Below are 72,089 nucleotides of genomic sequence, written 5' to 3' on the forward strand. Positions count from 1 at the left end.
GGATAGACAGGTTTGGAGTCATGACAAAGAGGAAGTGACTCCAAATTGGTGACTAGAGAAAGTTTTGCCTGTTAACTCTAAGGCTGTTGATTGTTTAGCAGGAGAAAATATATGTGGGATATGTGGGACAATATCTGGTCATCTGACAAAGTTTTTCTGTTTTTTTTATCACACACCCCTGGGTTTTTCATTTTGTCATGCTATGTTTTGTTTTGTGTTCTATCTTTATACCAATAATATCAGGCTTGGCATTCTCTAAAATCTTGCCAACAATGAGATGAGAAGTATGAAATACTTGCAACAGGGTAAAAAAGAAGAAAATTGTGTTCTGGAATTCTTTTTTATCTTGGAGATTACTTATTAATAATGCTAATCTTTGTTTATAAAAATTATTTGACTTAAATGAGGTGCTTAGAATTTCTTCGAGGTGCCATAACTATGATACTGATAGACACACAAGAAATATTCTAAGAGCAGGAGTAAACATTAATGGAAACAACAAGAGGAAGCATCCCAACATGCCTTGGAAAAAAGTTAAAACTTATTCTGTTTTCTCCTCGTCTGATGTCAGATGGAAAATGAATAGGTCTGTTCTGAGGTCAGAATGAGAAGAAAAAGATCAACATGACCTCTGGGAAATAAAGGTTATTTGACATCCTTGGGATTATCTGCTAAAGGCATTGGCCACATATCAGAGTAAAGACTTGACAGGCTGAGGGAGACTTCATCTTGCCCCAAGTTAAATATAAAGCCAGAAGCTTAGCCCACACCTCCCCTCCGTGAGAGTTGTTGCTGAAATCAGTAGCCATGATCGATGATGCATTTTCAAAATCAAAACAAGCATCAGTGTCTCCAATCTAATCACATCTCCTAAAGCTGCTTCCTCCTGTGGGAATTTAATTGCTGTGACATTAGACTCCAGACAACAGACACTTCTCAAGGCTACCCATCAGGGCAGGGACAAAAATCAGTGTGATAGTGTCAAAGCTGTTAGACACAAAACCTGTTAAAGACCCCATGTGTGTAATTTTCCTCCCTCCAATTTCAGCAGTAAAATTTAATGGGTCCTCTATAACAAGTTTAAAAATATCCCAGCATTATACTAACCATGAAAAGGATAAAACTGTTTTTATCTGGTAAAATCTCAGACTTATTTTTTCTGTGCTCTGAAATACACTCTGACACAAAAAAATACTGTGGCTTTCTTTTGATCTGTTTTTATCATCATTTTTATAGGAAGATGTGGAAGTCACAAGTTTTAACCTGTGTTCGAAGGCTTTTTGAATTTTAATCAAACTTTTCATGATTCAGTATTTCTGGTTACCCAATCAAGTTTAACAATAAATACATTTTGTTTTTTCTGGACAAAAATAAATTAAAAAAAAAAAAAACTAGGATACTACAGATTTCAGATATAATGCTCATTATACATTTTTAAAACACAAGACCCCTTTATCCCTATTCTGTCAGGCTCTTCTTCAAAGTGAATCGCTTCCTTTCTGAATCATTATAAGAGATAGAAGGCTTTTGTTACGTCATCTGTGTTCCTTACATTACCTATGTTACAGAGAAAATGAAGAGAAACAGAAAAACTAATGAGAATATAATTAAAAAACAAAGTCAGCTTTGAAAATTTGAAATAGCAAATTGAAAAGTTCTTAGTAAAATATGATGTAGGGGAGTCTCATGAGGTCTAAAATAATTTTATGGGTTCTCAGTGAACTTGAAAGGGTATTTGTTGATATTATATGAAGTACCTTAGTGTGCTTGGATAAAGTAGAAATTGGATGTGGTGGTTTTCTTCCTTATTCAGATAGAAGTCAAAATATTTCATTACAAAATATTATGAAAATCAATCACAACTTTTATCCTTCTATAAACTGCCCCTCTTAAATAATATTCATATTCTATGACAGACATATTGTATTTAAATTCTAATAACAGATAATAATCGTTCATTTATGGTCAAGAGAGCACTATTGTCTTACATTCACATACTACTATGTGGTTTAAAAGATTTTTCATGTGCCTCATCTTATTTGGTACTTGCCCAAATTTTATAAGGTATTGTAATCACCAGTTTATTTATGAAGAAATTAGAGCAATTTCTTAAAAATCCTTTAGCTAATGAAAATCTGGACCTTAAAATCTGCACAATGATTATAAGTGCTGTATTTTTTCCATCATACATGATATTTAATATTTAGGTATTTACTTTGGAGTCTTGGCTGACCTTTATGACTCATTGTTTCCATTATATTGTTACGTAATATACCATCACAATGTTTAAGGACGAAAGCAACTACCACCACTAATTATCCCTGTTCTTTAGTTTCCTGTGGTGTCCTCTGGGGCACTGGAAGTCCGGAATTTCCAAAATGACCTCTTTCACAAGGTTGCCAGTGAAGTTAACTACTGAATAGGAGCAAAACTGAGGCAGTTCACTATAGCCTGTATCTTTCAGAATGTGGGCCTCCTAATGTGGTTCCTTATTTTTCCTCACAGCATGATAGCTGAATCTAAGAAGAATTCTAAGCAGGGAAGTCAAATGTTAAGTATCTTACAACCCAGGCTTAGGAGTAACAGAACTTACTTCTGCTGTGTTCCAAGGACAGACAGGGCCATCAACCATCTTTCTTCACTGTCTCATAGTGCTTCTCGGATTCAAAACTTTCACTATAAAATAAATAAATAAGTAAATAAAAATTTAAAAACCCCAAACAAATAATCAATAAAAAAGTATTCCTTGGTAAATCAGGAGGGTTGGTCATCCTAGATAGCCCTAATTTAAGTATGTAGGGTGTGGGGGTAGATAAGCAGTCTCTTTGTATAAACAGAAGAAAAGTCACTTTGCAAAATGGATATTTAATGGTCAAGGGAGCACTATTGTCTTACATTCATGTAGTACTGTGTAGTTTAAAAGATTTTTTCATGTGCCTCATCTTATTTGGCACTTGCCCAAATTTTATAAGGTATTGTAATCTCCGGTTTATTTATGAAGAATGGATATTGTTGCTTATGTTTTGAAATACAATCTACCAAAATTTCTGTGTTTGAGAAAAATTTCATTCTGACTAGTTACATTTAAGTTAGCCATCTTTCAAAGAAGGTAATCAATCTGATTTTTATTCACTCAATTTCTTACTGCTTCATTGTACAAATAAACCTAGAAATGTGTAAAATGTAACAATGAGCATACAAAGTTTATTTGCCTTCATACAATCTTTCGATTGTATGAGCCCCCTACGCAAGGTCCAGAAGGAACCATGAATGCTATTGTTGATGGTTAATACTGTTCAGTGACTTTAAGTAGACTTTGTGGATTAGATAGAGAATCTAACCTGTATCTTTAATCTTTAGTTTGTCTTTGTGAAAATTGATTGCTTTTTCAATGATCAATGTTAACTTCTAACATGATGCTGCTTTATTTAAAAAATAAACCTACTGTTCCAGGAATGAACATGTAGCATAATAAAGAAATGTTTTTGCTTAACACTTTCCATTAAAACATTGTTCAATAGAACTTGGTATTTTCATTTTTATTTTAAATTTTAAAAAACAGCTTTTTTTAGAAGGCTACCATGGTTGCAGTTGTTTTTTTCCCCCATTAGTATTTACTTTTGTAACAGTTTGAGGTTCACAGTAAAATTGGGCAAAAAGTATAGTTTGGCAATACGTAACCCAGCCCCTACATATGCCTGCTTCTATCATTATCAACATCCCCCACCCGAGAAGTACATGTTCTGCTCTTACTGAGCCTAATGTTTTCCCACTGTCATTACCAGAACCCATAGAGCATGATGATCCATCTTGGTACTGAGCATTCGAAGAATTTGGACAAGTGAATGATGACATGTATCTACCTAATAATGACATGTATCTGCCCTAAAGTCCACTGTGCTCCATCTCAAGATCCCTCCTTTTCTTCTAACTCCTGAAACACACTGAACTTTTTACTGCCTCCATAATTTTGACTTTTCTGAAAGTAATATGATTAGGCTCAAAGAGTCCTATGCAGCCTTTTCAGATTAGTTTCATTTACTTAGTGGTAATCATCCTCTAAATTTTGTCTTGATAGGTCAACTTTTTAGTGCTGAATAATATTGCATTGTCTGAATATACTGCAGTTGACTTGTTCACCTTCTAAAGGATATCTTGGTTTCATTCAAGTTGGGCAATTATGAATAAAATTACCACAAACATTCCAGTCTAGGTTTAATGTAGGTTTAAGTGTGCAACTCATTTTGGAAAATACCAAGTAGTTCAATCTTTAGGTTGAATGGTACAAATATGTTTCATTTTGGAAAGATTTTTTTCTGAAGTGATTGTGTAATCTTTTTTTTTTAAATTTATTTTTATCGTAAACAAATGGGATACATGTTGTTTCTCTGTTTGTACGTGGAGTAAAGGCATACCATTTGTGTAATCATAATTTATATAGGGCAATGTTGTTGGATTCATTCTGTTACGAATCAAAGTGATTCTGTAATCTTGAATTCCCATTTGTAATGAATAAAATTCTTGTCACTCCACAGCATCACCAGCATTTGTATTGGGAGTGTTCTGGTTTTGAGCCCTTCTAATGGAGATGCAAGGGTATCCCATAGTTGCTTTTTTTTTTTTTTTTTTTAATTTGCATTTTCCTGATGAAATGTGATGGGGAACATATGATGTGGAACATCTTTTCAAATGCTTACTTATCCTTATGGTGAGGTATCTATTAAGTTCTCTGGTTCCTCTTTCAGTCAGGTGGTTTGCTTTCTTAACTTACTGTTGAGCTTTACTGTTGAGTTTTCTATATATTTTAGATGTGTTGTTTTATTAGATAGGTCTTTTATAAATATTTATCTCCTAGTATATGGTTTGTTTTTTTCATTCTCTTGATGGTGTCCTATTCAGAATGGAAATCTGTGTGAAAAAAATCTATCTCATTCATGCTTTCTTGCATTGATTAAGACTTTGATGTTTTATTTGAAATGTTGTCAGCAAAGCCAACATCATGTGGATTTGTTCTGTGGTAGTATTTAAAGTATTTCTTTTTATTTTTAAAATTAAATGTTCAACTGATACTTAGAATCGCACATAATAAAATACTATTTGATGTTTCAACACATGAATTATTGTATAATGTTTAAATCAGGTTAAGCAAATTTGTTTCTTCACTTATTTGTAACTTCCTTTTTTTTACTTTCATTAAACAAATTTACTGAAAGATGTGAATGATCTCTTTTTTAAATTATTTTTTATATTTTTATATTTTACACTGCATTTGTAACTTCCTTATGGTGAAACCTTTGAAAATACTTTTCTCTGGTTTTTTGCAATGTATACCACATTATTCATATCTAAATTCACCATAGAGTATAATAACACATCAGAACTTCTTACTCCTAGCTGCAACTTTGTACTGACTAACCAATCTTTCTCTAGCTCTCCCTCTTCTCTGCTGTCCCCATCTCATGATAACCCTCTTTTCTCAACTTCTGAAATTAACTTTTTCAGATTCTGCATACAAATAAATTATGTAGTACTTGTCTGAGTGTGTCTTCTTAGCTTCACTTAACACAATAATCTCCAGTTCCATCCACATCAGCACAAATGACAGAAATGTATTCTTTTCTATGGATGAATAGTATTCCAATGTATTTATATAGCTTATTTTTTTTTCATCAGTTGATAGACATTTGGATTGTTTTTATTTTGTGGCTATTATAAATAGGGCTGCAGTAAATATGGGGATGCAGATGTCTCTTTGACATAGTGACTTACTTTCTTTTAGATATTTACCCAGTAATAGGATTGTTGTATCATATGATATTTCTATTTTTAATTTTTTGAGGAAACTCCATACTGTTTTCCATTATTATTTAAAATTTTAATAGTTTTCCATTTTATAATCAGTTGAATGATCAATTTTGAGTTAATTTTTATAAAAGGTATAAGGTATATGCCACATTCAGTGTATGTGTGTGTGTGTAGTTGTTCCAAAACATTGCTTAAAATGATTATCTTTTCTCCAACTTATTTCCTTCATTACTTTGTCAAATATCCATTGCTTATATTTATGGAGTGTATTTGTGGGCTCTATATTCTGTTCCATTGATTTATTCACTTCTTCTTTCACCAATATCACAATGTCTTCATTAGGGTAGCTTCATGGTAAGTTTTGAAGTTGGAAAGTGTCAGTCCTTCAACATTGTTCTTTTCCAATGTCGAACTGGATATTCTGAGTCTTTTACATATTTATCCTTTTTATTTTCTTTTCTGTGTTACTGTACTGGCTAGGACTTCAAGTACCTTATTGAAAGACAGAGGGAATATTCATGTTTTGCTTTTGATCTTAGTGAGAAAATCAAGTTTCTTACCATTAAGGATGATGATAGTGGTAGGGTTTTTGCAGTATTCTTTTCAAATTAAAAAAAACGTTCTTCACCATTTCTGGTTTACTGTGAGTTTTTATCTAAGAACTGCTGTTGACTTTCATCACGTTTTTAGGTAATTCTGAGTTGGTTGTGAATCCAAAAAGGATTATATTTGGTAATATTTTGTCCATAAGAAATCTTGATCACTGGTTTTCTGTTCTTATAATAACTTTGTCAGGGAAGGTGAAAGGGGAATGCTGGCCTTGTACAAGGAACTAGGAAGAATTTACTCTACTTCTTTCACCTGAAAAATACTGTGGAAACTTGATATAATTTATCCCCTAAGTGAAAGGTAAAGTACACCAGTGAACCTGTCTGAGTTTGCTTCTTGTTCTTTGCAAGGTTTTTCCTTTTCTTCTCTTTTTCCTTACTAAAGACTTATTATTTTATTGGTTTTCAGTAACTCATTTTTTAGTTTCTTTGATTCTCTCTATTACATTTTGGTTTTCAATGTCATTGATCTCTACTCTAATATGTATTATTTATTTCCCCCTTATTATCTGGGTTTAATTCTTCTTCTAGTTTCCTAATTTGGAAACTTAGAATACTGATTTAAATAATTTTTCAATTATCTAATATATACTGTGTATTTCTAAGCACCGCTTTCATGACATCACATAAATTTTGATTACTTCTGTTTTCATTTCCACTTAGTACAAAATGTTTTAAAATTTCTCTTGAGTTTTTTTTTTTTTTTTTTCATCACCTCATATGTTATTAGATGTGTGCTGTTTAATCTATAGGTATTTTATATGTATAGATTACATATAGTTCATGTAATCTATACACGTTTTCTAACTATGTTGCCATTTTTCTATTTCTAGTTTACTTTCATTGTGGTCTGAGAAAAAATACAGTATGATTTCTGTACTTTTAAATGTTGCCAGGAGAATTTCGTAACTCTGAGTGTGATCTATCTTGGTGAATATTTCCTGTGATGATGAGAATAAGTGCATTCTGTAAAGGGTTGATAGATATCAACTACATATAATTGATTAATAATATTGTTGAATTTAGCTATGTCTCAACCTATTTCTTACCTACAGATTCTATCCATTTTTGATAAAAGTGTTACAGTGTCCAACTATAACAGTGAAGGAATTCTTACGATTCCATTGGTTTTCGCCTCATGTGTTTTTATTGGTAGGCACATACACAGTACGGATTGTTAGAACTTCTCAGGTAAACAATCCTTTATTATCACAGAGCATTTCTCTTTATTTGTGGTGACTTTCCTTGTTCCAGAAACTGCTCTGGACAAAATTATACAAACTCTTTTCCCTGTTTTTATTAGAGTTATCATGGTGTATCTTTCCCTGTGCATTTTCTTTATTCTATATGAGACATTATATTTAAAGTAGCTTTCTTGTATATGGTAGAGATTTTAGATCCATTCTAAAGATCTCTTTAATTGGTTTACTTATAACATTGACACACAAAGTAATCATTGAAATAGTTGAATTAATATCTACCCATTAGTATTATTTATTTGTTGCCCTTGACTTTTTTTTTACTATTTTTGTGTTACACTCTTTATCTATTTTTTGTTTTAATTCAGCATTTCATATTATTCTATTTTATCTCCTTTCATAACCTAGAAGCTGTAATCTTAAAAAATTCCATTAGTAATCTTAGGACTGTTTGTAATACACTCTTACAATTAAAAAAAGCCCACCTTTTGTTAACCCTACAGCACTTCTCAGACAGTAGGGGTTGCTCATGATAGTAGTAACAATAAAAATAATTCCAATTCCTCCATATTTTTAATTTTCAAATTAAATTTATATTTAAATGATACTTAAAAATATACATATTAGTGGAATACCATCTGTTTTAATATATCTATAAATTGTGCAAATCATGTTTATCATATCTCCTTTCTCATACATTTTTCATTTCTTTTTAAAAATTTTTTTTAGTTTTAGATGGACACAATACCTTTATTTAAGATATTTATTTTTATGTGTTGCTAAGGATTGAACCCAGTGCCTCACACATGCTAGGCAAGTGCTCTACCACTGAACCACAACCTCAGCCTCATACATTTTTTTTATTTCTTTGTGGTAAAAATATTCAAAAACCATTACTTATATAATTTGTATCATTTAGTTCATTCCTACCTAAGCATACTTGTATGTATATAAGTAAAAAAGATTGAATACATTCTAGTCATTATTATTTTAAATAAACTATTTTTCATTAGATTAATTATAAACATAAAACTTTTAATTTTGCATTCATTCTTTGTTCTTCAGTATTATTCCTCTTTGTGTAACTCCACATTTTTGACTCTCAAAATACCATCTTTTTTCTTTTTTTGGTCTGAGGATACATTTGTTTCCCCTTCACTTTTGAAAGAAAATCCCCTGGGGCACACAATTCTAAGTTGATAACTTTTCTTTCAACACTTAATATTTCATTCCATTTTTACCTCCATACTTTAAAAGGAGAGTTTGGATGTTTTATAATCTTTCCTCTTCTGCAGGTAAGATGGTCTGTTCTTCTTGCTTCTTAGAAAAGTTTCACTTTCCATAGCTTGAAATTATGAACCTATATGAAGAGCTCTGGCATTTATTCTGCTCATTATTCTCTAAGCTTTCTGGATCTATGGTTTTACATCTGGTATTAATTTGAAAAAAATTCTGTGTCATGATTGTCATGATTATTTCAAATGCTTCTTATTTTCCTTTCTTTCTTTTATCCTGGTATTCCTTTGTACACATGTTATATCTTATATAGTTGTCTCTCAGTTCTTAGGTATTTTGTCTTGATTTTTCTTAAATTGCCCTTGTACTTACCTCTCACTTTTAAAGATTACTTCTGCAGATATATCCAACCAATATATATTTTTTTTTCCTCAACTGTGTCCAGACTACTAATAAGCCTACCAAAGGCATCCTTCATTTATGCTATAGTGGTTTTGGTCTGTAGTTCTCTAGTGTTTTTCTTTTCTGTTTTTTTTTTTTTTTTTTTTTAATGGATATTTTCTTGACCTTCCATCTTCCTCTTTACCTTGACCAACTTGTGTGATGTCTACTTCTTGTCTACTTTATCCATTAGAACCCTTACCATATTCATAATTTCAAATTCTCAGTCTAATAATTCCACCATCCATCATATCAGAGTATGACTCTGATGCTTTTTATTTCTTTTTTTTTTCTTTTTTAATCTTTTTCTTTTTTGTCTTTAAGAATCTCTTAGAACCAGGCATAGTGGCACACACCTGTGATTCCAGCAATTCAGGAGGCTGAGACAGGAGGATTTCAAATTCGAAGCCAGCCTCAGCAAAAGCAAGGTGCTAAGCAACTTAGTGAGATCCTGACTCTAAATAAAATACAAAAATAGGACTTGGGATGTGGCTTAGTGGTCAAGTGTCCCTGGTTTTAATCCCAGTATCCCCCAACTCAAAAAAAAAAAAAAATAGAAAGAATATCTTAGAGTACTTTATTTATTATTGGACATGATTGACTGGGTTAAAAGGGATGCTAAAAATAGTCCTCTAGTAATTATGGTGGTAAAATGTCAGGAGAAGCATATACTTTCTGTCTTTTAGTGAGCCTATGTTTCTTGAGTGTGGATTTAGCATTTGCTTCTCAGTCCTCCCTTGCTTCAGGTAAAATTGTAGTGAATCAGGCACAGTAACTCAGGAGGCTGAGGCATGAGGATCACAAGGTCGAAGCCATCCTAGGCAATTCAAGGATACTTAGTCTCAGAGTAAAAAAATAAAAAAGAACTGAAGATATAGCTCAGTGGTAGAGCATCTGTGGTTTCAATGCCTAGTGCCAGAAAAATAATCTAGACAGCGAGAGGAGAACAAACTCAATATTTTGTTTTTCTCAATGTAGAAGGCTGGTGAAAGCTATTCTTGAGTACTTCATTTCCCCTAAGTCCATTAGGTTCTGTAAAAAAGAGTATTTTGTCATATCTGAAAATGGTTCCCTTTTACCTCCTCCTTTCAGAAGCATAAGAGGAATTTTGTCCAATGTTTACCTAGAAAAGTTTCATGAGGTAACACTCACAAATTATGTAGAGGCCCTCCAGGATAACAATATGTTGACTTTGCCCTCCTAAAGTTTTAATCTCTTGGACTTGTCCACATTGAGCCTTGAGTAATTCATCAATTATAATTGAGGTCACCCTCCTGGGACTAGTTTCAACAGAAGTTTCTTCTCCAGTAAGTTGCAATTGTATCTTCAGTCTTTCCAATCTGGAGGGAGTAGTTTATTTTGTGACCTCATTTCTTTGACAAATCTGAAGTGTTCATGTCTTTTCAGGGCTTTTTTAAAAAATACTTTTATTTGTTAGCAGAATGTAGTAGTGAGTGCTTTTCAAATTTTTGGATTTTAAGCCAGGAACTGGAACTACCTGAAATCAGATGCACAGTGAAGACATCATCATTCTTTAAAGACATAGAAGAAGAAGAAGAAGAAGAAGAAGAAGAAGAAGCAGCAGCAGCAGCAGCAGCAACTAGGTGTGGTGGCGCATGCCAGCAATCACAGAGATTCCAGAGGCTAAAGCAGAAGGATTACAAGTTTGAGGCCAGCCTCGGGAACTTAACAAGATAAGGCCAAAAAATAAAAGATAAAAAGGACGGGGAATGTAGTTCAGTAGTAAAACATCCCTCCAGGTAATCCTCAGCACTGATTTTTTTTTTTTTTTTTTCCAAAGGAGAGAACAGCATACATGTAACTTTACTAAATAATGCATCTGACAGACATCAGAAAAGTGATGAAATAAAATTCCAGCTCTTAAACCTCTACAGAGAAATTAATTTGAAGAAACTTCCATGGACAGTAATAGTGTTTTTTGTAGCCTAAGAGTTTAGCTGAGTGATACAAACACCTTGGTAGATTAAAAATCTAAGAATAGACACTGAAGAGGGTAAGAAGAGGTTTCACTTAACCAATGTAGCCTCTCCCAAAATGGTATGGCTCAGAGAAACTTTCTTAACTTATGATTTCTCACATGGGAGAAAACTGAACTGAAATAAACACCTGACTTTCCCAGCCTTGAAGAACTCTGCCTGAGAGACACACTTTTTGTTACCACTGCACTAAAAACTTGAGGGAATCAGCACAGCAGAATTTCCTGGGGGCAGCGAGGAACCTAAAAACTAGCATCTGATGCAAATTAGCATGTTTAGAGACCCATCCAGATTATGGCCCAAGAGTCCCATGGACAACCTCACCTACAGACCCACTCATTTGATATGTATCTCTAGAATCCCCCTATGGCTAATGTTGCACACTCCTCTGCAGATTGTGCGCAGTCCTCCATAGATGAAACCTGCAATCCTGTGAAGCACACAGATATCAGCAACTGGCAGAACTATGCTGGTTTAGAAGAAGGTGCACAATCTTGAATGCTTTGTGGTACTTTGTGGGGAGTCATCCTTATTCAGTAGAATCAGACTAGGTCGAACCTCATGATACAGTGGTCTGATTTCCTGGAACTGGCAGATAGGGAAGTCTGTCCCAGATTGCAGGGTGAGGGGGGTATATGTGGCACTGTGGGAGTGGTTCCCTGTCTGCTTCTGCAATAGTCCCCCTAAGAAAATGGCTCCCCTATTTCCACCCTATCCTGTTCATCACAGAAACTCTTCCCAATCTTGGCCCCCTTTACTTGTGTGACTATAAAATAAAAGAGAGTTGGGCTATTCCACATTGTTAGAGGCCAGAGCTGGTATGGCCAGACTGGTCAGGCCCCCCTCTCATTTAAAAAGAGTATTGGCTCTTGTGTGTTTATTGATTAGATAAGTTTATGGGTAATTGATTGATTGATAGCCAACATCATCCTCCAGCAGTTAACCCTTTTCTCATCCACACAGGATGTGACTGAGAGACCCCCACATGATAGGTGAAACAAACAAGATTCTCAGCAACTAGCCTAGTTACATAGGATTAAAAGCAGGTACATAGTCTTCAACCTCCCTACTAAGAGGGAACATGTGGACTGCAACAGATGTATTTATAGAAGACTGAGAAGCATTCAGAACCTCCATCTGGACCAACTGATAAAGGTGTTTCTCTCAGTAAAGACTAGAAGAGATAACTGATTCTTGGAATGCAAAGACAGCAAATCAAAGTTTCAAAGAACATTAAGAAATTAAGAAAGAAAAGTCAATGAAAAATCATACCACAAAAGAAACAAAATAAAATTTCATTGGCATCAAAGAAATGGAAATCTATAAATTGTCTGAAAATGATGAAAAATAATCATCTTACAGAAGCTGATTCAGGTATTGAAGGACATGGAAAGATAAGAAATCAGGATAACAATATGTGAACAAAATGAGAGGTTTGACCGAGAGATGGAAACTATAAAAAGAATTATAAAGAAATTCTGTAGCTGAATAATTCAATACAGAGCTTCAACAGCAGACTTGATCAAGCAGAATTTAATAAAAGAAACCACAATAAATTCAAATATAATTTATTTAAAATTATTTAGTCAGGGAGAAAAAAAGTGAATGAACATAGTCTGTGAGACATGAATCATCTTCAAGTGAACCAATATTATGAAAATTCCAGAGGAAGTAGAGGCATAGAAAGAGGTAGGAAGCTTATTTAAAGGTGTAAAAAGACAAAAATTTCCAAAATGTAGGAAGAGAAATTAACATCCAGATCCATGAAGACCAAACAACTGTAGTGAAACTGATCATAAATATGACCTTACTAAGATACCATATAATAAAATTATCTAAAGTCATTGATAGAGAATTTTGAAAGCAGTAAGAGAAAAGTGATGAGTACCAAAATACAGTTATAGGAGGAATAAATACCAGTGTTCTATTGTCAACTACTTTGTACTTGACTTCAAATTTCAGCAATTTATAATACGTTTTAAAATGAACTACAAGAGTTTGAAGTTTCCCATCACCAAGCAATGACATGTATTTTGGAGATTGAAATTTTTGATCATATCATTCCATGTATGGCATTTTCATACTGTACCTCATAAATATGGATAATTAAGAAATTAATGGTAAACATAAAGGGGAAAATCACATGTCTCAGCAGAAACACAGAAAGCCGGGAAAGAATGGATTAATAAATTCTAATTGTAGACAGAAAAAAAATGTATTTTTTTTCCCCTGGTAAATCTGCACTGCAGAGACATAGAATTGAAGAGTTTTCATACTCCAAGGGATCCTTCTAAAGCTTACATGGAATAATCTAAAATGAAAGAGGTCAGGACAAACCCTTTTATCATACTTTTAGATAAACTCAGTCAAGACTTTCCCAGAAAAACAAAAGCTGAGGAATGACATCATCACTAGACATTCCCTATGAGAAATGCTAAAGATAATTCTTCAAGTTGAAATGAAAGTGTTCCAATCAGCCACATGGAAACACTGCCGAAACTAAGTAGTCTGACTGAGAATACTAAACTAGAATGGTGGTACATGTTTCAGTTTTTGTGGTAATATAAAATTTAAAAGTCAAAGGTATTTAAAAATGACAGTTGCAATAATATGGTAATGAGAAAACAATATACAAAGATGTAAATTATGTCTATGATAGCAAAGAAAAATACAGAACATTTATATGTGATCAAAATTTCAGTTTAAAATATAATGTTATGAGATGTTTTATGTAAGCCTCATGGTAACCACAAAGGAAAAACTTAGAGTGGACATATGAAGATAAATGGCAGATTAAAAACTTATCACTACAAGTCATCAAGTTACAATGAAAGACAGCCAGAGAAGAGAAACAGGAGCAAGGTTAATAAAAAAAATCTGGAAATTTAAGAGCAGCAATAGTAAGTACTTACCTTTCAATAATTACTTTTTTTTTTCACACATTGCTTCACTGAGTTCCTAGTTTTTTTATTAGATTTAAAATAGTTCACCACAGAAAAGAAAGGAGGAAAAACCAATGTAACACTCAATGTGCTTCAACAATTATCAACTTAAGGACAATCTTTTTTTTGTTGTGTGGGGGGGTTACTGGGGATTGAACTCACAGGCACTTGACCATTGAGCCACGTCCCCAGCCCTATTTTTTTTTAAATGTTTTTATTGTACATTATAGGTAGTCATAATAGGGGGGGCACATTTAACATAATCATATATGCATGGAATATAATTTGCACCATTTCAGTCCCCAATACCTGTTCCCTCCTGTTTTCCCTCCCCTTATTCACCTCCCTTACTCTGCAGGTCCTCCTTGTATTTATCTTTTTTTTATATATTAGCACTTTATAAATATACATAAAAGTGAAATTCTCTGTGGTATATTCTTTTCTTTTTTCTTTTTTTATTATTTAAACAAATGTGGTACATGTTGTTTCTCTATTTGTACATGGAGTAGCCTCTTGTACTTGGTTTTCCATTTCATTATTCATATTTGGGAAATTTTCTGATATTATTTCATTGAATAGATTGTTCATTCCTTTGGTTTGTTTCTCTAAGCCTTCCTCAACCCCAATAATTCTTAAATTTGGCCTTTTTATGATATCCCATAATTCTTGGAGATTCTGTTCATGATTTTTTACCATCTTCTCTGTTTGGTCAACTTTGTTTTCAAGATTAAGTATTTTGTCTTCAATGTCTGAGGTTCTATCTTCCAGGTGTTCTATTCTACTGGTTATGCTTTCTGTGGAGTTTTTAACTTGGCTTATTGTTTCCTTCATTTCTAGGATTTCTGTTTGTTTTTTTTTTTTTTCCAGTATCTCTAACTCTTTATTGAAATGATCTCTTGCTTCCCATATTTGCTCTTTTAACTGTTGATTGGTGCGATCATTTAATGCCTGCATTTGCTCTTTCATCTCCACCTTCAATGCCTACATTTGCTCTTTCATCTCCTCGTTTGCTTCCCTGATTGTTTTAATTATATAAATTCTGAACTCCCTTTCTGACACTTCTTCTGCTGTGCTGTCATTGGGTTTTATTGATATAGTATCTAGGTTTGTTTGGGACATTTTCTTCCCTTGTTTTCTCATATTGGTCAGATGTCAGTGGGACTCTGAGATATTGCAGATTTCCTCTATTGGCTTATAGTGTCCCTGTAGATTTCTAGTGTATCACCTCCCAGCATTCAGTAGCCTGAAGTCTTGGAGGAACTTGATAATACAGTGCTTTCTTTGGAAACACTAGTAGCCCCTAGCCTGCTACTGGTTCCAGGGCTTGGAGCTGGTTCTGTGTGGAAAGGCTCTCATTGGGGGGCCTGCTCCGCAAAGCTGGCCATGTGGGAGGAGCCCATCGCCAGAGTGCGCAGAGCTGCCTGGGGAAGACTTTAGCTGCCCTGGCCTACTCTGATAAGCCGCCCCCATCCAGGCCTGCTGCCCAGGCCGAGCTTCACCCAGTGGGGGAGACTCACCCCGTGGCTCTATTTTAGTCTGAGTCTCTCAATGCCTCCCCTTCCTGAATGCTGGGTTATGGAGTGACTGGAGATGCAGTCACCCTCTAGTCCGCCATCTTGGTTCGCCAATAATTGCTTTAAATATAAATTGACTGAACTTTTCAATCAGGAAACACAGCATGACTGAATGGATATTTTAAAAACTGGAACCCAACTATAGATTGCCTACAAGAGACTTGGTTTAGCTTAAAGGAAACATGAAAACACAAGGTAAAAATAAAGTGGTTGCATATGTTAATTCATGCAAATGGCAACCAGAAAGGGCAGGGATAACTATGCTCACATTAAAAACAAAATAACTTCTAAATACAAGCTGTAAAAAACAACAAAGTTATTATCATATAATAAAAGGGTCAATTCATCAACAGAACAAAGCATTATAAATATGTATGCAACACTGGGAGTAAATATGTAAAACAAATGTTAATAGAACTGAAGGGCGAAATCAATAGCAATACAATAATTGTAAGGGATTTCAGTAACCACTTTCTACCACACGTAGGTCCTCAAGATATAAAACCAATAAGGAAACATTGGATTAAAACAACATTATAGACCAAATGCACTGAACGAACATGTTCTGAACACTTCATTTGACAGTAGAAAAGCACACATTCTTCTCATTCATGCATAGAACATTCTCCAGGTTAGATCATATGTTAGGCCATAGTACAAATCTCAATAAATTTAAGAAGAATGAACTGTATCTTTTTGGCTATAATCTATGAAAATAGAAATCAATAACTGAGAAAGGTTGGAAAATTGTTAAATATATGAACATTAAACAACACGTTCCTGAACAGCAATTGGGTCAAAGCAAAAATCAAGAAAATTTAGTAATCTTGAGACCAATGAAAATAGAAACACAAGATATCTAAACTTACATAAGGCAACAAAAGAAGTTTTAAGAAGAAATTATTTGGTGATAAATACTTGCATAAAGAAGAAAAAAAAAAAACACCCTGAAATAAATTATATAATTTTACACTTCAGGGAATTAAAAATAGAAAAAGACACTAGGCACAAGACTGTGGAAAAAAATGAAAGAAAGTCTAGAGCAGAAATAAATGAAATATACACCAGAGTAATAATGGAAAAAAATTAATAAAATGGAATTTTCTGTTTATTTGTTCTTTCAAAAGTTAAACAAAATTGAGAAATCTTAGCTAGACCAGTTAAAAATAAGTATAATTGTGAATTAAAGAGGATAACACAGAAATACAAACCAATGCAATCATATGCCAACAAACTGGATAATCTAAAGGAAATGATAAACTCCTAGAAACATATCTCATAAAGACTGAACCCTAAGAAAGAAAATTTGAGAACAACAATAGTGATTAAGGTGAATGAATGAATAATCAATAACCTCCCAACAAAGAAAAGGACAAGTCTTCAGTGGTAAAAAAAAAAAAGTCTACCAGTCATTTATGGATGTTTTATAAACAATTCTTGAAAAAAAAAAAAAAAAAAAGGAACAGGGACACTTCCAACTCACTTTATAAGTCAGCATTAATCTGGAATGAAAGTCAGACTTGAACGCTAAAAGAAAAGAAAAATTATACATTAATAACCCTCTTTATCAGAAATGCAAAAATTCTCAACAAAATAATGGTAAGCTGAATTCAACAGTGTAGTAAAAAGGTTACACAACATAACCAAGTAGGATTTAATACTGAAACTCAAAGACCATACAATCAATAAATGTAATACACTACATTAACAAAATGAAAGAAAAACTTATAATTACCTCAACATATGCAGGAAAAATAATTCACAATATTGAACATAAATTAATGATATAAGCTGTTTGTAAATTAGATATAAATTGATGTAACTCAATGTAATAAGAGTTGTAAATAAAAAAACCATGTCTTACATTTTTCTGAACTAATAGGTTGAAAATTTTTCTCTTAGAATTGGAACAAAATAAGGGTCCCCTCATAACTTCTATTCAACTTAATGTTGGACATCCTAACCCAAGCAAACAAGACAAATAAATAAAATATATTCCAAACAGAAAAGAAGTAAAATTGTCTGTGTTGTAGAGATGTGATCTTATATATGGGAAACTTGAAACATTTCACCAAAACCTTTAGAACTAATAAATGAATTCAATAAAGTTACAAAATATAAAATCAAATACAAAAGTAAGTTGAGTTTCTATACACTTAACATGAACTAATTCAAAAATTAAGAAAATAATCCACTTTAAAATAGCATTGAAAACATAAAATAAAATCACTGGGAATAATTTTACCCAAGGAAGTAAAAGAATCTATACACTGAAAACTTTAAGAAATTAATGAAAGAAATTGAAGAAGACACAAACATTCTCTCTCCATGATAGTAAAAAGTAGCATTATTAAAATGTCCATTCTACTCATTATGATCTATAATGCAATCTCTATCAAAATTCTGATGCCATTTCTCATAGAAATGGAGAGCATAATCTTAAAATTTATATGAAACCATATAATCCCTCAAACAACCAAAATAATCTGGAGAAAGAACAAAGCTCAAGGCACTACATTATCTGATGTCAAAATGTATTAAATACATATAATAATGAAAACAGTATGATACTAGCATATAATCAGACACATAGACCAATGGAATATAACAATTGTACTCAGATACACATGGTCAACTAACTAATCTACAGATGCACTAAGTATAAACAGTGGCGAAAGAACTATCTCTTCCACAGTGATGTTGGAAATACCCACAAGCAAAATAATTTAAATGGATCAATATCTTACACCACAAAAAAAAGATCAACTCCAAATAGATTAAAGAACTAAGCATAAGTTCTGTAACCATAAAACTTCTAAATGCAAACAGACTGACCTAGTCTGTTTGTGTTGCTGCAATGATAAACTGTAGACAGGACTATTTATAAAGAAGAGGAATTTACTTCTCACAGGTCCTTGAAGTTAATAGTACAAGATTAAGGTGCTGTAGGTTTGATGTGTGATGTGCCATTTCCAAGAAGGCATCTTCTTGCCATATCCTCTGGAGATGAGGAATGATGTGTCCTCACATGGTGTATGGAATATAAAGGTGAAAAAGGGTGAACTTCCCCATTCAAGTCCTTTTTTAAAGGTTGCTAATCCCATTCAGGAGGGTAGAGTCCTCATAGCCTAAATGCCTCGAAAAGGTTACACTTCTTAATACTGTTGCCTTTGGTATGAAATTTCAACATAAGTTTTGGAGGGAACAAAACAGTGAAACCATAGCAGTGAAAAATTTTCTTGAAAATGATCTGAAAGTATTTTTAGAATATAACACCAAAAGTTCAGGCAACTAAAAAAATAATAAAGTGTAATAACAAAAATAAAAAGCTTTAGCACAAAAAACAACCAACAAAATGAAAAGGCATTCTATAAAATGAAAAAAAAAATTGCAAACCATATATCTGATAAGAGATTATTATTCAAAAAATATTTAAGAAGCTCAAGGGTAAAATAATCTAATTCAAAATGGCTAAGGGCCTAAGTAGACATTTCTCAACAGAAGACAGAAATAGCCAACAGACACATGAAAAGATGCTCAACACCATTACTCATTGGAGGGATCCAAATACAAATGACAATGAGATATTATCTAACATATACCAGGAGGTTAATCAAAACCTTGCAGACACTGTTAAGTGATGGTGCAAAGTCTGTGTTTAAAGTACTAATTTGACATTTACTTATTCCTACTAAAATAAGCAATGTTCTGATGACCGGAAAAGGTGAATATGCATATGCATAGGTGTGTTTATGTGTGTGTGTACGTGTGTTTCTGTAGGTTTACAGACCTTTCAAGTGGAATTAAATAGACTACTGAGTTTATCTAAAAGTGTGATATAAAGGTCTGTCCTAATCTCTTTCTTTTTAGTCTATTCCATGTAAGCTTTGGAAGGATCCCTGGGAGTATTGAAAGTGATCAGAGGAATATTGGAGCACAATAAGTTCAGATTCCCCACCCCCACCCCTTACCCCGGGCACTGCCAAGGAACTATTCCTTCATTCATATCCAAATAGACCATGCATTTGTGCAACTCCTTCCTTCTTTTTTCTTTTAACATATCTCCCTTTTTTGTTTTTTTTTTTTTTTTTTTTTTTTAATCTACCTTTACACAGTAATTAACCCTTTGGAATTGATTTCTCATCAAAATAGTAAATTATCTCACTGGCAAAATAGGCATTTGCATTCCCAAACTTTTGCTACTTCTAAAGACAATGAGTAAATATCTCTACATTCAACAGCCTAAAGCTGTTGAGCATAAGCATTTATCTTGTAATTCCATTCATTTATAAGGAAGATAGAAATCATTTATTTCAGCAAGGAATTTCTCCTGGAGAATAGTGAACAGATACAGATGACAACAGTATCTATTTAAACATTTCCTATACATTTATAAAAAGTTAGATTGGTCAGGAGTTGAAATATCCACCACTTAATTTTATTTTAGAATAGCTCATTTTAGTTCCCTAACATATCAATCATGCATTTAAAAAAAAAAAAAAAAACACTGTTATACCTCAAAATACCTTTGTCAGTTTAATTTTTTGTTGTTGCATATAATATACTAGAATTATTTTGTTGTCTTAATGAAAATAAATCTGTAGTTGATCAAGCCAAGAAAACCCTATAGTGGTTTATTTTCTTCATTTCATTTCATTAATAAAACCAAAAAGGAAAAATTCATAATGATATCTGAAAAATTCATAATGTATATTCAATAGTATACAGGAATTTTTATTCACCTTAAGAAACAGTTTCTAATTAAAACAATATTTCCCTAACTATTTGATCTAGGTATAAAATGAGTTCAAGACGAGATGGTAGACATCTGTCCCTTCTCATCTTCTTTAATTTTTGAAAAGTTTTGACAACAAAAGGTGGTGAATCCACTACCCTGTTTTGCTGTTTGAAAGCAATAGATAAATAAGGCAGCAAGTTTTATTTTACCCTAGTTACATAAAAAAATGATAAGTTTCATGCAAGGTACTAGGATAATTCTTTGAGACACTGAAACAGGATGATGCATTTACTCTCAGTTTTTTAAATTAAAAAAAAAAAAAAAAAAAAAAAAAAAAAAAAACTACACATGTTCTCTTAATTGACCTGGAGTAATACTTCTTCCTCAGTGTCATTGGACCATAACTCCTAAATGGTACTTTTGACCAAAAAGGACATCTAATTCATTTCTTTTTAATTATTTCCAGCTTCACTTCTATAGCTATCTATTTTCACTCCCATGGTCCCACACTTCAGTCACCAGCGAAGGAATAGCACAAACTCCACAGGCTTGTTGAAAGGTAAACCCTTAGAAATGACTTCTCATCAAACACAGTCAAATACCTTCCTGGAAAATAGACATTCCCATCTCTAGGTAAATTCTCCCATCAGCCTCTTGGGGATGAATGCTATTTTCTGCAAAACTATACCTCTTCATACCCAGATTTCCATTTGTTAACCAGACACATCAGGCCTCTCAGATAGTTTGGGGCAGCCCTATTTTCACTCAGCCACCACTGTGTGTTACCTTGGTTCCCTTAGCAGATGGGACTCCTCTGTGACACTACTGTATTCCACATTTGCCACATGAGATCTATAACTTAATTTTATCATGTCACTAAGGACTTAGGAAGATGGTTATGTTTCTCAAAAACCTTTCTAGTCTGAGTTAGCACCCGATCTCAGCTAAAGGAGCTCATCTGCTTCAGCAAAGTAACCCTCACAGTCTCAAAATATCTCTCCCACCAGATCTGACCCTTCCACTCAACAAAGTGTTTTATCTGTTTTAACTTTGATGAGGTAATTATGTGAATCTTTGTTTAAATTATTTCAGTTGGTTCTCACAAATCCTTAAGAACTTGTTCTTCACCTAATATTCCAGCTTCATCTCTTCATTCTTCACATTGTAATAGCAAACTTCTTTCCTCTACATTCTCTCACTTTCAGTCCTTCATGTTTTCTGTTCTCTCTGTGACCTTGCATCTACCTATTCCAAGTGTGTATGTATGTGTAACTCTTCTATTCATCTATTGTTTATACTTTATGGTTTTTTGACTATCTACTACATGTCTACATTATAAATGAACAATCATCCCTTAAATCATGATGTTCATACGTTTGTGTATTTCAGGTCACAACTTTGAACTCCATATATCCTACAGACTCCACAGTTGACTGTTATTTTGTAGATCTATAACATTGTATGTTTTCCATCAAAACATTCATTATTCTTTTTGTAGCTACTTGTTTATTGCATGTCTTTCATATAAATTTGAAACCAACTTTATGCAGGTAGGGAAATAAAGCCATTCTCTTTATCACTGCATTCACAACATCTAACACATTCCAGTATGTAATTGGCATTAGGAGATTTTTTTTTTAAATTGAAATGAAAAGATATGTGGGTACTGTTGAACAAATTATAACAAAATACATTTACAAGCTATCCACACTTGTCTTTGTTAATAGTCCTTGAAAGCACTGAAAATATAGTTACTTAGTTTAAAATGGAAGGAAAAATATAACAAAATATAAAGAAATTTCCTGTATGCTTAATACCATAAACTACAACTTAAAATACAAACTTATTTATTCATTTATTTGTAGATTATAAAATAGTATCTAGGCTTTATAAATAATTATATATTTCATTTGAATATCCTATTAAAATGAGTAGAACACAAACAATGGGAACAATTAAATCAAATTTTGGAATTAAAATTCTAGGCTATATTAAATACCTATGTTTTACTAAATGAAATTTCCATTGTGGAAATGGCACTAAAAATAGTCTGTTAGAGAGAAGAAAAGTCAGTGTTATAAATAATCAGGCCAAGTGGTTCTCTATATGTTATCTTTTGTCTTAAGTGGATTTACATTTCCACAGTGTCTGCTGTCTGTGTGTTTGTCTCTAGTTCTGCGCAACTATGGGTGTGAAGTATGATACTGTATCTACAAAATCATAATTTCATCATATCCCTCTCAATAATGTATACCACATATTCTGGAATGATTTAAAAGAACTGCTGCTGACTCCTCTCTTAAATCTAACCAGGAACATCCAACTCTGATGAGACTGTGCTTTTCTAGAACAATTTGTAAAAGTAAAGGAGGAACAGATGGGAAGGAAGAAAATAGGAATCCAAGTTTGCATGATAGAGCATCAAGGTAGGGCACCATTTTTTTTTTCTGTATAATATGTGTGAATCAATTTAAAATTCAACCAATTTAAAGATTAGTAAACTAAGTTCAATATACAGATTTTTTTTAATGAAGCAAATGATATTTTATTTTTGCTCTTAATAAAATATTTTTTCACTCCAGTTAATCCTGTGCTATAAAAATGAATTGGATATATAATAAAAATATTGGAGTGGCCAGTAACCAAATTGCCAGCAGTGACAGGGTTATAAGAAATGAATAAACAGCTATGCCAGTGTAGACAAGTCGTAAATGTCGGAGGTGAAAATTCCTCATCACCAGCTTACATTATGGGTGGCAGTGGTAGCTGCTCCTACTTAACGACCAAAGAAGGGACAAAAATGGAAGAATGCTCCCCATCTCAGCTCAGAGTTGTGGTATGTAGTCACTTACACCCTCCCTCCACTACCAGCTCACCCACGTCAAAGTAGTCAAATAATTCATATCATAGCAACTCAACACCTATGAAGAACACAGACCTTACTTAGTGAACCCAATTTTGCTATCAAACCGATACTAATTAAACAACATTAAAACTATTTTATATACCATCTCTTTGTATTAGATCTGATTTATTTTTATGTACATAAAGAATTAACGGGTTTAAAGGAAAACTCTGTCATGGAAAATCTCTTATATGTATAATCTTCAATAATATGTGATATAAATCAGATATCAACTATAGTGACTGATTATTCTGAATAAATCATTTAGAGAGACATTACATTTCATTAAAATGATGACCTTATAAATGTTATAAATTTATGATCTTATAAATAAAATTATTTCTCTTAGACTCTTGGATTTAGGAGAGGGGATTCAAAATTAATTTTAAAGTTGCACTGGGTAAGAATGAAAAGTTATCTGCTCAATTTTCCAAAAGTTTCCAGTTTTTTAAATTTGATTTTGAACTTAGATCATATCCAATAAGATGCAGAAAAATATTTTCTATACCTCTTTGAAATACAGGCAAATAATTATTCACTCATATTAGTATCGCTATAAATCAAATTTGATCAACTTGTCCATTTGGTGATATAATTGGGTGAAACATTAAATAACTCTAATAGTCCATAACTTCTGAAACAATGTTGTTCAGTTAATAACACCAAAATTTCAGTGACTTTATAAAAGAAAATGGTTACTGCCCTTACTCTTGTCTGCCTGGGTTGCTTAGCTTCAAGTCACAGTTTAGGTTCAGGTCTTCTCTGCATGTCTTTCATCAGAGACAAGTGACCACTTGTCAAAGTAGGTAACAGGAATGAGCAAAGCCTAAGTTCTTGGGAAAGGAGTAACTGGGTACTGGAAAAGTATCTCACAAAGGAATAATATTGAGTAAGTATTGTGCTAAGTAAAATAAGCTAGGCACAGAAAGAGGAATATTATATAATCTTTCTTTCACATGCAACATTGTAACAGAACACATAGAAACAGATAATGGAAAGGAGGTTACCAGAGGTGGAAGTAGGAAGGAACACAGAGTGATGTAATATAAAGTGTGCAAAGTTCTGATTATGCAACATGAAATAAATCTAGAGATCTAAAATACAGCTTGAGGTCTACAGAATATATTATATTGTACATTGGATGTGTATAAGAGAATAAGTTTTAAATGCTCTTACCACACACACATCAAAAGATATCCACGTGAGGTGGTGAGTATTGGAACTTGCTTATTTGTAAAAAACATTTAAATATATATATATATATATATACACACATATATATAATCTCAAAATAAGTTGTACACATTAAATTTATACAAATGAGAAGGTAAGTGCAATAATATCTCAGAAAGAAAAATTATAATCACACTATGAGAATAGGGCTAGCTCATAAAATTGGACTAGTTTCTTCTGACTTTCTAGTTAAAACAATAAATTACAGATGAATTTATTCACTCGGTTCATCAGGAATGACAACTACATGTTAGGCAATGTGCTGCTGATATGAGAAAATGGAGAGACATAACCATGGTCTTTATTCTCTTCAAATACTGAGGTAAATAGTCAAATAATCACCTCAATGAACATTCAGTTATACTCTCACTTAAGGGCTCTGAAGGGACATTGAAACAACTCTATGAAAATGTATAAGAGATAGCTTGATGCAGAGTGGGGACATTAGGCACAACTTCTCCAAAGAGTGATGCTTCAGGTGAAGAATTATAAGAGTTAAACTGAGGGAAGATTAAATTAAAAGAAAATAATCCTGAGCAATATATATACCAATCTTTTGGTATTCAATGAATTAGTGAAGATTTTATCAGCAGTGATTCTGATTCTACTTTAAGTCCCTTAAGAAAACCTGGACTCAGGATTGAAGGACAGTATAGATATTGTTATAAGCCTAAGTCCCCTCTTTAATGAGCCCTAAGATTCAGACTAAATATTGTAAAGTCGCTAAAAAAGCAAGATAGCACAGCACCTTTGGTATCAGGAAAACCTGATTTAAATTCTAGCTCTCCCACATACAAGCTTAGACACTGATCAAGTATCTTTAAGCTGTCTTCTTGCCAATTTCACAACTTTTCAGTTGGATTTGTATAGTCTTGCATAGGAATTTGTAAAGTATACAAAATGTAAATATGTAAGGCATTTAACACAGTGCCTGGCATTTGTTGCGTGTTCAATAAAAGTAACTAATATTTTACGAATAATATAATATCAGGTATTTAGTAGTGCTTCCAAGTGTGGAGTTGGTTAATTTTCAAACTTAATTCTGAATACTTTGATTTCTCCAGGGTTCTTCTGGATATTAATGACCCAGAGGCTTCATAAATTTTACTTGACAGAGAAAGGTGTTTCTAGTCTTATACATTCTGTAAAATATCTTTGCAGTTGTAGTTTAACTCCAACTGCTTGATGCTGGCGGCTGCAATTGTCAACCTGGCAACTGGAGGCTGTGCCTACAGCCCTGTGGGAGTCTTTGGCTCCCCTGCACTCCACGGTGCTTGCCTAGGCAGGGACATACTGCTGCCAGTGGAAACTGGGCTTTCTGGCATGGCAGATGCTCAACTGCTGCTCCAACAGAGCCCAAGGCTGTGGCTCCCAAAGCCCCATAAATTGGGAGAGTCTTCTGCCAAGAGCCCCAGTGTTATGGCAGTCAGCAATCCTGAACATCCAGGGACTGTCAGGCTGTGTGCTGAAGACTGGCTGGCAGCCATGTATCAAGGTTTTTAGATCTGATTATTGCATTAGTCCAGGATTAAATATTCACATTGAGAAAACCATTTAATCAGCCATGTTTTCTTTCAAAATATACTTTGTCATATAGGTTTAATGATAGAAATGTCTGAAGCCTAAAAATAGGTTTAGTTTTATGAAGAAGAAAAATAACTTTCCCTTCTAAAATTTATCTTTCTTTGAGAAAGAAAGAGAACTAAGAATAGAGGGAAATATAATTCCTATCTACAAAAATAGCAGAGAAATACCTGACACATTATCATGGATTGAATCAAAGTTATATGCCAGAAATTTGGCTCCATATTCTTTTTAAAATAGCATTCCTGTCCATTCTTATTGAGTTTGGATTACTCCCAAGAATCTCTTTATGGCTAATTTCACACCTGTGAACTCATGGTGAAGCTAGGTATAAATTCATTGCCTACTGAATGGATAATTTTATTTTACTTTAAAGTTATTGCAATAATTACTGAAATTTCGTATTGGTCTAGATCACTTCTTCCATTTTTTTTCATTGTCAGTTAGAGAATAATTTGATGATATTAAAAATAACCTCTGGTTTCCTATATGATAAAGGTATGTTAGAAACATACCTGTGAAAACATAAAGAAAAAAAAAAAACCAAAAATAACATTTTGAAAACTCTTGAGTTTTAAAATAAAAATATTTTAGGAAGGCACGTTAAAGCCTACTTCCTTTCTAATTTTCCTTTTCACCTTCTACCTTAACAATCCTATTTCATGAAATATTGTTGGTAAGGGTTTGCAAAAATTAACTGATTAATTAGATAAGCCTTCGTGGAGAAATGAGTATAAAGAAATATGTAGTGAATTACATAGAGCAGAGACTTTATGTTTTTCTAGGTCATCTGACATATGTAGATTTTAGAGCTACAGTTTAAATCAGCCTGATTATAACCTATTAGAATACATTCAATTTGGGAAAAGCCAAATTCAATAAATGTCGAAAATGCATGCATTCCAGATTATGGACGTTTAAGTACACAGAGGGGTTATTAGAAGTAAACTAGAATTAATATATTACCTCTAATTCATATTTAATATGCTGATATCTTCAAGTAAGGATTATATTCATATGAATTAAAAATTGTACTTTAAAAAACAAGTATTTAAGTATTGTGTACTGTGGCACACAAGTTTTTAAATTAAACGCACATATCACTATGCATCTGAAATTCAGTGTTACATTCCATTAGCGATTTCTTCCCTTATAAAAAAATAAGAACAAATGGGTATTACTCAAGATTATACTTATTATTTCCACTATATATCCAATATTATTTTATTTAAGTCTAATGCAAGTATCATTTAAGCTGAACTTATTAGCTGAACTTATTATAATATTAAAAATCCAAATGTAACTACCTACGGGATATGTATATAAGATCAATAAATATGGTAGGGACTTGGGAAAAAAAAAAAAAAAACATGTATTCATCTAAAGGCATTCAGCTTTTTTTTTTTTTCATAACAGAAATTGAACCCAGGGCACTTAACCACTAAGCCACATGTCAGGCCTTTTTCTATTATTATTTAGAGACATGGTCCTGCTTAGTTGCTAGGGCTCACTAAGTTGCTGAGTCTGGCTTTTGTTTTGTTTTGTATTTTTTATTTTTATTTGTTCTTTTTAGATATACATGGCAGTAATAGTGTATTTTGACATTATATATATATATGGAGTATAACCTAGTCTAATTAGGATCCGATTCTTGTGGTTGTCTATCATGTGGAATTCACCGGTCATGTATTCATATGTGAACAGGAAAGTTACGTCCTATTCATTCCACTCCTTCCCATTCCCCTCCCCACCCTTCCCTTCATTCCCCTTTGTCTAATCCAGTGGACTTCTATTCATCACCTCCTTACCCTCCCCTGTAGTGGGTTAGCATCCACATATCAGAGACAATATTTGAACTTTTGTTTTTTGGGCTGGCTTATTTCACTTATCATGATATTCTCCAGTTCCATCCATTCACCAGCAAATGCCATAATTTCATTTTCTTTAAGGCTGAGTAACATTCCTTTGTGTATATATTCCACATTTTCTTTATCCATTCATCTGTTGAAGGGCACCTGAGTTGGTTCCACAGCTTGGCTATGGTGAATTGAGCTCCTGTAAACATGGATGTGGTTGCCTCACTGTAGTATGTTGATTTTAAGTCCTTTGGGTTTAAACTGATGAGTGAGACAACTAGGTCAAATGGAGGTTCCATTCCAAGTTTTCTGAGGAAATTCTATACTGCTTTCCATATTTCTTGCACCAATTTGCAGTCCTACCAGCAATGTATGAGTGTACATTTTCCCCCACATCCTCACCAACACTTATCGTTGCTTGTGTTCTTGATAATTGTCATTCTGACTGGAGTGAGATGGAATCTCAGCATAGTTTTAATTTGCTTATCTCTAATTTGCTAGAGATGTTGAACAGTTTTTCATATATTTGTTGACTGATAACATTTCTTCTTCTGTGAAGTACCTGTTCTGTTCCTTTGCCCATTTATTGATTGGGTTATTTGTTTTTGTTTGTTTTGTATTAAGTTTTTTTTCTTTTTTTCTTTTTCTTTTTCTTTTTTTGAGTTCTTTATATATCCTGGAAATTAATGCTCTCTCTGAGGTACAGGTGGCTCACTCTTTACATTCTTGATTGTGTCCTTTGCTGTGAAGAAGTTTTTTTTTTCATTTTATACAATCCCACTTATTGATTCTTGATTTTACTTCTTGTATTTCAGGGGTCTTATTGAGGAAGTTGGTTCCTGAACCAAAATGATAGAGATTTGATTTGGTCCTATTCTTTCTTGTAGTAGACTCAGGGTCTCTGATCTACTCCTTAGGTCCTGATCTTCTTTGAGTTTTGTGCAGGGTGAGATATAAGGGTTTAATTTCATTCTACTACATATGGATTTCCAGTTTTTCCAGCACCATTTGTTGTAGAAACTATCTTTTCTCCAGTGTATGTTTATGGCATCTTTGTCTAGTATGAGATAACTGTATTTATATGGGTATATTTCTGTCTTCTGTTACATTGGCCTTCATGACTGTTTTGGTGCTAATTCATGCTGTTTTTGTTACTACAGCTCTGTAGTACAATTTAAGGTCTGGTCCTGTGATGCCTCCTGCTTCACTTTTCTCACTAAAGATTACTTTAGCTAATCTGGGCCTCTTATTTCTCCAGATGAATTTCATGACTGCTTTTTCCATTATTATGAAGAACATCATTGGAATTTTAATAGGAATTGCATTAAGTTTGTATAGCACTTTTGGTGGTATGACTGTTTCGACAATATTATTTCTACCTATCCAAGAACATGGGAGATCTTTTTAAAATTTTCTTAGGTCTTCTTCAGTTTCTTTCTGAAGTCTTTTGTAGTTTTCACTGTAGAAATCTTTCACCTCTTTTATTAGATGGATCCCCAAATTTTTGTTTTTTGTTTTATTTTGTTTTGAGGCTCTTGTGAATTGGATAGTTTTCCTGATTTCTCTTTCAGTTGATTTGTCCTTGGTGTATAAGAATGCAATTCATTTATGAGTGTTAATACCCTGCTATTTGCTAAATTTGTTTATGAGTTCTAGAAACTTTCTGGTGGAGTATTTTAGATCTTCTAATAGCAAAATCATGTCATCTGGAAATAGGGATAGTTTGAGCTCTTTTCCTATTTGTATCACTTCAATTTCTTTCTTTTGTCTAATTATTCTGGCTAGTGTTTTAAGGACTATGCTGAATGGGAGTGGTGAAAGAGGGAATCCCTGTCTTTCTTTAGTTTTTAGAGGGAATGCTTTCAGTTTTTCTCCATTTAGAATGATGTTGGCCTTGGGTTTAGCATATTTAGTTTTTACAATGTTGTTGTATGTTCCTTCTCTCTTTAGTTTTTCTAGTGTTTTGAGCATAAATGGATACTGAATTTTGTCAAATGCTTTCTCTGCATCTATTGAGATAATGTTATTCTTGTTTTTAATGATGCCATGAATTACATTTACTGATTTTCATGTATTGAACCAAATTTGCATCCCTGGAGTGAACCACACTTGATCAAGGTGCACTATCATTTTAATATTTTTTTTAATGCAATTTGCTGAGGCTGGCTTTGAACTCATGTTCCTTCTGCCTTAGCCTCCTGAGCCACTGGGATTCAGGCATGCACCACCATACCTGGCAATATTCAACTTTTGCATATACAAATATGCACACTGTGGGGATTAATATAAACATACCTTAAGATCTTTACCAGGTGAAAAGATAGAAAACAACTTATTTTGGTATTCAAGGAGTAAATCATTCAGTTATTAAGTTCCTTATTAGGAAAATAAAATACTATCATTCTCAAAACTTAGAAGTAAAACAGAATAAATAGTTTCAATAATTCTACATATTTAAAACAGCTTTTGAGTAATTTCTATCACTGTGTTATGATAGGAAATGTAACAGAAAAGAGAGTTGTGTTCTTCCATGCTTAAAGCTGATAGTTGATGGACACAGAATCAGGAGAGTGGGGTACTCTTAAGGATAGAATTGATTCCAAATGTCCTGCTACATCTATGACAGCCACTGTATCACTCTACCTGCAGTTTTCAACTGGGAGGCACTTTGGGAGAAGCATGGGAACATGTAGGATATTTAGTCATTGTAATGGAATGATATTCCTAGCATTCAGCTAGTCAGGGCTGGGGAAGCCAAATAATATGTGCTGGTTATATATTTTGGGGAATTTTTCACTCCAAAGTACCAGTGATGCCTCAGTTGAGGATCATTGCTTCCAGAACCTGTTATCTCTAACAACAGTGCCTTATCCATGATCTTTATTACCATTACCCCATCCTTGATTACAGTTAACTGATTTACTGTCTCCCCACTCACTTCTCTGCAGTCCTTTACAGCAAAAACCCTTCAAAGAATGTAGTAGTACAGCAAAGTATAAAACAACATGGTATCTAGAGTATTCAACACATGCTAAGTCTTACCTTCCATCTTATCTTGATTGCATTCCAATTAGATATTTTCCCCTGGTGCTCTTTTTAAACCACTCTTTGCAAGATCATTATTTATTGCCAAATCCAGCCATTCCTGGTGCTTTTTTAAATTTTCAGCAGCATTTTTCATGTTCTCCACTCTACTCTTCTTAAAATATGCCTCTTATTTGCCTTTTAGCACATTAAACTCCCTTTTTCTTCTGTCTCACCAGGCTTTTGAAGACTTCTGTTACAGCTTTTATTTTATTTTCTATTTTAAATATTTGGTTCAATTGTTGTCTTTCTTGAAACCATATACCCACTGTGAACATACTTCACCATCTTCATCGCAAAGTTCTTGGTAAAAGAAACTAGAATAATTAACTAGAATATTCTATTCTTGTTGTCTTATAATTCATTCTAAAATATAATGTCTAGGTATTAAATGCATATAATCAAATGAAAATTCTCCGAGGGCTTTTCATCACAGCTGGAATAAAATGAAGTATTTACTAGTGCCTTTAAAATCCTGTATGCCCTGACTCCCACATGTGCCTGAATTCATCTCTTTCCAATCTCACTTTTGGTTTCTGTTTTTTTATTCTCCTGGCTTCTTGTTGTTCTTTCACATAACATTATTATGCTTATTTGTGGACTTTTTCTTGCTATTGCTTCTGTCTCTAATTTTCATCTCTCAAATCTCATTTTAAGTATCTTCACATACAAACTTATTCAAATTTCGACTCAGGAATTATCATTAAAATCTATTCTGTCTTACTTAACATATTCCTTGCCTCAGAACTCTCTCCATGGCTGGGCACAGTGGCCCATGACTATAATCTCAGCAGCTCTGGAGGCTGAGGCAGAAGGATATGAGTTCAAAGCCAGACTCAGCAAATTAGCAAGGACCTAAGCAACTCAGTGAGATTGGTCTCTAAATAAAATACAAAAAAAAAAAAAAAAAAAAAAAAATTCTGGGGATGTGGCTCAGTGGTTAAGTGCCCTGGGTTCAATCACTGGTACAAAAACAAACCAAAAACAAAGCAAGCACATGGAAAAACAAAACAAAACAAAAAAAACCTCTCTACATAACTCTTTAACAGTCTACTGCTATTTAATATCATTTGATATTGGAATTACAATAATTATTTAGTCTCTTCATCATTATTTACTTTACCTGTCCCTTATCTTAACCTCCTTTATATTAAAGACCTATAGCATCGTAGTGAATATTCTATTGTTTTTATCATTAATATATATCCAGAAATAATAACAACACCTGGAATAAATAAGAGCTCTAATGTAACATCATGGATCAGTTTTTAAAATCACTCTCACATAAATAAAAGGTTTCAGCCACTATATAGGTTTGCAAGGATAAAAGCTATCAGGAGGCCAGGATCATGGTTACATAGAGTGCTAATACACATCACTGGAAGAGGTTAATTTATTAAAAAAAAAAAAAAAAAAGAAGAAGAACTTTATTTTATATATCAATATATAACTTTTCTGGGAAACATACTCAATTATACTATAAAATTTGTGTTTTCATTGCTATAATCAATATCTACAATAGGGCATCTCATTGAGAATATTTCATAGACAAAAATCCTTCCTCTGTAAAGATTGCTTAACCTGGGGGTTCAATAACCATGTTGATGGGAACATTACCTTGAGTTGTCTGCCTTCTTTACTTTCCACAGGAAGGTGTCATGATTATGGGAGACGCTAACACTCTCAGCTACTGTAGCTTCCTTTCTCAGAAAACACAACCAGGTTGTACACCATGAGGATTTGCCTGGAGGGAGTTGGTCAGGACAAGTAAATAATTACTAGGTCTTCAAGGGTTTGTACAGCAGGCTTTAAGAGTTTCAACAAGATTTGAACAAGACAATTACTTAATCAGATTAGTAATTTTACAAAGATGACTCTTCGAGTCTTATACTTTGTTTCTCAGTATTCTGTCTCATGCCTCTCTGAAATGTCATCAAGGTCTCTGGAGAGAGCATTGCTAGGAAAAATTGAGATGCAGGGGAATTCTGGTCTCAGTTCCAATCTCAGAGAAACATACATAGAGTCTAATATTTGCTAGAAATTCAGTATAGGTAATCTGAAACATTCAAAAAGGACTTTGTGTTTGTTTGTTTGTTTGGTTTTTTTTGCTTGTCTTTCACTTCTCATTTCTAGAAATTTGTTTTATCATGAATAAATATTGAATGTAATGACATGGGTTTTCTCTAATGAAAGAGTTGAATGATTTTTTTCACATAATTTCTTAATGCAATTGATAAGATGTGAATAAAATTTATATTTTAAATGATAAATAATACTGTTTCAGGAATAAATCTCACCAATCTTAATATATTTTTTTCTTTTCCTATGTTGTTGAATTCAAATGACTATAATTTTCTAAGACTTTTCACATCAATTTCTTGAAAAGGATGGGCCCATAATTTTAGGCCATTATATAATATTTTCAAGGTTTGAATTCAACCTTGACCTTAGGAAATGAACTACAAAATGTTTCCTTTTCCTTTTTTTTCCATTTTTATACTGAAAAAATGGGTTTTTCCAAGGTGAACCCACTAAAACTATCAATTGGGCTGAGATTAATATGTTGAGAAAACTGTACTGAAAAAGTATATTATTGAAAGAAAGTTTTTAATTTCACTTCACTAATTGTGATATGTATAATAGGAAAGCACACTGCAAGGTTATAAACATAAACAAAAAGAAATGACAATGAGAATTTTATAAATGTTTAAATATATAATTCTTATACATATATTCTCACTGTGTTTTCTGCTTTGACTCAGATTGATTGGAAGTTTAAGGGTTAATATTTAAGTACTTCTTGATTTTCTATAGATTTGGATTTTATAGGTAGTGGTGTTCTATTTTTGTCACTTTTAATTAAAAATTTGAGTACCTTCATTGATATGCCTATTTTTAAACATGTGTTGTTTCAGTCCTCTGTATCCCTGCTCATATTTTTTATTTACTCATTCTATCACTTCCTAAAGAAGCAATGTAAAATTGTCCCTCCATGATACTGAATTTCTTTCTCTTGGTAGTATTTGTTTCATAACACTTAAATTGAATTAATTTTATTTATCTTCTATGAATCAGATTTTTAAACCCTTATAAGAACTGTCCATTCTTTTTGTTTTAATGTCTAGTCTGTCTTGTTTTTATACAATGATATCTATTTTTGTTTGTTTAATATTTATATCTTTTTTCTTACCAAACATTCTGGATCTCGTAATTAAGTTTATTTTAGTCTAAGAATTGTATTTTTTTTTCTAATTTATTTTTATTGTAAACAAATGAGATACATCTTGTTTCTCTGTACATGAAGTAGAGGCATACCATTTGTGTAAGATAACATTTACCTACGGTAATAGTTTTTAATTCATTCTGTTATTCTTTTTCCTTTCCCCCACCCCTCCCACCCCTCTTTTCCCTCTATATAGTCTCTCCTTCCTCCATTCTTGCCCCCCTCCCACCCCCCATTATGTGTCATCATCCGCTTATCAATGAGACTATTTGTCCTTTGGATTTTTAAGATTGGCTTATCTTACTTAGCATGATATTCTCCTACTGCATCCATTTGCCTGCAAATGCCATAATTTTATTCTTTTTATGGCTGAGTAATATTCCATGGTGTATATATATATATATATACCAGAGTTTCTTTATCCATTCATCAATTGAAGGGCATCTAGGTTGTTTCCACAATCTGGCTATTGTGAATTGAGCAGCTATGAACATTGATGTGGCTGTATCTCTGTAGTATGCTGATTTTTAAGTCCTTTGAGTATAGGCCAAGGAGTGGGATAGCTGGGTCAAATGGTGGTTCCATTCCAAGTTTTCTAAGGAATCTCCACACTGCTTTCCAGAGTGGCTGCACTAATTTGCAGCCCCACCAGCAATGTATGAGTGTACCTTTCTCTCCACATCCTCGCCAACACCTATTGTTGCTAGTATTCTTGATAATTGCCATTCTAATATGGGTGAGATGGAATCTTAGAATAGTTTTGATTTGCATTTCTCTTATTACTAAAGATGTTGAAAATTTTTTCATATATCTGTTGATTTTTTGTAGATCTTCGGTGAAGTGTCTGTTCATTTCCTTAGCTCATTTGTTGATTGGGTTATTTGTATTCTTCGTGTAGAGTTTTTTGAGTTCTTTATATATTCTGGAAATTAGTGCTCTATCTAAAGTATGAGTGGCAAAGATTTTCTCCCAGTCTCCCACTCTGTAGGCTCTCTCTTCACATTGCTGATAGTTTCCTTTGCTGAGAGAAAGCTTTTTAGTTTGAATCTATCCAAGTTATTGATTCTTGCTTTTATTTCTTGTGCTATGGTAGTCCTGTTAAGGAAATCTGATCCTAAGCCAACAAGTTGAAGGTTTGGACCTACTTTTTCTTCTATAAGATTCAGGGTCTCTGGTCTGATTCCAAGGTCCTTGATCCATTTTGAGGTGAGTTTTGTGCAGGGTGAGAGATAGGGATTTAGTTTCATTCTGTTACATATGGATTTCCAGTTTTCCCAGCACCATTTGTTGAGAGGCTATCTTTTCTCCATTGCATATTTTTGGCACCTTTGTCTAGTATGAGAAAATTGTATTTATTTGGGTTTGAGTCCGTGTCCTCTATTCTGTACCATTGATCTACCTGTCTATTTTGGTACCAATACAATGCCGTTTTGTTACTATTGCTTTGTAGTAGAGTTGAAGTTCTGGTATTGCGATACCCCCTGCTTCACTCTTCCTGCTACGATTGCTTTAGCTATTCTGGGTTTCTTATTCTTCCAGATGAATTTCATGATTGCTTGCTCTATTTCTGAAAGGTACGTCATTGGGATTTTAATTGGAATTGCATTGAATTTGTATAGCACTTTTGGTAGTATGGCCATTTTGACAATATTAATTCTTCCTATCCAAGAACATGGGAGATCTTTCCATCTTCTAAAGTTTTCTTTAACTTCTTTCTTTAGTGTTCTGTAGTTCTCATTGCAGAGGTCGTCTTTCACCTCCTTTGTTGGATTGATTCCCAAGTATTTTATTTTTTTCTAGGCTATTGTGAATGAGGCAGTTTTCCTAACTTCTCTTTCTGAAGATTCATCACATATGTATAAAAGTGCATTGGATTTATGAGTATTGATCTTATATCCTGCTACTCTACTGAAATTCACTTATGAGTTCTAAGAGTTTTCTGGTGGAATTTCCCAGTTCCTCTAAATATATAATCATGTCATCAGCAAAAAGGGACAGTTTGAGTTTTTCTTTTCCTATTCATATCCCTTTAATTTCCTTGGTCTGTCTAATTGCTCTGGCTAGAGTTTCAAGGACATTGTTGAATAGAGGTGGTGAAAGAGGGCATCCCTGCCTTGTTCCAGTTTTTAGGGGAAATTCTTTCAGTTTTTGACCATTTAGAATGATATTGGCCTCAGGCTTAGCATAGATGGACTTTACAATGTTAAGGAATGTTCCCACTATCCCTATTTTTTCCACTGTTTTGAGCATGAAGGGATGCTGTATTTTATCAAATGCTTTTTCTGCATCTATTGAAATAATCATGTGATTCTTGACTTTAAGTCTGTTGATATGGAGAATTACATTTATTGATTTCTAGATGTTGAACCAACCTTGCATCCCTGGGATAAAACCTACTTGATTGTGATGCACTATCTTTTTAATGAATTTTTGTATGCAATTTGCTAAAATTTTGTTGAGAATTTTTGCATCAATGTTCATTAAGGATATTGCTCTGACATTTTCTTTCCTGGATGTGTCTCTGTCTGGTTTCAGTATTAGGGTGATATTGGCTTCATAGAATGAGTTTGGGAGGGTTCCCTCCTCTCTATTTCATGGAATACTTTGAGGAGTATTGGAACGAGCTCTTCTTTAAAGGTTTTGTAGAATTCAGCTGAGAACCCACCTAGTCCAGGACTTTTCTTTGTTGGTAAGCTTTTGACGACCTCTTCTATTTCATTACTTGAAATCAATCTATTTAAATTGTGTATGTCCTCCTGGTTCAGTTTAGGTAATTCATATGTCTCTAGAATCCTGTTGATGTCTTTGAGATTTTCTATTTTGTTGGAGTACAGATTTTCAAAATACCTTCTAACAGTTGGTTCTTTGAAAAAATAAACAAAATTGATAAACCCTTAGCCACACTAAGAAAGAGAAAGAGGGAGAAAACTCAAATTACTAAAATTCAGAATGAACAAGGAAATATCACAAAAGACATGAGTGAAATACAAAACATAATTAGAATTGTATTATTTTTAGAATACTAACAGTATTGGTCTTTTTATTGGAATATTTGGTGCATTTATATTTGCTACTGGGTTACTGGTTTTACTTCTATCATTTTGTTATTAGCTTTTTAAAATCCCAGTTACCTTTAGTTCTGCACTTTCCATTTTAACTTCTTTTGCATTAGCAAAGTATTTTTTAAATTTTATTCTTCTATTAGTTTTTAGTTAAATTTTATCATTCTCTCAGCAGTTAGGAAAAAGGTTGCAATTTACATTCTTTTGTTTTTAAATTGTACACAGAATACAACTTTGCATTTCTTTGGTTGTACACAATGTAGATTCACACCATTCATGTAATCATACATGTATATAGGGTAATAATGTTTGTCTCATTATACCATCTTTCCTTCCCCCTGCCCCTTCCCCTCTCCTCATTTCCCTCTGCATAATCCAAAGTTCCTCCATTCTTCCATTACCCCTGGTTCCCCCACTATATATCAGCATCCACTTATCAGAGTGAACATTAGGCCTTTGGTTTTTTGGAGTTGGCTTATTTCACTTAGCATGATATTCTCCAACTCCATCCATTTACCAGGAAATGCAATAATTTCATTGTTCTTTATGGCTGAGGAATATTTCATATACATTTAGACCACATTTTCTTTATTCATTCATCTGTTGTGGGGCACCTGTGTTGGTGGTACAGCTTGGCTATTGTGAATTGCTCTGCTATAAACATTGATGTGGCTGCCTCACTATAATATGCTGATTTTAAGTCCTTTGGGTATAGGCCAGAAGTAGGATAGCTGGATCAATTGGTGGTTCCATTCTCAGTTCTCTGAGGAATCTCCATACTGCTTCCCAGATTGATTGCACCAATTTGCAATCCCACCAGTAATGTATGAGTGCACCTTTTCCCCACATCTTTGCCAACATTTATTGTTGCTTGTATTCTTGATAATAGTCATTCAAATTGGGGTGAGATGAAATCTTAGGGTAGTTTTGATTTGCATTTTTCTACTTGCTAGAGATGGTGAACATTTTTTTTTTTTTATATATTTATTGATCAGTAGTATATCTTCTGTGAAGCGTCTGTTCAGTCTCTTAACCCATTTATTGATTGGGTTATTTGTATTTTTGGTGTTAAGTTTTTTGAGTTTTTTATAAATTCTGGAGATTAGTGCTCTATCTGAAGTGCATGTGGAAAAGATTTTTTCTCCCACTCTATAGACTCTCTCTTCACATTATTGATTCTTTCCTTTGCTGAGAAAAAGCTTTTTAGTTTGAATCCATCCCATTTATTGATTTCTTGTTTTCATTTCTTGTGCTCTAGAAGTCTTGTTAAGGAAGTATGACTCTACGCCAACATGATGAAGATTTGGGCCTACTTTTTCTTCTATTTGGTGCAGGGTGTCTGTTCTAATTCCTAGGTCCTTGATCCATTTTGAATCAAGTTTTGTGCAGAGTGAAAGATATGGATTTAATTGCTGCGTATGGATTTCCAATTTTGCCAGCACTATTTGTTGAAGAGGCTATATTTTTAGCACTTTTGTTTAGTATGACATAACTGTATTTATATAGATTTGTCTCTGTCTTCTGTTCTTTTCCATTGGTTTACCTGCCTATTCTGGTGCCAATACCTTGCCATTTGGGTTACTATTGTTCTATAATATTGTTGAAGTTCCAGTAGTGTGAACTGCTTCATTCTTCCTGCTTCACTCTTCCCGCTAAGGATTGCTTTGGCTATTCTGGATGTCTTATTTTTCCAAATGAATTTCCTGTGATTGCTTTCTCTGTTTCTATGAGGTACATCATTGGGATTTTAATTGGAGTTGCAATGAATCTGTAGAGCGCTTTTGGTAGTATGGTCATTTTTACAATATTAATTCTGCCTATCCAAGAACATGGTAGGTCTTTCCATATTTTAAAGTTTTCTTTAATTTCTTTCTTTAGCATTCTGTAGTTTTCATTGCAGAGGTTTTTCACCTCTTTGTTAGATTGATTCCCAAATATTTTATTTTTCTTTTTGAGGCTATTGTGAATGTGGTAGCTTTCCTAATTTCTCTGTCAGAGTATTCATCACTTATGAATAAAAATGCATAAGATTTATGAATGTTGATTTTATATCCTGCTACTTTGCTGAATTCATTTATTAGTTCTAGATGTTTTCTGTTGGAATTTTTGGATCCTCAGAATATAGAATCATGTAATCAGCAAAGAGGGACAGTTTGAGTTCTTCTTTTTCTATTCATATTCCTTTAATTTCTTTGGTCTGCCTAATTGCTCTGGCTTTTGTTTCAAGGACAATGTCAAATAGAAATGGTGAAAGAGGGCATCACTGTCTTGTTCCAGTTTTCAGAGGGAAATTTTTCAATTTTTCTCCCTTTAGAATGGCATTGACCCTAGGCTTAGAAAAGATAGGTTTACAATGTTGAGGTGTTTTTACTATCCCTATTTTTTCTAGCATTTTCAAGAATGAAGGAGTGCTGCATTTTATCAAATTATTTTTCTGCATCTATTGAAACAATCATATGATTCTTAATTTTAAAGTCTATTGATATGATGAATTTTACATTTATTGATTTCTGGATGTTGAACCAACTCCCTGGGATGAATCCCACTTGATCATGATGCACTATCATTTTAATGTTTTTAAGTACAATTTGCCAGAATTTTGTTAAGAATTTTTGCGTCTATATTCATCAGAGGTATTGGTCTGAAGTTTTCTTTCTTTTATGTGTCTTTGTCTAGTTTTGGTTTTGGGGCAAGGTGATACTAGCCTCATAGAATGAGGCTAGCCTCATAGAATGAGTTTGGAAGGGTTCCCTGCTTTTATATTTCATGGAAACTTAGGAGTATTAGTATTAGTTCTTCTTTGAAGGTCTTGTAGAACTCAGCTAAGAATTCATCTGGTCCCAGGCTTTTCTTGGTTTGTAGGCTTTTGATGGCATCTTCTATTTCATTGCTTCAAATTGATCTGTTTAAATTGTGTATATACTCCTGATTTGGTTTGAGTGGACCATATGTGTCTAGAAATTTGTCGATGTCTTCAAAATTTTCTATTTTGTTTAAGTATAGATTTTCAAAATACCTTCTAATTATCTTTTATATTTCAATAGTGTCTCTTGTGGTATTTTCTTTTTCACCCTGAATTTTAGTAATTTGAATTTTCTCTCTCCTTTTATTCATTAGTGTGGCTAAGTGTTTATCAATTTTGTTTATTTTTTCAAAGAATCAACTTTTTGTTTTGTCAATTTTTTCAATTGTTTCTTTGGTTTCAATTACATTAATTTCAGCTGAGATTTTTATTATTTCCTGGCTTCTACTACTTTTTGTGTTTATCTGTTCTTCTTTTCAAAGGCTTTGAGATGTAATGTTATGTCATTTATTGTTGACTTTTTATTCTTTTATTGAATGAGCTCAATGCAATGAATTTTCCTCTTAGTACTGCTTTCATAGTGTCCCAGATAATTTGATATGTTGTATCCATGTTCTTGTTTACTTCTAAGAATTTTTTATCTCCTCCCTGATGTCTTCTGCTATCCATGTATCATTCAATAGTGTATTATTAGTCTCCAGATGTTGGAGTGGTTCCTATTTTTTATTTTATCATTAATTTCTAATTTCATTTCATTATGATCTGATAGAATGCAAAGTAGTATCTCTATGTTTTTATATTTATATTTTAGAGTTGCTTTGTGGAATAACATATGGTTTATTTTAGAGAAGGATCCCTGTGCTGCTGAGAAAAAAAAAGTGGTTTGCTCATCGATGGATGGAATATTCTATATATGTCTATTGAGTCTAAATTATTGATTATATTATTGAGTTCTATGGTTTCTTTGTTCAGTTTTTGTTTGAAAGATCTATCCGGTGGTGAGAAAGGTGTGGTAAAGTCACCTAGTATTATTAGGTTGTGATATATTTGATTTCTGAAATTGAGAAGGGTTTGCTTGATGTACATAGGTGCTCCATTGTTTAGGGCATAAATATTTGAAATTGTTAAGTCTTATTGATTCATGATTACCTTAAGCATTATGAAATGTTTTTCCTTATCCCTTCTGACTAACTGTGACTTGAATTCCAGTTCATCTAATATGAGGATGGAAACCCCTGCTTTTTTTCTGAGTCCATGTGTATGATGTATTTTGTCCCATCTTTTTACCCTCAGTCTGTGGATCCATGCAGGGCCAACTGGTGCTGGAGATCCTACATTCTTAATATATTAACATCAAGTCTAAATTAGAATTTATGGCATATTTAAGAATGGCAAACAACTTAGAGTGCTATACATCGATTTGCCTTTTTGTAGGAAGCAAATGGACTTGACTACACATATATGTTAAACTTCACAAGACATTATTGTAGAATATTCTGCCAATATTTCTCGGTAGTTAAGTATCTTATTTAACCTTTGCAATGATGATTATCACAGCCTGCATTTTCATGCTTCTTTCTAGGATTGTTTTCCTTCTCCCTGAATTATCCTCTCATATTTCTTTTAGCAATTAGGTGTGATTGTAACAAATACTCATCAGTGTTGTTTATCAGAAAATATTTCTCTTTTACCCTGATTTTGAAAGGTTTTGTCACTCAACCCAGAATCCTATGCTAGTGGCTATTTCTTTTTACAATTCTGATGTATATTGCAAATACTTTCTATTTTTACTTCATGGAAAATTTATCTTGTCTAATTGTTCTCTCATATCTTTAACTTTCTATTTACTTTGGCTATTTTATGATTTCCTTTTCACTCTCAGTCTTTTGCTACCTCGTTTTGATGTGATTAGTTTTCTTCTCCCTCTAAACTTACCAAGAGTTTTATGTTTACTTTTTTCTATGAATTCTATTTTTCTTCTGATCTTTTCTCTACTCTTTTTGCTTTAGTCTTAATAAATTTTACTGACATGTTTCTGTCACTAAACATATTTGTCTGTTCTTTGTACAGCCTGTATATTTCTTTCAGTTTAGCTGAATTTCAGGTTTTTTGAAATGTTTCCTTTTCTCATAAAATATCTGTTATCATATAAATTTTTAATATATTCTACACATATTTCCATGTACTGTGTATACCTACATTTTTTTTTTTTGGGGGGGGGTGGGAGTTACTGGGGATTGGGGATTGAATTCAGGGGCACTTATCCACTGAGCCACATTCTCAGCCTTATTTTGTATTTTATTTAGAGATAGGGTCTCACTGAGTTGCTTAGCACTTCACTTTTGTTGAGGCTGACTTTCAACTCATGATTCTCCTTACTCAGCCTCCCAATCCCCTGGGATTACAGAGATGTACCACAGTGCCTGACTACATTTCTTATGATGTTATTTCAAATATTTACTTTTCTCTTTTGTTCCAGCCATTTCTTTTGGCCTCCTATCATTCCTGGTTATTTGGTTTGAATGTTAGGCATTGCATATGAACCATTAGAGAGGTTTTTTGCTGTGTTATCATGTTACAGAAAGGAATTTATTTTATTCTATCAGAATATTTAATGACAGGTTACCCTGATTAGTGTTATCCAGTTTATTAAGTAGTGTTGTTTTACTAACATTTTCAAGCATGCGGGTCGTTAACAGGGTCAGTGAAACAGAGAGGTCTGAGATATTGAAGGTGACTTCCCAGAGTCTTATACCTGCATTGGACTTGTGCAATTGTAGAATTTTTTAAAAAGTCAATGTTTTTTACTAGGAATCGTCTCTCAATCCCTTTACCTAGAAAGGAATTTTCATGAATAACATTTTTCATCATAGCACAAAGTAATAATTTATAATTTTTTTAATAATTATTTGTCTCTTCTATTTTATTACATGCATCTTTTCTGGCATTCAGAACTCATTCCCTCCTTAAAAGAAAATTTTGCATCTTAGAGATTATACTTATTTGTAAAACCCATTTATGAACAGAATATTCAATATAATAGCATTTAGAATATAGATATTAAACTACTGCTCTGTGTGTCAGCACCAAGTAAACCTTTTCCCAGTCTTGGATATTACTCTGAGGAGTGAGAAACTGGACAGACATTGGCAGTAAAAATGCTGTTGAATAGAAATTTCTCTAGTGAGCAGAAGGCCAAGAATATAAAAGAGAGTATTTAAATGTGTGTTGTCTTCACAAAGCTGAAATGTGGGTAGACAGCTTATTGCTGTTTTAATGGCACCTTGCAGAGATGAAATTAACATTTGATTTACATGAGTGTCCTTGGGCAGAGGCAATTGTGACTACTCATATCCATTGATATGAGTTGAATTAGTTTTAACCTCTCAAAGAAATAATCTAGAAGTCATAATGAAAAACTAAATGCAGATGTCCACTTAATACACAGTGGTACTTCAAGCAGTAAGAAAGAGATTACAGTGTAATAGTATTTTATACCTATTAAATAGCTGTCCTTTAAGGAGTCAAAGGAATTTAAGCTATTTTCAAATGTGATAAACTAGTCACAGAATGTAATGTTATAATTTTGAAGGTAATCTGTGATTTAGGACTCAGAAAACTAGTAAGTTAGAAAAATCCAGGGTCACCAACTCATGCCTTTGGGACCTCTGAGGGTCCAAATATGAAATAGCCTCTATGACATTTTAAGAAAGGGTTATACTGTGATCGCTTGGGAGGTATAAGTCTTGTTTAAAGGCAATAAAATTCATTATTTTGCTGAAAAAAGAAAATATATACAAAGGACACATGACCCCAAGTCTACTGATTTTCAACCTGCAAATGCAATTAGATCTCTTACTCTTTCACACAACTTTTAGATTAGCAGGCAACTTTCCCAATTTGAAGAACAGATCACCAAAAGTAAGAAATATTCTAAAGCATTGGATTTTTCTTACTCCAAAATAGTTATAAATGATTTACTGAAATCCTACAGTATGTATAAGAACAATTTTCCAAGTTTTATAAAGAGAAACAACCATGCACTCAAATTAAGTGAATTACTGAAAAATCCCAGAATACAGAAAAACATAGTGAATGGAGTACTGTGTTCCAGTGTGGATTATGTCACTGATAGTTGCAATATTCTCTGATAGAAAACTTAAGTATCACAGGTTGAATAGTATCCCCCACAAATTCATATCCACTCAGAACTTCAGAATGTGATTTTATTTGGAAATAGGGTATTCATGAATATAATCAGTTAAGATAAAGTCACACTGGATTGGGGTTCACCTTAAATCCAAGAACCTGCATTCTTTTAAGAACGCAATAAATACTCAGAGACACACATATACAAAGACCATGGGATGATTGTTGAAAGACTGTAGTGATGTAGCTGTAAGTCAATTAGTATCAAGGATTGCTGGTAACTACCTGAAGCTAGTTGAGGGGTGTGGACCAAATTCTCACTCAAAGCCTTCAGAGTTAACCAGGCTGACACCTTGATTTCAGATCTCTGGACTCCTGAAATATATCAAAAATGTTCTGTTATTCTAAATATGAGTTCCATGGTACTTTGTTATGGTAGCCCATGGAAACTAATACAGTGAGAAGAAACACATTTTTTATTTTACTAGTAGAAATACTGAATATAAATATCATAGCCTTCCTATTACCTAACTTGTGAAACTCAGAAATGCATGCCATAATAAAAGTACAGAGCCAATCCAAAAGTCCCTAATTTATTTTTTGCCATATTAATTGTTTTAGGGACATCCTCACATCAATGGCTGAGCCATCTTCATTACTTTCAAAGTTGATAATATAAGTACTATTTTAGGGGAAATATTGTTCACTGAAACATTTGCATTTTTAATATCTTAAAACTTTGTAGCCTAAAATTATAGTTTTGCTCTATTAATGTTAAGGCAATGACAAGCTGCCAGAAACAAACCTCTGTTATTCTCTATTTTCAAACCTTCAGAAGCTGGGCCAGTAAGAGGATGAAAGTTTTAATGCAAGCAGCAACTAAGATAGTGACTCCATCAAGACAAGTGACAGGACATTTGATTTTTGAAACTCAGGTATCCAAGTTCTAGATGAGTTGACATTTTTCCTGTGTGCATTTCACCTGAAAATGTGATTCCTATACATAGAAACTCAAGTGATCCAGAGAAAGATGGCAGGTATAAAAATAAATGTAATGACATTTTCAGTAAAGGAGAAAAGGTAAATAACTAAACACCCATGATGGAGATTGTATGTGGAAATTGAATATAACAAAGGATGTTTGACAGTTGATTTTATTGAAGGGTTCAATTACAAAAGGAAATAGTACTATATGATGTTTGATTATATTAAAACATACAAGTAAACATTATTACTTGTAGCTAGGAGGAAAATATAGGTCCACTAGATTTTTTTAATCTGCAAATGAGTATGCAGTATTACATTTACAAAACGAACCTATGTGAAAAAGTCATAGCATACCTGCGCTACGAAATAATGTTCACTGATTTCTTCATTTTCAGTCTAAACACATTTTTAAACAATTGATTTTATTGACGAGAACTGAATTTGAAAAATGAAACTCACTTCAGGTCAGTAATAAGGAATTTCTATTTTAGAAACAGGTCCTCCAGCTATATGATAAGATTGGATAGATTAAAATTTCAGGAATTCCTTGATAGTAGACTTCATTTTAAATATACCATTATGCATGCACAAGGTGCTGGGTTCAATCCCCAGTACTGCCCCCCCTAAAATACATATATATAACATTATAGTTGTTATTATTTTTTCAAATATGAAAATCTCACTCAGAAACAGATACAAAACAGATACAGAAACAGATACTTAATAGTACAAAGATTATTCGTGATATCCTATGTAATCTACAATCCAAGAACCTGCATTCTTTTAAGAAACAATAAATACTCAGAGACACACATAGACAAAGACCATGGGATGATAGTTGAGAAGACTGTAGTGATGTAGTGATGTAGCTGTAAGTCAATTAGTATCAAGGATTGCTGGTAACTACCTGAAGCTAGTTGAGGGGTGTGGACCAAATTCTCACTCAAAGCCTTCAGAGCTAACCAGGCTGACACCTTGATTTCAGATCTCTGGATTCCTGAAATGTATCAGAAAAATGTTCTATTATTCTAAATGTGCGTTCATGGTACTTTGTTATGGCAGCCCATGGAAACTAATACATAAAATACATACTGTTATAAAATCTACAGTACTATCACATCCTTGGATAAATATCTTTTTTATTTAATGAACTTGTTCCTGACTCAACCATTCTTCCTGGTAGATATTGCCCCTGGCCAAATTATTCTGGCATTCACATGCCTTATAACTCTCTAAGTCTCCTGAAGAGGACAGGGTCTAAGGAAAATACAAGTGAACAGCTGTTGGAGTGAAGTGTCTTGGGATCTGGTTAATAATAACAACAATAGCAACAGCAACAATAATGATACAAGAAGGAGTACATACTGAGGGAAGTGTTCACAAATCTTAAGCCAAGAAGTAAAGACACACTGAGAGACTGGGGTCCCTTAATTCCTTTTGAGAGCATGTGCTCATTGACCTAGGAACTTCCCACAAAGCCCTACTTCTGAAAATCCACAGGACTTCTCAATACTGCTGTGCTAAGGACCAAGCCTTTACTTATAGACCCTCTGGGGACACTCATCTAAACCATAGCAACTAGATATATAAAAATTTGAGTTGAGTGTCACTGGGTTTTTGAGTTGATTATAGCCTACAATATGGAAATAAACAACTGGAGGTTACTACATAGAGGTCACATTTTCAGTTCATACATAACAGTGTTATGATAAGGTTGGTTAATTTTATTACCAAATTTTATAAAATACATTTATTGAATATGATACATATTATGGACATATTTTAAGAATGTAAAGTAATTATTAGCGTTTTTTTTAATCAATATGATCTACAGTTTAAATTTTACTTTGCCTTTATGAAGATTGTTGAATACAACCAGGTTGATCTCAAATAACTTCCCAGATATATCCTTCTACCCAGTAAGTTAGAGATCAATATTGACAAAGCATTTAGAATTTTATTTTAGCTTCTAGGGAAGTTTTATTTTAGCTTTAGCTTAACGTTTTAATTTTATATAAGGCAAAGTTTAGTTATCACATCTTACATCATTACTAGGTGATGCTGAAAATCCACGTTAGTTTATCTGCTTTAAACCTTGTCCAATAATCCACAAACTGGTTCAGAAATAAATGTCACCTGAATAAAATGTATTCTATGGGTTCATTCATAGTGTCAATTAGATGAAAAAATTCAGTTACTTGACTAAGGGAAATATGAAATAAAATAGACAATTAACCATCCTAGCTGATGAGAATATTTCAGGAAAACAAAAGAAGATCAAAGACTACTTTACACATAAAAAGACAAACGTCAGAAGAAACACCAGTTAACTCTTGCAGACTGAGAAATATGATAAAGCAGGTGAGTGTACATCTTGTTAATAAAATTTCATTTTATTTAATTTCGATCCTATTTTAAATCTGATTGCTAACTTTAAAGAAATGTCATTCATTTTTCTCCTTTGTTCATTCAACATCCTGAACAAACTATTATGTCAACTAACTTTTTACTCTGAGTATATTTTTTAGCCTTATCCTCCTACAGACATCTGTCTATACTTGATTGTGGAATCAAGCCATCATAGAAGAAAGAAAGAAACGACAAGTAGAAAATTTCAGTGAAATCTCTCTTGGAGCAATTTATGGTTGATCATAGGCAGACTTGTTGCATCAGATAGGCTCTATGGCCACCTGGGTTAAACTGATGGATAACCATGTAAGAATGAGCAAGTTCCAGTGTTTCTTCTAAGATCATTTTCCCCGTTAAATGGAGATGATTCTACCTTGCCTTAAAGAGTAGTTGGAGAAATAGTTAGATAATCCATGTAAAATTCCGAGAACTAGGTTTATTACATATTGCTTGTTTGTATAAGGATTTGGTTAATGATTTTACAGGATAGAGGATTAAAAGTTGATTTCAATATCATAAATCGGTAGTACCATTAACACAGATGTGGAAGCGTTACCTCAAAAGTTTAGTTTTGCATGTTCTTGGAGGTCTATTAGCAGGGAAGCACAAGAATGAAATTTCTTGAGGGATAATAGGTGTTAATACAAAGTTTACCTGAAATACTGTATCAGAACTATTGTAACACACTAGGCATTACAGGGTGGAAGAAGGAGACAATACTCAAAATGAAACGGGGTCCCAGTTCTATCAGTTACTGATTATTGTTGAACCACAGCTGTTTTTTTAAAAAAATTTTAACTATAAGAGAGAATTTGTATACTGTATAATTTTTTAGTTATTTTATAGCCATCAAATTCTGTGGTCATTTGTCAACAATTTCCATGTTTTTTAATAACATCTAAACTTTTTTTTAAAAAACAGTTAACTATTTTATTTGGGCTAATGATATAAAATCCACTTAAATATAGTAATAGCATAGGCGTGGCTCATGCAATCATGTGTATGAAATTACTGCTTCGGGGATCACTTATTTAAAAATCAATCTCTTTGCTTAAGAGGGTTACAGAGTTCCATTCAAATTTTTATTTTTTAACCAAAGACGAGAGTCCTCATCAAAATTAACCTAAATTAAGGCAAAGAAAGAAGACAACAGGAACATGCTTTGTGAAATAAATTACTTTTTGAATTTCACTATTTTTAGTGGAGCATCACTGACACATTAAGTTTTAGGAAATTTTTTTAAATTTATTTTTATTGTAAACAAATGGGATACATGTTGTTTCTGTTTGTACATAGAGTAAAAGCATACCATTTGCATAGTCATACATTTACATAGAGTAATGATTAGGAACTATTTCATTCACTTTACCTATGATAGAGCAGCAGGATCCTACTTTGTAGAAGTACTTTCAAAGATACCATTGGACCAAACAAACTGTAGTTCACATACTGAAAATAGAAGATTTTCCTCGTTTCATGTTATATTTTTGAATCATAAAGAAAATTATATAGATACGTAAGCTTCAAAATACAAGTACAGAACAAATTACTTGAGTCAATGAGAGTAATTAATAAGATATAATAATCAAAATAGAATACAGATTTAAAGACTCTACTCAAAATATCAGTTAATTTTAGGCTACAGTTACTTTGTACAATATTTTATATTAAGTTTGTACAGGAATTATTATTTATAAAATTGTCTAGTTTCTAATGGTCCTAGGTGTCTGGTTTTTGTTGTATGTCTTTTCCCAATTGACTGTAAATACAATTGGTAGAGGTAAAGAGATATCACCACCCACACCCGCAAAAATAATGGAAAACTTTTGTTTCCCATTTACAATACAAAGGAAGAATGACTTGAACTACTGTCAGTTTCAAACCTCTTTTTTATATGTTCTTAAGCAAAAAACAAATCAATAAATCACAACAAAAATGCCAAAACATAATTTCCCATAAGAATTGGTTCTAATGAAAGACAAAACAGATAATACACACAAATGTAAGTACATATATTACTAATTAAATAAAACTCTACTATATTTACTAACTCAATTCATCCCATAAATATGTGTACCCAGATCTTTGACTGCTACTGAGTATGTGCAATGTTGAAACACAGACAAAACCTGTCCTGTATAAGCTAATACTCTAACAGAGAAGGCAAACAGTAAATTGGAGACTATTGACATTGTAATAAAGTATATGATAAAATCAGATATTTAATTAATTCCAAGAAACCTTCTAGATTAGTTTTAAATTGCTAAATTTTTACATTTTCAATTTGATTTGAAAATTACTTTTTAAAGGTCAGACATAAAAGCTATGAAATGCTTGTCCATTTTTCTCATTGCATATTTTTTTGAGAATACTTAAAAGTTGTCATTGGACTACACTCAACATTGTTAAGTCCTCTCATGCTCATGCTGCTATAATTGTGATGCATCTGTAGGCCATCTATTTCATCTCTGTAAAGTGGCAAAAATCCTTTTAATAACAACTCAATCCCTTGTCTGAGGATTATAAAGAAAGAGTGCTAGCAACTATACACACAGAAAAATACAAGAATACAAGCAATGTGTACATCGATTTTATTTGATCTTATCACTGTCATTTTGGATTGTCAGTGATGTGACAACACAATATCAAGAGCTTATTGCACATTCTTACTGAGGCAGCATTGTAGGTTTTTATTATTTGAGTACATGTTAAACAGTTATTGGTAAGCACACATCACACCTTGAATTTTGTTTGTTTTTCTTTCAAAAGCTTTGGCCAATATGCTTTCATAACTTTAAAATAAAGTCCACTTCAATGAAAAATTTCATAACCTGATACCAAAGACTGACTCTGTTTAAAAGTGCTGGAGTGTTTACTGACAAACCTTTAATTTATGAATGAATGAATCATGTGACTGTACTGTTTCTGTATGTTAAAAAACTGTAAAAACACACCAATCTTTTGCCTAATATATCAGTGAAACCGTCACTTATTTGTACTAGATGCAAAAAAATACATATATCCACTTGCCACATATCTATTTTATGAGGAAAGACATATGTTGTTAGTCTTCTGATGTATTCTATATGTAGTTTAAAATATTTTAGTATCTGAATATTCTACTGACTTTTTTTTTTTTTTTTTTTTTTTTGGTACGAGGGATTGCAGTCAAGAGTATGTAACCACTGGGCCACATCTCTAGTCCTTTTAGATTTTTTTTTTAAGACAGGGTCTTGGCTAAGTTGCCAAGGGCTTCACTGAGTAGCTGAGGATGACTTTGAACTTGTGATCTTCCTGCCTCAGCTTCCTGAGTTGCTGGGATTACATGATTACCACCATGTCAGGCTCCTATTGACATCTTTTAAAAAGCAGGATTTTAATGTTTAGGGTTTGTGGTATTTGATTTATTAGCAGTAATTCCTGGATGTTTATTCATGGGCTGTTAAAATGGCAAAATCATATATCTGGATTCATTAAAAGTAGATCTGTCAAAGAATTTTGATTGTATAATCAATTACCTCATCATAGCTAAACAGCTGTTGCCAACATTTTGAAACCTGAAAAATTGAAGATTGTTAACTGTACACTAATCACCAACAGCGAGGAAAGTGCTTCCTTTTTTATGTAAGAGAAGTTATTCAGCTGTCAGACTATTGATAATCTCAAAAAGAGGAAACTGCAAATTTTTTCCATCTTGTGAAAAGGGTAGACCCTTGTGGTAATTGACAATAAAAGCATTAAAGTGATATGCTACAGTAAATACACTTGATGCACAGTTACTGTTCAGTTCCTCCATCAGAAGGAAAGAGCACATTATTTCTAAGTACAGCAGTTACTTGCAGACCTGTTAATAACATAAAAGATAAAGATGAGTTAGAAGAAACAGAAGCTACATCAAATGATTTCACATTCTGGGAAATGAACAGTCCTTACACACTTAAGTAATGTTTGGGGGAACCACAAAGGGAGTCATGATGAATGTACTGAGGAGTAGCTCTCAGATCTAAAGACAAAATGCTCTATTAGCAAATCCCTTGTACAGGAAAGATACCACAGATGAATGGGTTCTTCATCACCGCTGCACATGCATGTGCTGTCAAACTGCAATGAAAAATATTTGTTCTTCAGGCACATCTCCAATTCGTAACTTCTTGATGATATCCACTTTTGATGGAACTAGGAAATCACATTTATGTAGAATCACCTGATATATTGTATATTCATTCGTCTGTACTGTTCTTCAACACTGGTGAGACCAAAAAAAAAAAAAAAAAAAAGATAGTGTAAGAAGAAAGTATTAGAATTTCCATTTTTATCTTCAGTCTCATTCTGTTTATACCTATATACATGATTTATGATGCATAAAATAATTAGTAATTGATGCACAAAAATTTTTCAAGTCTAATTTACAGAAAGTAGGAATGAATGTTCAATTTTAATATAATATCCATACTAAAAAAGAAGTAATATCAAAAGAAATTAACATCATCTCTTTAGTGCTTTAAAATCTAACCATTAGCAAACTGACCAGTGGGAACAAACCAGTAGATTATGTTTTTAATAATGCTTTTAAACAATGTCAGTGCTACAGTGAAGGATGCTATAAGCATGTAACATCTCACCTCTGTTAAGTGTGCATCAAATTTCCTTTGAAGAGTTGAATTTCTAAAAACAAATGCAAAATTGGTGGGATTATCTTCAAGTTTTCTTGCATTTTCCAGCCTGAAAAGGGGGTGCATGACCAATACTGACCAATTAAATCCCTTTTCTTTCTGAATATAAAATTTGAGCCAAAAGCACAAAGTCTGAAGATGGCTGCAATTCATCCACCCAGATGGTAGGATCCTGAAGAACTTACCCACTAAGGTTTTCATGCAATGAGTTTTCTCTGACTCATATGAAAACATGTTTTATATATATTTGAAAATAAAATTATGTCTATCTGACATAAAATGTGAAGCTAAAGAAATAAATACTAGTGGTAGAGCATTGTGTCTAGTTTGTTTTTCCCCTGCCCACTTTGGGCTCTTTTCTACAATGCAGTCCTCTTAATGTCAATTTTTTTAAAGAATTACTTTTTTAAAAAATTATAGCTATCCATATATTAAACTATATCATATTCTTCTGCAACAGAATACAATGACAAAGAAAATAAATATTCAATGGAAGTAAGTGTGAAGATGTCTCAAATAAGTATATAAGTATTTTTTGTTAATAATAATGTGACATCATATTATTGTTACTTGCCAGATGCTTTGAGTTTTTCATCTGTATTGATTCATTTAGTCCTCATAAGCCAGGAAATTAGCTTTAATAATATCCTCTTTTATACACAATTAAATTGAGAAAACTAATTATGATACTTACAAAGAGGTTACACAGTTAGGGGTATAGGAGAGGAAATACATAAGGGCCATTGTGTACATAGGATCTGTCCTCTTTTGCCCTCACTGCCTCTTAAGGCAGTACTGCTATATGCTGTGGGTGGAACTGCAAATTGGTGCAACCACTTTGGGAAGCAGTATGGAGAGTCCTCAAAAGACTAGGAATGGAATCATCATACATCCCAGCAATTCTGCTCCTGGTACTTATTCAAAAGAAGTAAGCATATCATAGTGGGGAAGGCATATCGATTTTATAGCAATATAATTCACAATAGTCAGGTTAAGGAACAAACCCAGGTGGATGTCAATTAACAAATGGATAAAGAAAATGTGGCAAATATAAATACAATGGAGTTTTACTCTGCTGAAAAGAAAAAGAATGAAATTCTATAAAGAAGAATGAATTATGTCATTTGCTGGTAAATGGATGGAGCTGGAGAAAATCATGCTAAGTGACATAAGCAGACTCAGAAAGTCAAGGGTCAAATGTTTTTCCTCATATGTGGAAGCAATAGAGAAAAAAGTGAATAAAAAGAGATCTCATGAAAATGGGAGGCATACCAATAGAATACAGGTAGGTGATTGAAGGCAGGGAGGATGGAGAAGGTATAAATAAATAAACAGAATGAGATCTACCAAATTATGCTATATCCATGTACAAGTGTATAACAATAAATCTAATGTTTATGTATTATTATAATGTACTAATTAAATAATAATGATAATAATAAATAGAAGAATAGTAGACTAAAATGAGGGAGTTGGAAAAGAGGATGTACCAGAGGAAGAGATTGATCAAATTATTTTATGTAAATGTATGAATATGTCAAAATGATAAAAGTTATACATACTTATAATGCACCAATAAAAACAAAAACAAAAAAGAAAGTTAAACTTTATGGATATTCTTTATTGTTACAAACAATTCAACTAACATGGAACTAATTACCTAGTCCTCCTTCCATTGTTTCTTACAAAAATCAAAATAAGATTTACATGTATGCAGTGAAGATTGAACTCAACAGGCCTGAGTTGTTCAAACTCTGCGCATTCAAAAGAAAGATTTGCCCATGATAATCTTCTGAGCAATTTCTTCTTAACCCTTGAATATCCCAAATGTGATTTGTTTATCTGGGGACTTGGGCAAGCCAAGATATTTTATGCTAACATTTGATTACTGGTGGGAACCATGGGCCATATATTATCAATTTGCTCTCTAAAGGGAGCTAGAGACTGGGTTTCTAATGAAAACGACATTGGCAGACATCCATGTCTATAGATCAATGACCCAAATATCTTGACACTAAGGTTCCAAGTTTACAAACTGAGCTTTCCTGGTTGGCAGTACATTGTACATGTCATCACACTGTTAGACCAAAGAAATAAGCACTGTCCATAAGATTTAGAAGGGAAAATAAAACTGGAAACCTTCACTTGTTCTTTCCTGGACCCTTTACTGCATGCCTTTATCTTTGCTGATTTTAGAATGTACCTTTCACTTAAATAAACTTATTTATAAGTTTAACGGCTCTCAGGTGTTCTGACAGTAATTCTAGTAAACCATTGAGGCTTAGGATAGTCTTGGGGACTGCTGAAAAAAGACATATTTTTCTTTAATTTTAAAAAATAACATTTGAACACGAGGAGAAAAACTAAATTTAGAAAACGCTAATATAAGCTTACTTACAATTGTGGAATTTTATGAATTCTTGAGATGATTAAATTAATTCTATTTTAAGGTGAGATTTATGTCTTTTATTGTGACAATTTAAATCACTAAGTCATGTTGTACTTTTGGCTAGAAAACTACAAAATACTAAAAAAATGACAAAAACAAAGATTATCCATAATACAAGTAAGGAAAATCACAGCTTTAATGTCATTTATGTGCTCCTTTCTTCCTCTTGCAACTTCATGCACTTTATTTTAACCCACAAGCTCATTTCCTGCCAGGGATATCATCTACTCCATCTGGTAATGTCAGTAAGGAAATGACAACATGTGTTAGGACCAGGCTGGTGATGTGTTATAGGGTGGAGAACCCCAGGGACACAAAACAATCACTCTTCGGTTTTGCGTTTTGCAATAATTTCATCTGGCAAACACACAGGTCAGTGTCTGAAGGTTTTTAAATTAAAGAGAAAAAAAAAAGGACTATTGCAGAAATCAGGCTTCCTCAGTTGTGATCCACCAATACAAAGATTGGGAGGGGCTGAGGAGAGGAGAGAAAGTCCAGAATAGCTCATCATTTCACAGGGTTTATTGCAATAGGGCATGAGGAGGAAATTATTGTCACTATGAATGATCGGGTCCTAAAATCACTTCTTCAGCCACAGCCTCTGGCCAGCCTCCCCAGTCGGCTCAGACACCAATTCCTTCTTTAAACGCACATGTCCAAACACATTCACATTTGCTTGAGACAGCATTCAGATTTGCCAGAGGCTTCCCACTCTGCTCTGGTTTGATTTTGGTAATTCAAATCAGTATTTTCTAGTACTAAAGTTTCTCTTAGGATGATTGGGAGAAGGACAGTCAACCACTAAAATTTGTACTAGTTCTCAATATTGTCAAAAATTAATCAAATCCACGCAGTTTTATAGACATGTGATATGTGTTAATATTTATGAACAGAATTGTGATGATTTATATTTGCTTTTTATATATTTATATTTATATAAGAAACTTTGTGAAATATTATTTTATATAATTTATCAATGACACCATAATAACATGAATACAATGAACAATCCCTATTTTGAGGCATTTTGATTTTCCCACATTTTAATAAAAATGAAAGTGATCTAATGGGCATTCTTCTAAATAAGTATTAGTGCACTACTTAAATATTGCACTTCTAAAATATATAGAGGCTCCAAGATGGCGGAATAGAGGGTGACTACATCTCCAGTCACTCCAGAACCCAGGATTCAAGAAGGGGAGGCATTAAGAGACTCAGACTAAAATAGAACCACGGGGTGAGTCTCCCCCACCCAGTGAAGCTCCGCCCAGGGGGCAGGCCCAGATTCGAGTGGCTTATTAGAGTAGGGCAGGGCAGCTAGAGTCTCCCTCAGGCAGCCATGAGCACTCCGGCGGTGGGCTCCTCCCACAGGGCCAGATTCTCCAGCTTCTTGCAGCAGGCCCCCCAGTGAGAGCCTTTCTGCACAGAACCAGCTCCAAGTCCCTGAGCCAGCACGCAGCAAGCTCCAGGGCCCGCAGGTTGCTTCAGAGACCAGGACACGGCAGCCAGGGACTTCCCCAAGCAGCCCGGCTCACTCCAGCAGGAAGTGCCTTTCTAGGCTAGCTTCTCGGAGCAGACCACTAGGTGAGAGCCTATCTACACAGAGCCAGCCACAAGTCACAAGCCAGCGGAGACCTCCGACCCGAAAGCAGCCTCTGGGATCAGGGCAGGGCAGCCAAGACCTCTCCAGGTCTCTCGCCCTGGAACCAGTAGCAGACTAGGGGCAGCTTTCTTCAGAAGCACTGCATTATCAAGTTACTCCAAGACTTCAGGCTACTGAGGCTGGGAGTTGATACACTCGAAATCTACAGGGACACTATAAGACAATAGAGGAAATCTGTAATATCTCAGAGTCCCACTGACATCTGACCAATATGAGAAAACAAGGGAAGAAAATGTCCCAAACAAACCTAGATACTATATCAATAAAACCCAATGACAGCACAGCAGAAGAAATGTCAAAAAGGGAGTTCAGAATGTACATAATTAAAACAATCAGGGAAGCAAATGAGGAGATGAAAGAGCAAATGCAGGCATTAAATGATCGCACCAATCAACAGTTAAAGGAGCAAATACGGGAAGCAAGAGATCATTTCAATAAAGAGTTAGAGATATTGAAGAAAAACCAAACAGAAATCCTTGAAATGAAGGAAACAATTAACCAAGTTAAAAACTCCATAGAAAGCATAACCAATAGGATAGAACACCTGGAAGACAGAACCTCAGATATTGAGGACAAAATATTTAATCTTGAAAACAAAGTTGACCAAACAGAAAAGATGGTAAGAAATCATGAACAGAATCTACAAGAATTATGGGATATCATGAAAAGGCCAAATTTAAGAATTATTGGGATTGAGGAAGGCCTAGAGAAACAAACCAAAGGAGTGAACAATCTATTCAATGAAATAATATCAGAAAATTTTCCAAATCTGAAGAATGAAATGGAAAACTAAGTACAAGAGGCTTATAGGACTCCAAATATACAAAATTACAACAGACCAACACCAAGGCACATTATTATGAAAATACCTAACATACAAAATAAAGACAGAATTTTAAAGGCCACGAGAGAAAAGAATCAAATTACATCCAGGGGGAAACCAATAAGAATATCAGCAGATTTTTCAATCCAGACCCTAAAAGCTAGAAGGGCCTGGAACAACATTTACCAAGCCCTGAAAGAAAATGGATGCCAACCAAGAATCTTATACCCACAAAACTTACTTTCAGAATTGACGATGATTAAGATCCTTCCATGATAAACAAAAGCTAAAGGAATTTACAAAAGGAAAGCCAGCATTACAGAACATTCTCAGCAAAATATTCCATGAGGAAGAGATGAAAAACAATGATGCAAATCAGCAACGGGAGGAACTAGCCTAAAGGAATAGCCAAATAAAGGGGAAACCATGTCAAAAAACAAAAATGAGTCAAATGACTGGGAATACAAATCATATCACAATAATAACCCTGAACGTTAATGGCCTAAACTCATCAATCAAAAGACATAGACGGGCAGATTGGATTAAAAAGAAAAATCCAACAATATGCTGCCTGCAAGAGACTCATCTCATAGAAAGAGATACCCATAGACTAAAGGTGAAAGGATGGAAAAAACATACCATGCACACGTACACAGCAAAAAAGCTGGAGTATCCATCCTCATTTCAGATAATGTGGACTTCAAGGCAAAACTAGTCAGAAGGGATAAAGAAGGACATTACATACTGCTTAAGGGAAGCATAAATCAGCAAGACATAACAATCGTAAATATCTATGCCCCGAACATTGGCTCATCCATGTACGTCAAACAAATCCTTCTCAATTCCAGAAATCAAATAGACCACAACACAATAATACTAGGTGATTTTAACACACCTCTCTCACTGCTGGATAGATCATCTAAACAAAAATTGAATAAAGAAACCATAGATCTCAATAACACAATCAACAATTTAGACTTAACCGACTTATATAGAACATACCATCCAACAAAGAACGAATACACTTTCTTCTCAGCAGCACATGGATCCTTCTCTAAAATAGACCATGTTTTATGCCACAAAGCTACTGATAGCAAATACAAGAAGATAGAGATACTACCTTGTGCTCTATCAGACCATAATGGATTGAAATTAGAAATAAATGACAAAATAAAAAAAGAAACTTCTCTAATACTAGGAGATTAAATAATACACTATTATATGATGAAGGGATAACAGAAGACATCAGGAGGGAAATAAAAAAATTCTTAGTGGTAAACGAGAACAAAGACACATCATATCAAAATCTCTGGGACACTATGAAAGCAGTACTTAGAGGAAGATTTATTTCATGGGGTGCATTCAACAAAAGAAGTAGAAATGAACAAATAAACGACTTAACACTACAGCTCAAAGCCCTAGAAAAAGAAGAGCAGACCAACACCAAAAGTAGTAGAAGACAGGAAATTGTTAAAATCAGAGCCGAAATCAAGGAAATTGAAACAAAAGAAACAATCGGAAAAGTTAACAAAATATAGAGTTGGTTCTTTGAAAAAATAAACACAATTGATAATCCTTTAGCCACACTAAGAAAGAGAAAGAGGGAGAAAACTATAATTACTAAAATTCGGAATAAACAAGGAAATATCACAACAGACACAAGTGAAATACAAAACATAATTAGAAGCTATTTTGAAAATCTATACTCCAACAAAACAGAAAACCTCAAAGATATCAACAAGTTTCGAGAGACATATGAATTACCTAAACTGAACGAGGAGGACACACACAACTCAAATAAATCAATTTCAAGCAATGAAAAAAAGAGGTCATCAAAAGTCTACCAACAAAGAAAATTCCGGGACCACATGGGTTCTCAGCTGAGTTCTACAAAACTCCGCAAAGTATTCCATGAAATAGAAGAGGAGGGAACCCTCCCAAACTCATTCTATGAAGCCAATATCACCCTGATACCTAAACCAGACAGACACACATCGAGGAAAGAAAATTTCAGACCAATATTCTTAATGAACATTGACGCAAAAATTCTCAACAAAATTTTAGCAAATCGCATACAAAAATATATTACAAAGATAATTCACCACGATGAAGTGGGTTTTATCCCAGGGATGCAAGGTTGGTTCAACATCCAGAAATCAATAAATGTCATTCACCATATCAACAGACTTAAAGTTAAGAATCACATGATTATTTCAATAGATGCAGAAAAAGCATTCGATAAAATACAGCACCCTTCATGCTCAAAACACTAGAAAAAATTGGGGTAATGGGAGCATTCCTTAACATTGTAAAGGCCATCTACACTAAGCCCCTGGCCAATATCATTCTAAAAGGTGAAAAACTGAAAGCATTCCCCCTAAAAACTGGAACAAGGCAGGGATACCCTCTTTCACCACTTCTATTCAACATTGTCCTTGAGACTCTACCCAGAGCAATTAGACAAACCAAAGAGATTAAAGGGATACGAATTGGGAAAGAAGAACTCAAACTATCCCTATTCGCTGATGACATGATTATATATTTAGAGGAACCTGGAAATTCCACCAGAAAACTTTTAGAACTCATAAGTGAATTCAGTAAAGTAGCAGGTCACAAGATCAATGCTTATAAATCCAATGTATTTTTATACATAAGTGATGAATCTTCAGAAAGAGAAATTAGGAAAACTGCCCCATTCATAATAGAATGGAAAAAAATAGAATACTTGGGAATCAATTTCACAAAAGAGGTGAAAGACCTCTACAATGAAAACTAGAGAACACTAAAGAAAATAATTAAAGAAAACCTTAGAAGATGGAAAGATCTCCCATGTTCTTGGATAGGCAGAATTAATATTGTCAAAATGGCCATACTACCTAAAGTGCTATACAGATTCAATGCAATTCCAATTAAAATCCCAATGATGTACCTTACAGAAATAGAGCAAGCAATCATGAAATTCATCTGGAAGAATAAGAAACCCAGAATAGCTAAAGCAATCCTTAGCAGGAAAAGGGAAGGAGGGGTATCACAGTACCAGATCTTCAACTGTAGTACAAAGCAATAGTAACAAAAACAGCATGGTGTTGGTACCAAAATAGACAGGTAGATCAATGGTACAGAATAGAGGACATGGACACAAACCCACATAAATACAATTTTCTCATACTAGACAAAGGTGCCAAAAATATGCAATGAACAAAAGATAGCCTCTTCAACAAATGGTGCTGGGAAAACTGGAAATCCATATGCAACAGAATGAAATTAAACCCCTATCTCTCACCCTGCACAAAACTCAACTCAAAATGGATCAAGGACCTCGGAATCAGACCAGAGACCCTGCATCTTATAGAAGAAAAAGTAGGTCCGAACCTTCAACCTGTTGGCTTAGGATCAGACTTCCTTAACAGGACTCCCATAGCACAAGAAATAAAAGCAAGAATCAACAAGTGGGATAGATTCAAACTAAAAAGCTTTCTCTCAGCAAAGGAAACTATCAGTAATGTGAAGAGAGAGCCTACAGAGTGGGAGAATATCTTTGCCACTCATACTTCAGATAGAGCGCTAATTTCCAGAACCTATAAAGAACTCAAAAAGCTCTACCCCAAGAATACAAATAATCCAATCAACAAATGGGCTAAGGAAATGAACAGACACTTCACAGAAGAAGATGTACAAGCAATCAACAGATACATGAAAAAATGTTCAACATCTCTAGTAATAAGAGAAATGCAAATCAAAACTACCCTAAGATTTCATCTCACCCCAATTAGATTGGCGATTATCAAGAACACAAGCAACAATAGGTGTTGGCGAGGATGTGGGGGAAAAAGGTGCGCTCATACATTGCTGGTGTGGTTGCAAATTAGTGCAGCCACTATGGAAAGCAGTGTGGAGATTCCTCAGACAGCTTGGAATGGAACCACCATTTGACCCAGCTATCCCACTCCTTGGCCTATACCCAAAGGACTTAAAATCAGCATACTACAGAGATACAGCCACATCAATGTTCATAGCAGGTCAATTCACCATAGTCAGATTGTGGAACCAACCTAGATGCCCTTCAATTGATGAATGGATAAAGAAACTGTGGCATATATATACAATGGAATATTACTCTGCCAATAAGAATGATAAAATTATGGCATTTGCAGGCAAATGGATGAAATTGGAGAATATCATGCTAAGTGAGATAAGCCAGTCTCAAAAAACTAAAGGACGAATGATCTCACTGATAAGTGGATGAGGACATATAATGGGGGGTAGGAGGGGTTAGCATTAGGGTTACGGTTAGGTTTAGGGTTAGGGATAAGGAGTGTGATAAGAATGGAGGAAGGAAGGACTGTATAGAGGGAAAAGAGGGGTGGAAGGGTTGGGGGGAAGGAAAAAAAAAATAATAGAATGAATCAAACAACATTGCCCTATGTAAATTTATGATTTTAATTAAAAAAATCAAAAAATAAAATATATAGAGTTATTAGAGTTATAATTCAATAAATATTAATATTTTATTTTTTTTTCATTGAAATGCTATGACATTTTAGTAGCTTAAAAATACTACATTCCTTGTATTGTTTATATTTTATATGAAATGCTTTCAGAATAACATTTTATAAAAGCCTTTTGTGTGCATCTATATAAGTTAATACAAACTAGCTTAAACTTGGCAGATTCCTAGATGTCAACTAATGTAAAAATGTGTAAAAGAATTTGCTACAACTTCTCAAATTAATTAATAGAAATGATAATTTCCAATCACCTCAATGAATGTACGCTTAAGTACTAAAGGCTAGTTGACATATTTACATATTACATATTTACAAATTATATATTTAAGTTAACAACATCAACAATATTAATATGTACTACACCCTTGCTCTTTAATGTCCCATTATACTTATTAATCTCCATAACAATCCCAAGAAGTAGGCACTATAACATTCCCATTTGAGAGATGACAGAACTGTGGTTTGGAAGATAATTTAACTTGCTCAAGTTTGCACAGATTTACTGTGAAAGAATAAGATATAATGATGAATAGTCAATTCTCAAATTCTTCTGGAGTCCTCTGAACCACTAATAAGCCAATCAGTGTATATTTAACAAGCTACCATACAGTAAAAATTTCAAGTTAGCCTTGATGTTAGAGAAAAAATAAATTCAAATCAAAAGTTACTTTTACAATTCTATGTGTGTGCATATACCATAAAAAATTCACAAAATTAATAACAAAAGGAATTACTATTAAAGGATTTTAAAAATATCTTTATAATTGGGTGTATACATGTGTGCATACACTGTATCTTTCTTAAATTCATTAAATTAATAAAAAAGAATTTAACAACTATTTTTAGATTAATAGATGGAATAGTACTATAATAAATGGTTCAATTACAAAATAAATTCAAATGAGTTTATCCTTGGCAATAATTCAATATGAATTTCATGTTTTTCATAATTCATAGTATCATTTGACTTAGGCTAGCAATTTTCACATCTTCCATTTCACTCCTGATGAGAATTGTCATTTTGGTGTTAATATAGTTTCTTTTTTTATAATTTTTTTTTAATCTTTTCAGACTGCTGTTTGATTCATTGTACAGAAATGGAACATAACATTTCATTTCTATGGTTGTACACGATGTGGATTCAAACCATTCGTATAATCATACATGTATATAGGGTAATAATATCTGTCTCATTCCACCCTCTTTCATGCTCTCTCCCCCTCCCCCATCTCATTTCCCTTTATGTAATCCAAAATTCCTACATTCTTCTCTTTCACATCCACCCCCATTATGTATCATCATCCGCTTATCAGCGAGATCATTCGCCCTTTAGTTTTTTGAGATTGGCTTATCTCACTTAGCATGATATTCTCCAATTTCATCCATTTGCCTACAAATGCCATAATTTTGTCATTCTTCATCGTGGAGTAATATTCCATTGTATATATATGCCACAGTTTCTTTATTCATTCATCAACTGAAGGGCATCTAGGTTGGTTCCACAATCTGGCTATAGTGAATTGAGCAGCGATGAACATTGATGTGGCTGTATCTCTGTAGTGTGCTGATTTTAAGTCCTTTGGGTATAGGCCAAGGAGTGGGATAGCTGGGTCAAATGGTGGTTCCATTCCAAGCTTTCTGAGGAATCTCCACACTGCTTTCCATAGTGGCTGCACTAATTTGCCACCCCACCAGCAATGTATGATCGTGCCTTTTCCCCACATCCACTCCAACAACTATTATTGCTTGTGTTCTTGATAATAGCCATTCTAATTGGAGTGAGATGAAATCTTATGGTGGTTTTAATTTGAATTTGTCTAATTACTAGAGATGTTGAACACTTTTTCATATATTTGTTAATTTGTACATCTGCAAAGTGTCTGTCCAGTTCCTTTGCCTATTTATTGATTGGGTTCTTTCTATTTTTTGTGTAAAGCTTTGTAAGTTCTTTATAAATTTTCTATTAGAAATTATTTCTTTCTTGAGATTGACAAGCACTGGCTGAGACAGAAAGCAGATAGACCGCATATTTTGTGCTTCCTTGTGAAGCCTGGCTTCTGAGTTCTACCATGATGAAATACATTTGTATGTTATTGCAAAAGCTATTATAAGGAATTGTTTACAGTGGCAAATAGTAATTTTTTTGAAATGCCACCTTGTCATCCTGTTCATTAGAAAGAGGCTATATCTAATTCATTAGCTTGAAAAAATACTCTTTGAATCTTTTTTATTGTAAACAAATGGGGTACATCTTGTTTCTCTGTTTGTATGTGAAGCAGAGGCATACCATTTGTGTAATCATGCATTTACATAAGGTAATGGTGTTTGATTCATTCTGTTATTTTTCCTTCCTCCCACCTACTCCCAACCCTCTTTTCCCTCTCTACAGTCCCTTCTTCCTCCATTCTTGCCTCCCTCCCACACCCCATTATGTATCATCATCCGCTTATCAGCGAGATCATTCGTCCTTTGGTTTTTTGAGATTGGCTTATCTCACTTAGCATGATATTCTCCAATTTCATCCATTTGCCTGCAAATGTCATAGTTTTATCATCCTTTATGGCTGAGTAATATTCCATTGTGTGTGTGTGTGTGTGTGTGTGTGTGTGTGTGTGTGTGTGTGTGTGTATCACAGTTTCTTTATCCATTCATCAATTGAAGGACATCTAGGTTGGTTCCAGAATCTGGCTCTTGCAAATTGAGCAGCTATGGACATTGATGTGGCTGCATCACTGTAGTTTGCTGATTTTAAGTCCTTTGGTTATAGGCCAAGGAGTGGGATAGCTGGGTCAAATGGTGGTTCCAGTCCAAGTTTTCTAAGGAATCTCCATACTGCTTTCCAGAGTGGCTGCACCAATATAGATCTTTTATTCATAATAGAATCCAGAAATTCTTATGCTAATTAATGCTTGTTCAGATTTTGAATTTTCTTGGGAGTCTACCTACAAAATTATAAATATCTTAAGAAAAGGGATTATGATCATTATTTCTTTTATCACAAATGACCACTAACCATATTGGGTATGTTGTAAGGACCTTACAATATAACTTACTTGGCAGTTTGAAAATCTTCAACCTTTTTGACTAGTTTGCAAAGTATATATGCAAAGAGTCAATTATGTAAATTTATATTATTCCATTAATTTGAGTAATTAGGATAACTAAAAAGAAAAATCAAATTTGAAGATACACAATTGTCTTCTAAAATTACCAGAATCATATTTCATTTCTCTGAAATGTGGCCAAAGAATCAGATCTCTTTCTTTTAAATTCCTTTCTAAATAGGAATAAAAACCTTGAAATTACGTTTCACCATAAAATCATGGGATGCATTAGTTTACTTATATGAGGGAGTTAAGGACACTTTGTTTAGCTGATAGGGGATTTTCTTAAAATCCCTGAGTTTCTGGTTAATCACCCACTCGTCAACATAAATCACATCCACATGCTACCAAAAAATACAAAGACAAATTCTGCTCCAAGGAGGAAACAGAACAAGAGAAAGAGGAAATACCCATTTTGGAGGGCTAAATCACATAATGTTGGCTTTTTATGTCACTGGATCATGCCAGTGCCTTATTATAACATATCTGGCATTAACATCGCAGGCTGAAGAACAGAGAGTAATAGCAGTAAAGCCATTTGATGCCAGTGTGAGCAATTGAACAGTTTAGGACTTCATTTTGGATGGCTTAAGCTAAAGACATATTCTTTTCCCCACTTTCCCATTTCTTTTAACAGTTTTATTATTTGAAATAGCCACTGAGATTTCAAAGAAGTGCACCAAGAGCGCTAAGTTTGAAGGTGAACCCTAAGAAATAATTTTCTTTAATAGTTAAGATAGATAAATAAAAGAGTTTTATTTATGATGCATAAACAGGAGAGAACACGCCACCTATTTTAGGGACCTGAAAACCTGCCACCACATTTCAAAAAGCTGTCACATAAATACATTTAAGATATATAATTAAATTCTGCCCACAAAATATAAAATGTTTAAATGTGCAAAAATAAATTACTGTCTTAAGTGGACATACTTTCTTTTCTTATGCACTTCAGGTGTTATTTGAAGAGGTCTATTCATGCAAATGATAATCTCAAAAGCTAGGAGCTAAAAGTGTGGTTTCTCTAAAGAAGTAACCATTGAATTCTTCAAGGATCCTTGTACTTTTAAATGGTTTACTGCCAGAACTTAGTTTAATTATTATGAAAAATATACTTATATATCATCTTAATGCCTTTAAAAGTTCTATGAAATGGTTTTCATAATTGATATTAAATTTCTTATAAATAAGAATACAATAGTATGAAAATCACAGAAAGAGTCATCAAGTTACATGTTCATAAATAATGTTGTTCCACTTGAAGAATAAGCTTCCCACAGCATTGATTCTATCTCAGCACAAATAACTCATCACAAAATACTACACGCTTGCCAGGCCTGTTTTCATAGCCTTTGGAAACAGAGTGCTTAATAACTAGACTCATTATTGCTAATGGTAAATCAGTAAGATTAAATATTTCTATAAATCATTTCATTAATAAAACACAGAGCCCATTAAGGAACTATTGAACTGTTAAGCTCTAATATTTCAGAATCAGCATTTTATAAACATTTCAATTAGCACAGGTTGATAACACCCATAAAAGGTACAGCACACCACTGCCACAGGATAGAAAAGCATTCTCTGATCAAGTGAATAAAATCAGGAAGAATGCAATTTTCTTTAGGATATCGTAATGTAAAACAATATTATGTATAAATATAATATAGATCTTTATATAGTACATATAGATCTCCATAAGCACGTTCTGTGTCTTGCAGCATTCAAGAGTCAGAAGGATGGCATGCTCTGATATTCATTGGCATACTCCATCATTTTACTGTTACCCTTAGATTGATCATGCTGCACTTGAGTGGTATTTGAACAAGTGAGATTAAAAGAGCAAATACTTAAACACAAAAATAACATAATAGCTTATGATAGTCCTCAGTAAGAATGTTCAACATACATAAGAGCTGAAAGGTAAGAGGAGAGAGAATGTGTCTCAAAAGTACTACAGAAGCACGAAATGGAAAAATCACAGACGAAGTAGTGCATGAATGTAGAGACTGTGTGGGGTCTCTTATACATGAAAACTTTACTTTTATTTACCTTTTATTTCCTTTTTTAACTGGCATCCAGGCTTATACACAAGCGCAAATACAAACACACACTTGTAAATTTTCTAAAGCTTTACAATTTCAATAAAAGGGATAAATAATCAGTTGGTACAGTTAATTTTGCCCTCAAGTCACAATCTTGCTTTGAATGCCTGTAATTTTCCAGGGAGTGCATATTAGTCAAGGAATATAGGAAGCCACAGTGTGAAAAAAACAGCCAATCTCCTGGCAGAGGATGGAAACAAAAGACAGCCCAGGATTTTGAGAAGCTAAGTAAATATCTAAATTCAAATCCCATGTTTACCATAACATTTTCTGTGTTGGGAGCACAACTCAAAGCATCTTGGGTTCATATATCAGAGAGATAAGTTCAGGTGACTTATTGCCACACTAGTATTTGTGCTGGCAAGTGGGGATTAGGCTGTTTGAAGCTTTCTCATTAGAATATGGCAGAAGGGGCATGATGCCATATTCCAGTTTAGGAATTCCTAAGACTGGAAGATTTCCCTTAAATGTGTGCAGGCCCTGGGCTACTGGGAAAGAAGTCCAATATCATAAGAATAGTGTGTTCTGAGAAGTATAATGCACAGGAAGGGCTTTAGAGGGTGATTTATCTGGTGGAAATGAAAGAAAAAGACCATAGAAGAGCCAGACTTAGATGTAGATTCTCTAATCCCAGACACCCCAGTTGAAGCTACGTCCATTAGAAACTATGTGCCCAGTTGGGTCTTTCCTAAATGTGTGAACTATAAGATCACTAACAAAATTAAGTGGTTGTCTTAAGCCATGAGACTTGAGGGTAGTGTGCTACACAGTGATAGCCAGAATGACGATAGCATGTGAATCCTCAGCTTTTCAAAAATTTAAACTTATAAAAGAAAACCTGCAAATCAATGTTATTTCTTTTTTCCTCCTGACTGATACATTCTTTTGTTGTTTTTAATAAGAATCATTAACTGTAATAAGACATCACAAATTCACTCAAATAGTTGGACTTTCAATAAATGACGCATATGATATTGACATTTATGCTAGTAAACATTCCCTGGGGATGAATTTTACCACCTAGGAACAGAACATTTCATTTGTCTACTCAAGTCTTCTAAAATATAACCCTAAAATTATTATCTCTATTATGGACAATAATATAATTTGCTTCCTCTGTAGCGTATGTGTTCTTAATCTTATATAAGAAATAGCATTTTTAATAGAATGGGGTATTTTTTAAAAAAAATGTGTGTGTGTATTTCTTTAAGGATTTTGTGGGCATAGATAATACTCTTTGTTTTATTAATTTGGAATATTCATGTTCAATGAAATATTTATTTCAAATGACTATCCAATTTTTTTATTGTAAATAAATGGGATACATGTTGTTTCTCTGTTTGTACATGGAGTCAAGGCATACCATTTGTGTAATCATAAATTTACATAGGGTAAGGTTGTTTGATTCATTCTGTTATTTTTTCCCTTCCCCCCACCCCTCCCACCCCTCTTTTCCCTCTGTATAGTCCTTCCTTCCTCCATTCTTGCCCCCCTCCCTAACCCTAACCCTAACCCTAATACTAACCCCTCCCACCCCCCATTATGTGTCATCATCCGCTTATCAGTGAGATCATTCGTCCTTTGGTTTTTTGAGATTGGCTTATCTCACTTAGCATGATATTCTCCAATTTCATCCATTTGCCTGCAAATGCCATAATTTTATCATTCTTTATGGCTGAGTAATATTCCATTATATATATATATATATATATATATATATATATCACTATATATCACAATTTCTTTATCCATTCATCAGTTGAAGGACATCTAGGTTGGTGGTTCCACAATCTGGCTGTTGTGAATTGAGCTGCTATGAACATTGATGTGGCTGTATCTCTGTAGTATGCTGATTTTAAGTCCTTTGGGTATAGGCCAATGAGTGGGATGGCTAGGTCAAATGGTGGTTCCATTCCAAGCTTTCTGAGGAATCTCCATACTGCTTTCCAGATTGGCTGCACTAATTTGCAACCCCATTAGCAATGTATGACTGTACCTTTTTCCCCACATCCTCGCCAACACCTACTGTTGCTTGTGTTCTTGATAATCACCATTCTAATCGAGGTGAGATAGAATCTTAGGGAAGTTTTTATTATTAACCTTTATTTTGCTATCACAGTGACTTATTATACATACACTCTATTGTATAGACAGATCAAAATGTGGGGGAGAAAAAAATATAATTATAAAATAGATCAGAATGTTTTTGTAATGATTTGCCACTTAAAAATACACTAGAAATAAAAATGAGGGTTTTTTAGTAAGTGACTGGGAGAAGATAGAATGTATCAGCAAGGTAAAGGGACACTAATGACATAGTTAAGTAAAATGCAGATGCCAAATGTCCTAAGAGGATAAAATATGTACATTTATTCTTTTTATTTTTCAATCCTGATACCTAAATTAATCTAGCCAATGACCATTTACTGAATTTGCTTAAAATGCAGCATTTCTTATTACTCTTCTTTAGTTTCAAAAATACTAGTCAATCATATCTAAATGCTTTATGCCAAAGTACACAGTTGAAAAATGCCTACATTTTTCTCAATACTGAACAATCTAGATTACTTCATTTAAAACTGAATGTCCTGATCAATATAAAGGTATCATTATTTTAATTATATTTTATTTGATAAGAGATGTTGATTAAGATAAGAGGCACTGGAAAAAACCTTCTAGATTTAAAGATGGATTCCACTGTTTCTTAACTCAGATATTGAAGAAGTAACTCAATTTCTCCGTCTCAGATTCTTCAACTGTAGAATAAACTTAACAGTAATTCTTTAGAGTTACTGTAGAGATTAAACAAGTTAGAAATTTCAAAGCACTTAAATCAGTTCCTAGAAAATGACAATACTTATGTAAATATTAGCTATCATAATTTTCATCATTACTATTATTCTTTGCATGTGTAAGTCACAGTCAGGGATACCCTCACCCGTCAGTAAACTTGCCACTTGTCTCAGAAGTCTGTGAGAAGGATACTCACAAACTCCCACCCTAATATGCATTCTTGCCTGAAATTTCTTCCATATTAGTAGCAACCAGATTTTGACACTTAATAATATCTCAGAATTTCAGCTATAGTCCCCTGTGGTGAAAACAAGTACTAAGTATATTCCCTTATTTGAAAAAGAAGGAAGGGAGATGTTAGCTGCAGGAATTGTTAAGAGGTGACCATACATACTGTGTGGATATCAATAGATATACCCAATGGCTACACAGGGACACCTTGGAAATGTAATGAGTTTCAGAACATTCAAGCACACTGAGTCCTGAGTAAGGACTTTCCCTTCTTCCTTTTGAGAACTGTAAAAAGGATAAAATGGTTGGGGAAGGAACTTCAGAAGGAGTGAAGTCAAGCACCTAAGAGGGAGAATCTGAGGGAAGGGAACATCCACAGAAAGCACTTCAAATAATTGGGGTCTTTTGATTTAGATATTAGGTATCCCCCAAGAGCTCAGCATGAGACAATACAAGAAAGTATAGAGGAAAAATGATCGGATTATGAAAGCTTTAATCTAATCAGCACATTAGTCCCCTGATAGGGATTATCTGGTTGCTAACTGTAGGCAGAGAGGGTGTTGCTGGAAAAGGTGGTTATTGGGCATGACTTTGTGGCATACATCTTGTCCTTGGTGAGAGGAAAATTCTCTCTGTTCCATGGCACCATGTTCTGAGCTACTTTCTTCTGCCACATCCTTCTGGCATGCTGTGCTTCCTCACCTCTGGCCAGAGCAATGGAGTCCACCATCTATGGACTGAGACTTCTGAAACTGAGAGTGTCAAAGTTTTTGTCTTGTAAAATTGTTCTTGTCAGGTCTTTTGGTCACAACAGCTTAATAGCTAATTGAAACATGGGGTTACTTGCTAGAAAGGGAATCCAGAATTATTTATCTCATTTTATAGTTAGACATTGGTATTTTACCTTCTTTTCTATTTAAATGAGGAGGAATTGAAAAAAATATGCAAAAGAAAGAGCTGGGGTTGTGGCTTAGTGGTAGAGTGCTCACCTAGCATACATGAGGCCCTGGGTTCGATCCTCAGCACGACATAAAAATAAAATAAAGGTATCATGTCCACCTACAACATTATACACACACACACACACACACACACACACACACACACACACACATATATAATCAAAAAGAAGTGTTTAGACCAAAAGAAGTAACTATGGTAAGGTTGCCTGCTCCGTCTTCTTATGGTTCAGTAAGTATCTGTGATTTACTCTCAGTCAATAGGATACTTCAAAGGATGCCCAAGGCTGGCTTGCCAGGACCTTGCCAAGAGGACTCCTGAGTAGCACTGAAGACCCTAGGCAAGGAGGGTTCTGTATTCCAACAGAACTTACCTGAGGACTTCTAAAGCACTCAAATATGTGGTCCAAAATAGAATCTACAATTGATGCCAAAAACCCAAGGAATTTCCTTTAGGAAGGTTGTAGCAGCACTAATTAAATAAGAAGTTAATATTTTTTATTTGCTTCCTATCATGTTCAGGCTGTGAAATAAATCATCTAAATTCTATTCATTCATTCACTTATCATTCAAAAATTCATTTTAACTGTTAATATTTTTATTTTAACTTATGTGTAACAATTATACATTTATGAGATAAAATGATGATTCAATACATAGATACATATTGTGATCTTCAAATTCAAGTAAATATATCTCTTAAAACATCTATAATTTCTTTATAGTACAAATTTTGAAAATCCTAACTGCTAGCTTTTTGAATCTACTATTCATTATTATTATTTATCACAACCCTACTGTGTAACAGCACACCAGAATTTATTACCCTATCTAACTAAAACTTAGTATCCATCAATCAACTTAATCATATCCTTTCCTCTTCCTTACTCTTCCCACCCTCTGGTAACTGCCATTTCTACTCTCACCTTCTGAGTCCCGACTTTTG

General features: G+C 33.6%; 1 long non-coding RNA gene across 1 annotated transcript; it reads right to left on the reverse strand.

The window, feature by feature from the left end:
• Positions 1-2,592: 2,592 nt before the first annotated feature.
• LOC306664961 lies at positions 2,593-32,855 on the reverse strand. The gene is made up of 3 exons (XR_013764882.1): positions 32,820-32,855; positions 17,286-17,329; positions 2,593-2,676 (listed from the first exon to the last, which is right to left on the reverse strand). It is a non-coding gene; the product is annotated as an uncharacterized lncRNA (long non-coding RNA).
• Between the last annotated feature and the right edge of the window lie 39,234 nt (positions 32,856-72,089).

Source organism: Sciurus vulgaris, assembly GCF_902686455.1.
Source record: "Sciurus vulgaris genome assembly, chromosome: 6".
NCBI lineage: Eukaryota > Metazoa > Chordata > Mammalia > Rodentia > Sciuridae > Sciurus > Sciurus vulgaris.